Consider the following 72,089-nt stretch of genomic DNA (forward strand, 5'->3'; position numbering starts at 1 on the left):
TTCACATGACTAGGTTTGAAAGAATGAAAGCCCTAATTTTAATCTTTTATCTTTTTATTATGTTGCCTTAATGCTTTTAGCCGCCTCTCTCCCCTGGTTAGCTTCACTTTACGAAGTTTGAAACTTGATATTCTCAAGCTTCAGTACTTCACTTCCTCAACACATTCATGTAAGTTCATCAAGTGTAGTGTTTGATGCAGATGCTAACTCGGTAAATATTCTTATTCTTTAATTTGACTTTTATCCCATTGAAAATATGTTTAATTTTTTAATATTGGTTTATCCCTATTGATACTAGGATGGAGAGGACTTTTGAGAAGTGATAGTTTGTTGATGAAAATTTGAAGATTATATTTGGCATACAAGGCTATACATGATGCATCTATTCACTTGAAAAATGTATCACAAACATAGTGCACAAGACTATATAAACTGTGTTCCATTTGTTTTTGTTTGAATTTGATGAAAATTTATTGTTCATGTTTTGGTTTTTATGAATGTTTGAGTATAATGTTTTTTCTATGAATGTTAGAAGAATTTGAGCTTAGGATGTAAAAAGGTTTTGTTCATAGTATCATCCATTTCTCATCCACTCCACCTGCTCACCTGCGGATGATGGATAGAGCGGATATGGATGAAATTTTTGGTGGGTGATGGATAGTGTGGATGGAGATTTGGACTGCGGGTGATGGGGCGGATGAAGCTCCACCCCATCTCCGATCCATTGCCAGCCCTACTCCTTGGAGATGAAACAAAAAATACCATAGTTGTGGCTAATTTTTGTTGTTTAATGACTGTAAATTTTGTAGTTTTTCCCCTCCGGTTCTAAGGAGACTTTCTGTAGAGATTTTTTTGTACACTCAATTAAACTTGAGAAATTAATTAAGCGATATCAAGCTGTTTATTCCCAGTAATATTTTGTAGCCTTTATTATACATTTTGCTGCACCATTTATTCCAAATTAACAAGTTCTAGATTTTAAGTAAATAAGTGTTCTTTTCAAAAGGTAATAATGTTTGTATTATAATTCAATAGTTCTCTCTCTTTTAATAAATTACAACCCCATATTCCCCTCTTGGCTCTTGCTACCTAATCTATAATGTAAGCCAGTTGAGCATTAAAGATTGCCACAGCCACTTCATTGTACAGATAACAAACATATAATTAACCCACATTCCTTCACTCAAAACTGTGCAATAGGCTGAACATAGGAATTAGGATTAAATCAAATATATTTACACACCTAATGATTAATATTTAATATTAGTTTGATGTGAACCTATCAAATAATCTCAATAATAAAAAAAATATTGTTCTTTTTTAAGATCTCAAATAATCGTATTCATATAATGTGACATTATCATTAAATAAAAAATTTCTGAACAAATACTATTATCTAATTACCCTAAACTATTTAAAATATTTTTTTTTCATTTTCATGATTAATTTTACTGCTCATATTTGACTAACTCTTCCATAATATCGCACAATAATAGGTGGGCAGGTCTGTTCACACGAGAAACAGCAAAGTCAGGCGTGAATGGCTTAGGCCAAGATCAGTTAAAACTCTATTGATAGAATTCGAACTTCCATGGAATAAAAACAAGTCACATCATCTACAGTTGAGAGTTTTCTCCCTGAATGTGATTCATATGGTACACAGGGCCTTGTCTCCAAGCGATTATCAACAACGCTAGGAGTTAATAATTTGACTGGAACGATGTCGCTCGAATCCCCTCATCAACAACTCAGTAAAATGATAGAAAATCATGTGAGACAACCCCACCACTGCAACCAGTACTCCCAGAATATTGTTGGTAAAAATAGTTTATAGCATCAATATTTCAGGTCTAAAATAGATACATGCATATATATGAGCCCAATCCTGCAACATTCGCATTTCCAATATACACACCAACAACACAGATATTCAGAATTAAGGTAGGTTCAGGTTTCCGGCCACCCTCCCTGGCCCTTTCTATTAAATTAATTTGTAGATAAGCCATTGGCCAATTCGTTTGAACATCCATCACAGGAACCACATTGTTCCCCAAGAACCAAATCAAACACATTTGAGTAACATCCTTGAATTTTCCATTACACACAAATAGGCATTTTAATAACATTTCGTTTTCATGGCAGGAGTGACAGCTTTGGGTTCCATGTCCTTGTGTGTATGGCTACGAATTGCTCCTATATTTGATTGTGTTCCACACAAATGACTGTTTTACGCCTTAACTTTGATCGTCATTGATTGTTTGTATCGATTGATTTCCATAAAAAAAATTCACTCTAATATGTGAATTAATTACGAGTTATAATTGCAGTTAATAAAATAATTAATAACGATACAAAGTAAAAGAAAAGAACCAATTGAAAAGTTAATATTTTCTTCTTTTCCTTTTATAATCATTTTTAATCTTCTTTTAGTATTTTCTAATGGCTTAATGACATAAATATCACTTGTACTTTATTAAATTTACCAAAGTGGTATTTCTACATTCTAATTATTTATATGTCTGCACATACCAACTTACATAAGTGATTAAAAGAATCGTTGTTGTTCCCAGAAATCACGAATTTGAGCACCATCGACTACAACAATGTGAGAATATTGAGATATTTTTGTCAAATATGATATGGAGATGCTCCCGCTCAAAAACATTCTTTAGCATAAGTCATTCCAAAGCGTTAAGAAGCCTTTGTTGATAATAATGTAAAGATGACTCAGGTGATCATAACATAGAGATATATGGAACAAAATAATATGGTATCAATAATATTAATCATAACTAGTTATTTGATCATGTCAAATCATCAAAAATATTAATTACTTTGATTAATGGATTATCTAAAAGGACTAATTTGATAATACAAAAAAATAAGAACTAAACTGAAAAGTATCAAACTTTATTGTAGCAGTGTTACGGCCTTCTTTGGACAACTACTGATCATCCTTGATGATCTATTGACTCTCAGCTTTTGGTGTTAAAGTAGGCACGTAACATCCCAAATCAGGGTCAGTGACTAAATTGCAAATTTTAAAAGTTTTGTGTTCAATTTAGAAATGAAATTTAAAAGTCTTGGGATTTAAGTAAAGAATTTTAATATTGAATTAAATAGCAAAGATGGATGAACTAAAGGGGCAAAATGGTCTTTTCATGGGAAAGATTTTTTTATCTTCCTTTTTGAGTATTATAAACGTGGGAAATATGAGAGAGTTCCAGACTTCTCTTCTTCATTCTCTTCTTTTCCACCGTGAAGTCATAAGCAAAGGTAAGTTTCTTCATTAGTTGATTATTTGTTCAACTAAAGGTTTGGTTATGATTATTGGATGATAATAAGCTTAAGGAAAGCTTAAATCTTAAAAACAAAGGATGATGGAATTAGGAGAGATTAAAGATTAAGAGTTTTTGAATGAAATTCTGGAATAGAGTTTTTACTCAAATTGGAAGATAAATTTGACTTGTCAATGGTTGAATTAAGAGATATGAAGTGATGGAATTGAATTTAGAACAAGAAGAAAAATTAGTGTGATTCTTGAATTCTATGTAGAGAATTAGATTTTGAAGTTAAAGATTATTGAATGAGTAGTAATGAGTTAAGCATGTATATGTAAGTTAAGAATAAGAAAGGATGATATATGAAGTGTTTGAGAGGAAATGAAGTAATTTTTGTGCTGAAAAATGATTTCTAGGTTAGGGGGAATCGGTACCCATTCAAAGGGGTACTGATACCCTCTCAAACGACAGAGTTCCAGAATGTCATGAGGGTATCGATACCCCCAGTAGGGAATCGATACCCCCTAAAGGAAAAATGTGAATATTGGTTTAATAAGTTCGTTTAAGTTGCTAGTATCCAATTACAAGGTGTAGGTATCTAATGATTGCCTCAAAATGTACATTTATGTAGATTCTGCGCATAAAACAATTTCGGAACATTTGGAAAGTAAGATCGATTAAGGGAAAGATAAGAGATTGGAATTGACTAGTGAGGCCAAGGTGAGTGCATACTAGTGATATGTAGTGTTTAATGGAAATAAGACTTGCGATGAGTCTATTTCCTAGAGTAATATGCATGAAGTCATGGACATGATTATGTGTGGTTATAATTATATGTGATTATCTGTATTACATTGATTGTATGTATGCATGACTAAAGATAATGATATGCTTTGTATATGCTATATGATTTATGTAAGACTTTATTATGTAATAATGGAAGCACATGGAATAAGTTATATGATATGGTATAAGTGATTATACGAGAAATGTTAGGAGACTCTAAGAGAATAGTATGAATTCGAGGGCATAAATAAGGATACATAAGTTATATAGGAAGATTGATAAATTAAAGGAAAACTATGGTTTATGTATTATAGTGAAGAGCTACAAAGTTTTATTAAAGAGTATTGTGGAAGTCATGAGAATTGAACTAAATAAATAGATGGTTTTGAGTGGAAAAGGAAAATGATATAAAATAAGTGGAAATTATTTATAAGATAGCATGAGAATAATTGAACATGTAATATAACTTTATAAAGGAGTACTTGGGTAAAATCATTATATGATACAATTATAGAGTATTACTATACAAATATTAAAATATATATGAATATGAATAAGTTTATAGGATATTGATAGGACATATAAGATATAAAATGTATGATGATATGAAAAAGGGAATACAAGAAATGGAGCATAAGGTAGATAATATATCAGTTATTATATATCTATATGATATATGTCATCAGGAAATATGAAAGGACTCTGAAAATTGATATAAGCTATGAGAAAGTGTTCTAGGTGTTTCTATGTGTTATATGAAGCATATATCATATGTGAACAAGATATGATATGTATGTTTATATGAATATCTAAGAAATGATCTAAGCTATATTATATGATATATGTGATTATATGCACTTTGGGATATATGTTATATGATATGGATCTATGTAACTACGCGAGAAAGTATATAAGCTATGTGATATGTAAATGTGACTCATATGAAAATGTTCTATGAGTAATTGAACTATGTGTTATGTGAAATGATAAGTATAAAAAAATGCCCATGTTATGTGTCTTGAGAGCTAGGGGTATAGTTGGCATGCCAAGAGTCGAGGGTTTATGTGGTCCTTCGGACATATATGTATTCTTTGGAACATGTGTGAAGTCTGGTGAGACACAAACTTGATCTTTGGCATATGTATATGATTCTTAAGGAATGATATGTGGTCCTTCGGGACATATATGTATTCTTTGGAACATGTATGAAGTCTGGTGAGACACATACTTGATCCCTAGTATATGTATATGATTCTTAAGGAATGATATGTGGTCCTTATGGACATTATTATATGGCACTACGGTGCAATTCTACGCTGCACTCCGGTACAATTCTACGTGGCACTTCGGTGCAATTATACGAGCTGTGGTGGCTGCATAGTGCACAACCTCTATAGACTCACATATCTATAGTTCTCACATATGTACATGGGCTTTGAAAAGAGAACATAGTTTGATATAATGATATGTGTATTTCTCGTGACATGGTAGAAGTGCATATATGTAATGGTGATATGAGATGCTATGTGATATATGTATATAATGTGTGCATGATATGATATATGTGTGATAGGGGTTATGGTATCTGTTACATAATATACATGAATATATGTTGATGAATATGTAAATGAGTTGTATAATTTGATAGCATAAAACAATCATTCATGATTAGTGGGTATGAATTCCATTAGATGTGTTTTTCTTTATGCCTCACTAAGTCATCGACTTAGCGTGTGAGTGTTTCACACGCAGGTTACAGAAAGTGAATATGGAAGCTGTGAGGAGCAATACAGGTCAGCATCTCCCTTACAAGATTTCAGATCAGAAAATAGATGAGTAAATGATTTTTGTTATTTTGAATATAGTTGGCATGTACTAATTGATTGAGTTAAATATGCTCTAATCGATTTTGGTTATTGTGGTAAAATTATGTAACTAAATTGCTTTTACTCTAAGGAAAGTTTTAAATTTTCTTTGAATTTTGTCAAGAGTCAAAGTTTGAAAAGTCAATGTAACACCTCAGACTCGTATCCGGGTCGGGTACGGGTTGGGGTGTTACATTTAATGATATCAGAGCTAAGGTTTAGCTGATTCTCGGCATAAACCGAAGTCCAAAGTATCATAAAATGTGTACATGCCAACATAGAGTGAAAAACTTCTGATCTGATAGTGTAAGAAGTATGTTGTCTTGCTAATAGAATAAGAATAGTTTAATACAGTAGAAATCCGATCGTGATAATTTTGAAGTAAGTGAAAGGTGATATTCCTGACTGTGATAGCTATTCACCTGCTTGACCAGGCAGGATGAAGAGCGGACACCTCAGGAAATGCTAGTAAGATCAAAAGTTGATTTTAGAAAGCTGAAATCATATCTGAATAATGATAGAAAGTTTTCATTGTTTTGAATCGGAAACACGATATTGAGTAGTTTTGTTATTATGTGGATAAGATAGAATATGGTGAACAAGTGTCACTATAAGATTGTTAAAAAGATCAAAGAATGTGGTGAATATTTGTATAAGAATTCAAGAATAGATGCATCAGTGACAAGTGTATAAGATATATGGAGATAAAGTTTATGAATTTAAGGCAAAGGGATAATTGTGTATAAGCAAGAGTGGGCTATAATAAGGGTTTGCATTCTAGATGAAAAGAGTTAGCTTTGACTAACCAGATTATGTGATGGAAAATGTATGTGAATTATAAGATTTGAGATATTGTCAGAACAGAAAAACAAAAGATGAGGTGAATCTGGATACAGTTGTATATTTGGATCATAATAAATGTGGATTTGATAAGTTAAGTAAACTATTGCTGAGATAATTCTGATTGGAATGAATGTATATGAATGGTTCAATGAAGGTTTATGTTTTAGATTGGAATAATTGGTGGTGACTAACAGAATTATGTGATGGTAAGTGTATCAAAGGTAAATGATTAGAAGATGATGTCAGGGTAAATTAATTAAGTAGGGTGTGAATTGAGACACGATTATGTATTTTGATCACCGAAATGTAAGGTAATAGAGGAAACAAGAGAATAATATTGTATACGAATAAGAGTGTGGATTGGATAAGTGAGTAAATTGCACTGATTGGATTTCAACTGAGAAGATGAATATGATTAGTCTGATTAGGGCTTATGCCCTAAATTGGAAAAATTGTGACTGATTAATTGTAATAGTATGGATAATAAAGTTCTAAGATTTGAAGAAAATATAAAGTTAAGTTAATCAAGTATGATGTGGATTTGGATATGGTTTTGATCACATAAATATGATGTAGGCAAGGAAATAAGTATTGGTATGTTTAAAAAGGAGCTTTGAGGAATAAAATACAAGTACAAGAGATGGTAAAGAATGAGATTCTGTATAAGTAAAGCAGATTATCAAATTTATGAAGATGCGATGAAGATCAGTAATCAGAGATAAGTATAAACGATATGAAAAGAGTATGAGAGCTTGAAGAAAAGATGTAATCTAAGTTATAAGGAGATTGTGATGTTGGAAGGAATGAAAGAATAAAGGGATAGGAAAAGACAAAGATGGAGGTTAAACGATCAAGTAAGACAAGAGGTATATTGAGATATAAGTTATAAGTTGATATTGAAATAATACAATTTTCAATTATTAGAAGAACGAGAATGGGTGATTATTCTTTGAACAAATACGTAAGGGTTATATGAAAAGATTGTGTGTATAATAATACTTACAAGAATTAAGAAATGATCAAAAGCTTGATTTATGTACAAAGCACATAGAGAATGATGGAAAAGATCAATTGATCCATAATAGTGAAGATTAAGGATTTGGGGTTGCTATCTATATAATGAATAATATTATATGGACTTATAAAGATGTGGACGTATATGAAGAATTGAGTATGGGAAAATGGTAGGTTGTAGTGGTGGCAGGAAATATTAAGGGAAGCAACATGAAAATATTAGAAGACGTGATATTATAAAGGCATGTAGTGAAAATTCGAGGATGAATTTTCTTTAAAGGAGGGAAGATTTGTAACATCCCAAATCAGGGTCAGTGACTAAATTGCAAATTTTGAAAGTTTTGTGTTCAATTTAGAAATGAAATTTAAAAGTCTTGGGATTTAAGTAAAGAATTTTAATATTGGATTAAATAGCAAAGATGGATGAAATAAAGGGGCAAAATGGTCTTTTCATGGGAAAGATTTTTTTTTTCCTTTTGAGTATATAAACGTGGGAAATATGAGAGAGTTCCAGACTTCTCTTCTTTATTCTCTTCTTTTCCACCGTGAAGCCATAAGCAAAGGTAAGTTTCTTCATTAGTTGATTATTTGTTCAACTAAAGGTTTGGTTATGATTATTGGATGATAATTAAGCTTAAGGAAAGCTTAAATCATCTTAAAAACAAAGGATAGTGGAATTAGGAGAGATTAAAGATTAAGAGTTTTTGAATGAAATTCTGGAATAGAGTTCTTTACTCAAATTAGAAGATAAATTTGACTTGTCAATGGTTGAATTAAGAGATATGAAGTGATGGAATTGAATTTAGAACAAGAAGAAAAATTAGTGTGATTCTTGAATTCTATGTAGAGAATTAGATTTGAAGTTAAAGATGTATTGAATGAGTAGTAATGAGTTTAAGCATGTATATGTAAGTTAAGAATAAGAAAGGGGATGATATATGAAGTGTTTGAGAGGAAATGAAGTAATTTTCGTGCTGAAAAATGATTTCTAGGTTAGGGGGAATCGGTACCCATTCAAAGGGGTACCGATACCCTCTCAAACGACAGAGTTCCAGAATGTCATGAGGGTATCGATACCCCCAGTAGGGAATCGATACCCCCTAAAGGAAAAATGTGAATATTGGTTTAATAAGTTCGTTTAAGTTGCTAGTATCCAATTACAAGGTGTATGTATCTAATGATTGCCTCAAAATGTACATTTATGTAGATTCTGCGCATAAAGCAATTCCGGAACATTTGGCAAGTAAGATCGATCAAGGGAAAGATAAGAGATTGAAATTGACTAGTGAGACCAAGGTGAGTGCATACTACTGATATGTAGTGTTTAATGGAAATAAGACTTGCGATGAGTCTATTTCCTAGAGTAATATGCATGAAGTCATGGACATGATTATGTGTGGTTATAATTATATGTGATTATCTGTATTACATTGATTGTATGTATGCATGACTAAAGATAATGATATGCTTTGTATATGCTATATGATTTATGTAAGACTTTATTATGTAATAATGGAAGAACATGGAATAAGTTATATGATATGGTATAAGTGATTATACGAGAAATGTTAGGAGACTCTAAGAGAATAGTATGAATTCGAGGGCATAAATAAGGATACATAGTTATATAGGGAAGATTGATAAATTAAAGGAAACTATGGTTTATGTATTATAGTGAAGAGCTACAAAGTTTTATTAAAGAGTATTGTGGAAATCATGAGAAATTGAACTAAATAAATAGATGGTTTATGTGAGTGGAAAAGGAAAATGATATAAAATAAGTGGAAATTATTTATAAGATAGCATGAGACTAATTGAACATGTAATATAAACTTTATAAAGGAGTACTTGGGTAAAATCATTATATGATACAATTATAGAGTATTACTATACAAATTATATTAAAATATGATATATGAGAATATGAGTAAGTTTATAGGATATTGATAGGACATATAAGAATATATAAATGTATGATGATATGAAAAAGGGAATACAAAGAAATGGAGCATAAGGTAGATAATATGATATCAGTTATTATATATCTATATATGATATATGTCATCAGGTAATATGAAAGGACTCTGAAAATTGATATAAGCTATGAGAAAGTGTTCTAGGTGTTTCTATGTGTTATATGAAGCATATATGATCATATGTGAACAAGATATGATATGTATGTTTATATGAATATCTGAGAAATGATCTAAGCTATATGATATGATATATGTGATTATATGCACTTTGGGATATATGTTATATGATATGGATCTATGTAACTACACGAGAAAGTATATAAGCTATGTGACATGTAAATGTGACTCATATGAAAATGTTCTATGAGTAATTGAACTATGTGTTATGTGAAATGATAAGTATAAAAAGAAAATGCCCATGTTATGTGTCTTGAGAGCTAGGGGTATAGTTGGCATGCCAAGAGTCGAGGGTCTATGTGGTCCTTCGGGACATATATGTATTCTTTGGAACATGTGTGAAGTCTGGTGAGACACATACTTGATCCTTGGCATATGTATATGATTCTTAAGGAATGATATGTGGTCCTTCGGGACATATATGTATTCTTTTGAACATGTGTGAAGTCTGGTGAGACACATACTTGATACCTAGTATATGTATATGATTCTTAAGGAATGATATGTGGTCCTTATGGACATTATTATATGGCACTACGGTGCAATTCTACGCGGTACTCCGGTGCAATTCTACGTGGCACTTCGGTGCAATTATACGAGCTGTGGTGACAGCATAGTGCACAACCTCTATAGACTCACATATCTATAGTTCTCACATGTGTACATGGGCTTTGAAAAGAGAACATAGTTTGATATAATGATATGTGTATTTCTCGTGACATGGTAGAAGTGCATATATGTCATGGTGATATGAAATGCTATGTGATATGTATATGATGTGTGCATGATATGATATATGTGTGATAGGGGTTATGGTATCTGTTACATAATATACATGAATATATGTTGATGTATATGTAAATGAGTTTTATAATTTGATAGCATAAAACAGTCATGCATGATTAGTGGGTATGAATTCCATTAGATGTGTTTTTCTTTATGCCTCACTAAGTCATCGACTTAGCGTGTGAGTGTTTCACACGCAGGTTACAGAAAGTGAATATGGAAGTTGTGAGGAGCAATACAAGTCAGCATCTCCCTTACAAGATTTTAGATCAGAAAATAGATGAGTTAAATGATTTTTGTTATTTTGAATATAGTTGGCATGTAATAATTGATTGAGTTAAATATGCTCTGATCGATTTTGGTTATTGTGGTAAAATTATGTAACTAAACTGGTTTTACTCTAAGGAAAGTTTTAAATTTTCTTTGAATTTTGCAAGAATCAAAGTTTGAAAAGTCAATGTGACACCTCGGACTCGTATCCGGGTCGGGTACGAGTTGGGGTGTTACAAGGCAAGTCCCTTTATTATCAGATTGTGGTTGAGACTTTGATACAATATAATGTGATGGCTAAAGATCCACATTGCATGCATGTATCCTTATGCATTTGGGAAAGAAAGGGTAGATCTAATCTCTCTTAGTCTTATCCGACACAAAGGGAAAATAATTCTCACATCATTATCCAAACACAACATGTATTCTTAAATCTTACCATTCTCACATCAAGTAACTAATTGTTCAAGATAGTTCTTTTGCCTCCCACATCTATCATTGATTGATTTTTTAAATGTAAATTTTGTTAATAATCAAGTGCTCTTAGAATATTGTTTGGTTTTTTACGTTGTGGGTTAAATTATTAATTAATTATCGTTAATAATGAAAATATGTATATTGATAACTTACAGGGGAGGGCTTTGAATGGAAGACAGAGATGTAATATAATGCATTTGAGGATACGACTGCATGCATGCATACACGCCTTTCACTCCGTGTAGAAAACATCATCATACCGTCCAAAGGCCCAAGGCTGCGATGACTATGATATCAGACTAGTGGGGCTCAAATATAAATGTATATATCCAAATATAAAGACAAAATCATTGTTGCATATATGTATATTTACATTTACTATTATTCAACGATGTTTGTGTTGCCATGGATTCATGATCAATCATCATCACCCATGAGTCAAGGCAGTGTATGTGAGAGAATGTATGTCTCGATGGCCTTACAAATTTATTTATTTAAATCCTTTTCGATTTGAATCATCTTAAAATTCACTTCATTACGTATTAAATAGCAAAAAAATATTATAATTGTGGGATTTATCTTTATATTAGACGTAGGGTTGAGAACAATAAGGGCTTTCGTAGTAAGAGAAAACTGAGAGTTTTATCCTCCGGAACTTAAACTTGGAATTGGTCCAAGCAAATTTAATGCAATAATAAAGCCCCAAAAACAAAGAGAGAGGGATTGGCGCAGTAGTCGACATCAGTATCAATTCCGACCTCTTTGATCTGCTGCATGAAACTTTCGGAAGAGGAGCAACGAGTGGTTAATTAAATTGGGTTCCAGTCATATTGAGGCTGCTAGCATCCCTTTGGATCAGGGCTCAGACAGTGTACATATATGTTAACTTTGGACCACGCATGCATGGCCATGGCCGCCGTTAACAATAACTATCTGTTGTATGAAGGTCGCAGATGAGTGGACGAGGCTTGTATTGGACCACCCTAAGCGTGGTCGGGTTCTCACATCCGCCGGTGGTGTTCAATTAGTTGCAAAATTATACGTCTTGTATATTTGCGGGAAAAATGGTTTATGTAGGTATTTGGAAAGCTGCCTAACCGGTCCCATATGGCCTGAACTGAGAGGCAAAATTGGCCCAATAACAAGTAAAAAAAATTAGCATATTAGTTTATCTCCAAAATTAATTTGAGATCTACGGTAAATGCTATAATTTAGGTACACTCGTCACGCCCATGTGACGAGTTTTCCCAAATAATATTTTTCATTCAAACTCATTATGAAGAAGCGACGAGTTCTAATAAAATATATTTTTATTAGATTTTATCACGATGAAGTTACAAGTTCCAATAAAGAAATATATTTATTGAAACTCGTCATGTTCATGCAACGAGTTTCAAGTCACTTTAAAAAATACCGTAGTTCTCAAAATTAAATATTTGATGTCGTATTGGGTTAAATAATTAGTCCAACTATAATATTGGGCCAAAATTGCCTGAACTGGGAAGACTGATCAGCCCAATAAGATTCAAGTAGCTATGCTTGTCAAAACCGCTCAGTGGTGGTTCGGAAGAAAAACAAAATAAAGTCTCTAACTAGGGCTGTAAAATCAGGTAATCGGGCAGGTTTCAGTCGGATCTTGGCAGGTCGGGTAAAATCGGGTACAGGTCAATTCAGGTTGATTTGACACCAGATTCAGATCGGGTTCAGGTCAGGTCAAATCAGTTCGGGTTATTTTCAGGTTGATTTGACACCAGATCCAGATCGGGTTCAGGTCGGGTAATTTTCAGTTCGGATCGATGTCAGTTCAGGTAAAAACAATTCAGGTCCGAAGCAGATAAAGACCATGTTAAATTCAGGTTCGGGTTGACTTCAGTCGGATCTCGTTCAGATCGGGTCACATCATTGACAGATAAAATTCAGGTCGGATGTTTATCGGATACGGATTGAGTTCAGGTCGGGTCATTTTTATTTTTTTAGATTAATTATTTTGTCATATTTCGTGATTGTTGAATTGGAAGTTGTAATTGTATATGATTTCGAGTAAAATAAGAGAAAAATAAATATTCATGGATCAATTTTGAAAAAAAAATAAATTTAATGACAAATTTGAAGAATGTAAAATTACAAATAAAATCTTAAAATATAAATTAAACAACACACATAGGTAAGGGACTAAGTCGAAATAAATTTAAAATGTGAGGTTTAAATTAATATAAAAAAGGACTAAATTAAACACATTTAAAAATTATGGGCCAGTTACAAAAATATAAATAAATAACAACTAACAATGGAATATGCAAATATAAATTTAATGACTAAATTGAATACATATAAAAGTTAGAGACTTAAAATTGAAATAAATTAAAAACACAAAAGAGTTAAATCAAAATAAATGAAAAATATACTAACTTGAATTCATTCAAAAAATTGAAAAAAATATAATATATATAATATAAAATTATATATAAAATATATTTATATTATAAACTATATAATTATTATAAACTATATATATAAATTATATTTTTGTGCACTATATATATAAACTATGTATATAAAATTATAAACTATATTTATATTATAAACTATATTATTATTATAAGCTATATATATAAATTATGTTTATGTGAACTATATATATAAACTATATATGTATAAACTATATAATTTATATGTTATAATTTATATTAATATAGTATATATATGTATGTATAACTAATATATATATATATATATATATATATTAAAAAACACTATGCATAAACTATATAAAATAATAAATTATATAGTTTATAAAAATCTTAAACCCTATACCCTGAAACATAAACCCTAAATTCTAAACATTATAAACTATATATATATATATATACATTTGATAATTCATATATAGTTTATATAAACAATAGATTATATAAATTATATATGTAACATTAACATATAGTCTATAAACAATAGTTAATATATGTAACTTATAGTATGTGTATACATGCAATGTAAACTATATATGTAACTTATAGTATATGTATACATGTAATGTAAACTATATATGTAACTTATAGTACATGTATGTATAAACTATGTATAGTATATATATATATATATATATATATATATATCATATAAAGTAAATTACTTATATAGTTTATAGAAACAATATGCATAAACTATATAAATTAATAAAGTATATATTATATAAAAAACCCTAAACCCTAACTAAACACCAGACCTTAAATCTTAAACCTTAAACCCTAAACATTATACATAAATAATAGTTAATATGTGTAACCTATAGTATATGTATACATGTAAACTATATATGTAACTTATAGTATATGTATGTATAAACTATGTATAGCATATATAAACTATATATATAACCTATAATATATTTATATAAACAATCTATTTATAAGTTATATAAACTATATATGTAACCTATAGTTTATAGGCAATAGTTTATATTTGTGTACTATATAGTTTATACTTTATAACCTATTGTATATAATTTATAAACTATAGTTTATATTAATGCTAATTATCTTAACTATAATTTATATTAATATAGTATATAGTTTATAAACTATACAATATAATTTATAACATATAGTTTATATTAATATTAATTTTATAGACTATATTTTATATTAATATTAATTACAAATTATAAACTATATTATATTAATATAAGTTAATATTAATTATAATATATAATTATTTTAATATTAATTATAAATATCATTTTCTCCCTCCTCTTCCCGCCAAACCCTCCCTCCTTTATTTTCGGTCTCTATTCTTCCCCACTCATCATCCAAAATTATGTTTCCCTCGTTTTGCCTCTTCTTCCCCACTCAGCATCCAAAAGTTGCCGAACATGAGTCAGTAAGGGATCTGAGTTGCAGGCTCAGTTGAACTCGGTTCTGGAGGATTTGAAGACAACGATTACCCTTCTCTGTTCTCTTGCCACTCGCTGAGTCCACCCGGTTATTTTAACCCCCTCTCGCCCTATTCTCACACTCTCTCTCCGATTTTCTCTGCTTCCAAACAACGTTTGTTCTCTTTCGTTACTAATAATCTCTTTATTGTTCCCTGTTTTGGCTATTTCTAAAGGAGCGGTGGAGATCCGTTTATCTTTTTAACTTTCTGGGTAAGGTTAGATTCTTCATGTCAATCTTCTCTCTTTAATTCTTTTGGCGGTGAAGTTTCTTCCCTTGATTTGATTTGTTTGATTATTAGTAATAGATATTTGGATTTGGTACCCATTTTTTGTTCCAAAGTAGTTTTTTTAATTGTCAGAGAAACCAAGGACATTGGTTCAAACTATTTCACCAGTTTAGAATAATGATTTCTGTTCTTGACGTTGTAACCAACTGGATGTTTCTGATACACTTAAGACTCTCTGCAACTGGGTTAATTTGGATTTTTTTAATTGTAAATATGACATGCAAATTTCATGTGCCAGAACCTATAAGGCAGGTAATCCAAGTTTGTTGCTTTCTGGTAAAATTATGAATCTGTTCGGGCAAATTAGCATGAAACCAATTCTGTGAAATGCTTAATCTTTTAGCTTGTTTGATTTCTTGTATATTGTTTGTCATAGTGTTAAATGAATATGTGGAAGTACACTGGTATTTGCAATTCATATATGATATAGTTTAGTCACTGGGATCAATTATTTAGAAATAAGAAACTTGAACTTTTATTATTATTATTGTTGTTGTTATTACTTGAGCATCTTTTAGCTTTGTTGCTTTGGCAATATGTTTGTGGAGCTACGTATTGTTAGTTTTTTATGTGCATCAATTATTTTTCAGATTATTACATTTGATAGCTATGGTGTTTCGGGTCATTGCAACCATGGTAATGTGTATCGTGGGGCTGTGTAAGCTAAAATCATTTCATATTCTTCAACTTAATTGCACAGAAGTAACATTTTAATTGTTCATAGCATAAAGCATTAGAAGAAAATAAAATGTGTTATTGCCTACATATAACTATTTAATGATAACTCACCTTTTCCATAATTTTTTCATTATTATTTGAAAAGAGAATATTTAATTTTTCTTTTAAATTTTTAGGGTGTTTAATGGTCCCTGAAACTATTGAAATTGGAGATTATGTCTTATTTATTCCCTTCAAAGGTAACTTAATATTTTATATTTATTATGTTTATTTAATAAAAGTTTCAAATATTTATTATGTTTATTTAATAAAAGTTTCAAATAGTTCATTAATAATTTTTTTTGTAGGGTGCCTTACAAGAAGCAATATTTGGTGCTTGATTTTGCATTATTCTATTTTATATTATTTGCTTCTGTTTGATACTGTTTGTTTCTACTTGATATTTGTAAGGGTTTGGTAAAGTCAGAAATGTTTGGCACTGTTGGTCATCGAATTCCCTTTGGCTTTATCATTGATTGTATGTTTTCTTCATGCAGGATGCTTGTTGAATTGATGCAATAATGCTTGATGAATTGGTACATTGATGCTTGCCGGTTGCTGCTGCCTATTACTCATTGATGCCTTGTAAATTATTGTTGTTGGTGTGACTCAAATCAATTTTTGAACCTTATAAATTCTTATCTAAATAGTTATTCATGTGGAATTATGATGGTGACATTTTGACTTTTAAAGCTAGAAAGTTACCTATAATTAAACATAAATTTTTGAGAGCATTTATTTCAACATAAATTTATTTTGTTTAGTTGATTTTATTGTAATTTTAGTGTTTTCGAGTATAATAAAATTAATTTCATTTATAAATTTTTTGTTTTAGTATTTGAAATGTTATTCAAATTTCAAATATTTATTAAGTTCATTATTTTAATTAATATATTTTTATTTTAAAATTTCAAGTTAAGTTATACTTAAATTATTAATTAATTTTCACATTAAAAGTAAATTAGATTTATGAATATTTTAACTTAATTAATATAATTTAATAAAATCAAGTTCAATAAAACAATATTTAAATTTAATTTAGTGATTGTAAATATTGTTGTGTGATGCTCATAATTTAATTAATATTCAGCTATTATCAATTTAATTATTAATCATGTTTAATATTAACATTTAGTTATTATCAATTTAATTATTATTTTATTGCCAAAATTATTCATATTATTAATGTAAACGATTAATATATGTTACATAATAAATACTTTTATTATTAATATTTGTTTTTTCTTTATATAAATTAAAATATATAATTTATATAAATTAAACTATATTAATTTTCCTTTTGCATTATTAATAATGTTTTATCTAATTTATATTTAAATAATTTTATTAATTTTATTAAATAATTTTATATAATAGGTCTATTTATTAATATAAGTATCATAATAAATAATTTATTATAACATTTAAAAAGTAATCATATTAATATTTTAATTACATCATAAGCTAAAAAACTAATAATTTATAAGATTTTCATGGTAATATATAAGTCAGGAAAATATCAGATCAGATCATTAACAAGTCGGATTATTTACAGGTCATGTTAAAAACAGGTCAGGTTAAAAACAAGTCAAGTTAAAAACATGTCAAGTTGAAAACAAGTCAGGTTGAAAACAGGTCGGGTAATACCAGTTGTTTACCAGGTCAATCTCGGGTTCGAGTTCATATCAGTCGGATGCAGTTCGGGTTCGGGTATCATATTTTCGGTTCCATTCGGGTTCATGTCGTTTTCAGGTCGGATGCATGTCGGGTTCGGATCCACAATTTTCAGGTCCAAATCGGGTTCAGGTCAACACCAGTTCCGACTCGAGTCGGTTTCAGATCGCCACAGTACAGGTCAAAAATAATTTTGACTCGGGTCGATTTCAGTCAGTTTTACAGGTCGGATCAACTTTTTACAGACCTATCTCTAACTAGTAGCCCGCTTATTCGAACAGTGGGGTTACCAGTCAAAATAAATTCTACGTGCAAAAAAGTCTGAAATCTTATACCTAAGCTCATCGGGACAAATAGTCTGTTTCACAATGTTAAAAAAAAATTGTTAATATTAAATATTTGTGTAACTAAGTTTTTTAAAAATGATTATTTAAATATGAATAAACTTGAATGAAGTTCTATCTTATTCAAACTCGAATTAAGTTAATTAATTAACGGATTAATATGTTTTGATGTTTAATGTGTTAACAATTTATATAAGATTAATTTTTAAAATTATAAAAATTTATATTATGTTTATTTTTTTTTCATGTTAGGTTTTGATGTATAAAATTATCATACTCACATTTAATCAAAATACAAAGCACCAAAACGGAGCTTCATTAAAAACTCCCTACAAAATCAATTTTTACCGTTAACCTCGTAGTCTTGTTTAACATACCGAAAAATGTATAGTGATCCCCATCAATGTTGAAAGGTTTCACGGCACCTGCATTACGTGTACATACGACAATTTTACCTACATGGAGTCATTGACTGAATTCAACCTAAAGAATTTTGAAGAGTTTCCGGCAGTTATATATAGTATGTGACAAAGATCCCCAAAGCTCAGCATATACGATAATATTGTAAGAAAATAAGAGGACTCAAACCAGCTTGCAGTAATTTCTCATACATAAATTAGATCAAAAGGTGGCAAATAAATACATTCCATTCAAAGTCAACTAAATTAAGTAAACCCCCTCCAAGCCCCTAAATTTTTGGCTAATGATATACAAATATAGTTAAAAAAGAAAGAAAGAAAGAAAAAAACAATGGAAGCTGCTAATTAAATTTACAGTTATAGTTTGATGGTGGCCATCATGTGAAGTAACCAAGGAAGCACGCATGGTTTCCTTAAGAATCCAATTAAGAGAAGATGCTTGAGAGTTTTTCAAGAAATCTCTCTGCCCGTTTCATTTCATTTGAATATCAAAATGTTGCCTTCTTGCGCAAAGAAATTTAATGTTCCTTGCTTCTTCTCCACTTCAGCTTTTGTTATCCAATGCCAAAGTAAACGAAATGAACTTGTATGAGCCGAACACCTCTGGTTTTTCTTCAACTTTTTGCCTTCTCGACATTTTTCGCCTTTTCTTTTTTACTTTTGATTTTCTCAAATATTTCAACGAGGGCATAGGAAATATTAGAAAGAAAATGATGTTGGTCTCCAGCAATATCTTTAGATGCCATAGACTGATACAGAACCCGGTTCGGTTGCTGCTTAGGAGCTGGCACAAAGAACCTCTTCCAGTGTCTTGGAAAAAGCCCGAAATCGGATGGACTAAATTAAACTTTGATGGATCTTGTAAGGGTAGAGGAGGGAAAGGAAGCATTGGAGGGATCATCAGGAACCACAAGGCTGAATTCTTACTCGGATATGCTGAATCCATAGGGAGAACCACTAGCACTATCGCCGAACTATCTGCGCTACGAAGAGGCCTCGAGTTGGTTTTGGAAAATGGTTGGACCGATATATGGCTTGAAGGCGATGCCAGGACACTGATTGACGTCATTGTCCATCGGAGACAGGTTAAATGTGCCGAACTACAAAGATATGTTAGCCACATAAACTTGATCATACCAGAGCTTAACAGTTGTTTCCTGACTCATATCTATAGGGAAGGCAATAGAGCTGCTGATATGTTTGCTCAAATCGGACATCAGCTAGAGAAGCCTCGAATTTGGTGGCACGTTCCTCCGAATGAAGTTGTACGTATTGTGGAGGAAGACGCTGAGGGTAAGATGATTCTTCGCAGACGATAAACCAACTCTATGTGTAATATATTTGTACGTTTAACTATTTGTCGGTTCCTCTGATAGTCTGCAATTTTTCTTGTTGTCAATTATGCTAAATCGAGTCAACGTATCCCCTTTTCAACATGTAACTTCACTGTATATATGTAATCAAATTCAGGTTTTAATGCCAAAAATAAAAGCAGATGTTATTATCCCAGTACGTAGTACATTATTCATGAAAAAGCTGGTCCATGGAGGCATCCTATGAATGGAGAATTATGAAATTAAGTTATACCTTTGAGATTTGAGTTTGAACGTACCATTCAAGTGGTCCGTACCTGAACCTGAAGTTGTAATAAAGAAAATCATGGTACAAGACGATGAAATCGATGGTTGGATTTTTTTTTGGGCGGGGGTGGTTTAAAGGTAGTACAAAATTGATGGTTTCTTATCTACTTTGTGGTTTGCCTTTACGGTGGCCTGAGCTAGTTCTCTGTGCGTTGTCACCGCTGGGCCCTGCACCCGAGATGATTTTGTTTCGCATATTTTATCATTGCCCCTGTCCCTGTGTTGAGGTGACGGATTGTTTTCCAGTTGAAAATATACTGGAGTAGCAAGCGTGTCGGACTTGTAATAGTAATTCAAGAAATTTAGATGAGATTTTGCAAACGGATGGAAGGTTTTTGCGTTCATTCCCTGCTCTGTGGGTCTACACGCATTTGCGGATGGATGGTTTTTGCTTTCATTCCTTGCTCTGTGGGTCTACATACAATTCACTAATTTATGATTCTCACTTCAATCAAATTCAAAAAAACAAAAAAATTAATGAAATTACATACACGCAGAGACAGTCAGGCAACAAACATCCATCTCCTTGAACCCCTATATCAACCTATTCCTGTATCCTTTAGAATAATGTTTCACCCACCGAATAGTGCACTCTAACCTACGAGCTAACGTTTCTTCACGGCAGGTTCTTTCTGCGAATTGAAATACACTGCAGCAACGGGGAGCCCCAGCCTGTTTCGTTCAGCGGATCGGCGAGTGCTGAAGTTGGCACGCACATCCATCACTTGAATTCTTCCTTCGATTGCTCCTTCCTGCTTAAAGAGTGTCAAAATGTAGCGGTGAATCCCTGTAGGAGGTTGTGGTCCCACGTAAGCTACCAACTCTCGTCCTGTATTAGAGAGATGTTATAGTTTTAAATGAATTTGATTCTTTATTCCTTGAAAATGATTCATATGTAAGAAATAGATCAATGGCAAAGGTAATACATTTGGTAGCATCATGTCCCCCAGGAATATCTACTACAATACTGCAAAATAAACATTATTTTTTCACCAAATTCTACGTTGTAAGAACCTAAAACTCTCCCACTCTTACAGATGCAGTAGCAGAGATAGGCATAAAATGGCTTATATTTACCAATGGAGCCACTCCCTCAATCGTGGTTCACTTGGACCTGGAGCATCAGGATCAACCATAACCTACGTATTATTGCCAACAATAAGTACCATCTTTAAATCACTAACAAAGTAATGTGCGAGGAAATTGAAGATGTTGTCGAAAACGGGTAAAGAAAACAAAAGAACACGAGAATTTTACGAGGTTCGGCAATATGCTTACGTCATCAGTACCTAGGCGGCGCTAGAAGTTTTATTCAATGATATTTTAGGTCTAGGTTACATCTATATTTATAATAGAAAATCATGATACATAATTATAAAATCAACCCTGTACCGTACCGCGGGAGCTGCACCCCACACCCCCAACCCACATAATTCGTAACCCCACAACGAGACTTTCTTTGTAAGGACAGTTGATGTTCGCTTCGCTCACTCCGCTTCATCTCCTGTCCTCTTTACTGGTATATTTATGAGCCATACTTAATAGAAGAAAAAACTTTTAAAAAATTACATACTAGTGTGTATAAATTGGAAGAGAGTGAATGGCCAAGAATTTGGACATGAGGTTTATCAGCAGCAGCAGATGGCTTGATGTCACGGCCATTGGTTACTTGCTTGCTGCCACACTGGACGGTGAACTCCGACGACGGAGTGAACATGTCGAGCATATCTCCAATCACTTCGCCAACAACTATTGTCTTAACAGACCGCGCCATGTGTCCTATTTGTGTTTTATCTTTTGATTGAATTAGTCAAATATATATGGTTTTGGAACTTTTTAAACCTTTTGGGGTAATGGTAAGTGGCAAAATGAAATTCGCCATTTGGGCTTTGTCGAAGACTGACACGTTGATGACAACTCTGGTGAACTTTGTACGTCCCCCCGTTCACTGAAATATCCTCGAATTCGTGTCTTAATTACAACACCTGCTTTCATGTTTTATGTGAAGATCTCAAGGGTCAAGACAGATATTTCATCGTTACCGGGCCCTTAAAGCTTTAGGTTTAAAACTATTAATAAAGACTTGGGTTCAAGTGTGAAAATACCAGAAAAAAAAAAACTACAATCAAACTGAACTACAGGAAAAGTGGGGAATTCTTGTTCGCCCACAGTTTTACTTTTATATTTAATGCCAAAACACACAATTAGGTGGCATAATCAGACGCCAGTATTGGGCTTAGTCGAATGGATAACTGATCCACAATTTTGGACGCTTCCAGGGACCATTATTTAGTAGTATTGTCTTTTTAATAATTACTCCATAAACCATTAATTATTGCTGTTAAGTTGATAATTTGACGTTTTAAATACTGACTGAAGTAAATTTTGTAAATGCTTACAAAAATATTAAAATTAATTGTCACACCCTAAATTAAAGACAAAAGTTTTCTATTATTTATTTCGGGATCCAAATTAGAAAATAACAAAACTTGGAGGACCTATGGCATGATTTTGCCACTTTTCTTTTTGGATGGGTTTAAAACCCAAAATCAAAAAGTTTTCATTTCTGGAACCCAAAACTAGGAATGTAAATAATACGAAACAGATCACGAGCTACTCAAGATCAACTCGGTTAAAGCTCGATAAATGCTCGACTCGAATGGATTCGGCTCGAGCTCGAGCTCAACTCGAGTTCGTAACGACCTGAAACGAACTACTTAATACTCGACTCGAAAAGCTCGTTAGCAGTTCGAAAATATAATATATTAAGATTTTGTTTTTAAAAAATAAATTATTAATAATATTAACATTTATGTGTTGATTTTTTTAAAAAATACATTATAAGGTTTTCATGTATTTAAGGTTCAGGTCTGAGTATTAGTTTGATGCTTCAATTGAGTTAAGTTTAAGATTTTTTCTTCATTTTGAGCCTTTTCGAGCTATAGTTCATGATTTCGAGTTCGATTAGACCTTGCAAATTTTAGGCTCGCGAGTTTTTGAGTCGAGTTGAGCTACACAATACTTAAGCTTGAGGCTCGTTTACAACCCTACCCAAAACCTATCTCTCTTCAACTTTCCATTTTTAGAAACTTTCCCAGAAAAAAACTTCAAATGACGTTTCACTGCCGATTGTAACTCCATTTTCGACACCTCTTGTACCATCGTGATATCATCGCCTTAAGTTCACCGGTATCTTCTTTGTAGTCGTTTCCATCAACGTGTGGAGGAGTAAGGTGAATCAAGTTTTCGACGAGTCGATATCGAGCTCTCTGCCGTTCACCATAGTGAACCGAGCTTTGTAAGTGCCTCAAATTTCCTTGAAATGACTTTAGAATTTTTTCGTAGCCCAATGCCGTTGAATGTAACCCCACGCGCCATTGCTGCGGGTGGGGTTTGTCCACCGCCTGGTGGACCTTCTAGAAGCATGTCAACATGACCAGCTAACTTAACCTGACCCGACTCACCTACCAGTCCCGATCTAAAACCCATTCGACCCATTGTCCTTCGGCTCAAACCGACCCAACTAAACCAGATAGAATCGGTCTAACCAAACCTGATCGAACCGATTGACAGTTGATCGATTTTGACTTTGACCGTTGACCGTCGTTGGCTTTTTTTTTAAAACCCACCTCCTAACTTTTTTTGCTTCCTAAGTCCGATTTTAGGTATGTTTCACCAAATTCTATCCCGAAAGCCCCGAAATGAGCCTTTTAATCCGAAAGTGCTTAGTAATTTTAGCATTTTAGCATATTTACTTGGGCATTGAATCTAGAATTGTTATGGGATTATATTTTTATAAAGGTATTCATATTTCCCTTGATCGATGGTCGACTAAATTCAGTGTTCCTCATCCAACGGATCCATATGAATAATGTCAATAACAATCTAAACCTCCTCCTCATAACTTACCGTAAAAATAATGTCATCAACGTATATGAGCAAATACATAATACTACCAGCAGTTTTCTTAACAAAGAGTGAAACATCAGACCTTGCTCACAAAACTCTGAGATAGCAAATATTCCTTATGTCTCTCAAACCAAGCTCGAGAGCCTGATTCAAACCATAAACTACTTTTTTTATGTTAGGTATGGCTCATAAATATACCGAGAAAGTCTCATAGTGGGGGTTATGATTATGTGGGTTGAGGGTGTGGGGGGTGTGGCCCTGCGGTATGGTAAAGGGTTATTTTTATAAATATATACCAGGGTTTATTTATTATAAAAGGAGATGTAACCTAAACCTATGAGACATTAAATTGAATAAACTTCTAGCACCACCTAAGGCACCGAGAACGTAAGCACATTGCTGAACCTCGTTAAAATTCTTGTGTTCTTTCTGTTTTCTTTAACCGATTATTCAAAAATTGGTATAAGATGTCAGGAGCCAAATTTGAAGTTGCGAAATTTGATGGTCAGGGTAACTTCGAATTATGGCAAACAAGGGTGAAGGATCTATTGGCGCAGCAAGGGATCCTGAAGGCTTTGCGACCTAAAAAACCGGCATCGATGGAGGAGGAATATTGGGAAGAATTACAACAACGAGCGGCAAAAACCATACGATTATGTTTGGCGGATGAGGTCATATATCACGTCATAATCTGTCGTCTCCAGATGAAATTTGGAAGAAGTTGGAAAGTCAATTTATGTCAAAATCCTTAACGATTAAATTGTATATAAAGCTACGACTGTATGAGCTAAAGATGCAGGATGATCATGATTTGACACAACACGTGAATGTATTCAATCAAATCGTTTCTGATTTGGCTCAACTTGATGTGAAAATTGAGGATGAAGGCAAAGTGATGATTCTGTTGTGTTCGTTGCCTCCCTCTTACGAACACATGGTGACTACTTTTACATATGGGAAAGAGACTATCAAAGTTGAGGAGATTACTGCAGCCTTGTTGGCTCACAACCAGCGGAAGCAGAATGCAGGGGAGAGCTCTCAAGCTGATAGCTTATATGTTAAGGGTAATCAAGACCGTGGATGGAAGCCAAAGAAGTCAGGGTCTGGGAAGCAGAGTTTCATATCTAAATCTAGGGATAAGAAGACAATTCACTATTACAAGTACAAGAAAGTGGGATATATGAAGTGAGACTGTCTAAAGTTGAAAAAACAGACTGATGAGAACGTGATGACTCATCCAAGTTTGTGAATGTGGTTGAGGATGACAATTCTGATTGTAGTGAGGGTGATATGCTCTCTATTTCAACGACTCAATTGACAGATGCTTGGGTTCTTGATTCTGAATGTTCTTATAACATCACACCAAATAGGGAATGGTTTTCGACATACATGTCGGTTAATTATGGTTTTATCTATTTGGGTGATGATCGATGTTGCAATATTGTTGGTATTGGTGATGTCAAAATTAAGATGTATGATGGTTCTGTTTGGACGTTGTATGGTGTTCGACATATCCCAGATTTGAAGAAGAATTTGATTTTTCTGGGCACTTTGCACAAGAATGGTTTTATCCTTAAGGCTGATGAGGATAGGGAAACCATTCGGATTGTTAAAGGAGCTTTGACTGTGATGAAAGGAAAGATGACAACAGAGAATATTTACAAATTGTTAGGGAGTACCGTTATAGGTGGAGTTCATTCTGTTGAGTCCTGTGATGATACTACCAAATTGTGGCATATGTGTCTTGCTCATCTTAGTTAACGTGATATGGTTGAATTATATAAAAAAATCTGTTGCATGGTGTTAAAAGCTGTAAGCTAGATTTTTGCAAGTATTGTGTTCTTGGTAAACAAACTAAAGTTTGTTTCAAGACTAGGAAGCACACAACTGAATGGATTCTTGATTATGTGCATTCTGATGTATGAGTGTCTTCCAAAACATCGTCTTTGGTGGATCTAGGTATTATGTTACTTTTATTGATGATTTTTCACGGAAAGTTTGAGTGTATTTTTTGAAACAGAAGTCTGACGTTTTTGAGAAGTTTAAGCTGTGGAAAGCTGAGGTAGAAAACCAAACAAGAAGAAAAATCAAGTGTTTACGGTCTGAAAATGGTACGGAGTACACAAATTCACAGTTTTTAAACTTCTGTAAGGAGCATGGGATTAAGAGGCATTTTACAGTGCACACGACACCACAACAGAATGGTGTTACGGAACGGATGAATAGGTCGTTGAATGAAAGAGCCAGATGTTTGCGGTTGAATGCGGGGTTGTTGAGTTAATCGATCGATGGAATCGGCCAAGAGGGGGTGAATTAGTAATTAAAATTTTGGTGGAAGCTTTTGTAGAAATTGAAAGTAATTGCACAATGATTTACAGTGGTTCAACTTTCTCAACAAAGTCTACGTCCACTACCTTAGCTATCCACACTAAGGATTTTCCAACAAATTCACTAATTTGTTCTTTCTTTTGAGGCCAAAGAGATAACCTTACAATTCCCTCAAGAATATACCACAATTCTTGAGAACACTCTTTTCTCAAAGAGAAGATTACAAATTTGCAAACTTACAAGAAAAACCTCACAAGGTAAGATGTTTGCACAATTCTAGAACAAGAAAAGAACACTAAAAAATAATTACAAATGAGCATAAATGGTGTTCTTGAAAGCAAAATGAATATTGAAAGGAAAATTGGCTTGATTTGCACAAACTTGGTGTTTGATGCCTTCTCTCTTGTTTCTCTATGATTTCTTATTGATCAAAGGCTTCAGAACTTGTTTATATACTCCCTCAATTGATTCTGAACGTTTGGGATGATTAGTGGAGTCAATGGAGCCGTTTAAGTGTGAAAATAATTAATATTTCTGCTTGGAGCGTGGGGGGAATCGGTTCCCTGAGTGTAAAATTCAAATATTCGACCGTTGAACAGTGGGGGGAATCGATACTCCTAGATGGAATCGGTTCCCTCCGAGCATACTGGAATTTCTCGGAGCCAAACTATTCAGGGGGGAATCGATACCCCCTTGGGGGGGGGAATCGGTTCCCTCTGGACAAACTGTAATTTTTTGCTTTGAAATGGTTCGAAATACTTTGTAAAATTGTTTTGAAATTATTTTAAGATTAAAACTTAATTTTACACTTTAGTAAGGATTTAAAATGAACTTTGAAATACTTTGAGTAATATTTTGATATTCAATTTAATATATCGAATATGCTTAGAAAAATCATTTTCAAAATTAAAATTCTTTTAATTTAATTTGTTATATCGAAACATCAAAATGTTTTCAACAATCTCCCCCTTTTTGATATAACAAAACATTTTAAGATTTTTCTAATTTTAAAATGAATTTTGATTTTGAAAAATACTACTCCCCCTTACTTTAACACTTCTCCCCTTTAAAACATTTAACACTTCTCCCCCTTTTTGTTAAATCAAAAAGACATTTTAAAAGAATTTAAACAAGGTTTTAAAAAGTAATTAGCCAATTGATTATAAATATAGCTTAAGCTGCTAAGAACACAATCAAGAGAAACGTTAGCCATTAGTTTCATAATCAATATTCATAAACAATGTGATATGGCAAAATTGGTCATATATCTAACATGATGAAAATGATGCAATAATGAATAAGTTTAACCAAACTAAATATATAAAAATATAAGTTCAAACATCCATAATCCATCAAATAAGTTCAAATATCCAACAACAAAAGTAAAACAATCCAAAAACATTCAAAATGTTTAAACAATAAGCTTTAAGTTCAAAGTACTAAAGAAAAACACAGAATCAAGCATCCGTAGGAGGATCGGGAGGAGGAAAATGAGCTTGCATAGTAGCCATCTCATGTGAGAGTACATCAACGCGTTCATTCATAGAAGAGTTGTTTGTGCGCATCTCCCGGAGAATTTCCAATTGTTGAGCTCCCATTGTGGATAAATGAGACTCTATAGAAGTAAAGCGCGAATCTATAGTAGCATATCGAAAATCGAATGTCTCCATAAAAGATTGAAAATATGGAGGCATTTGATCCATTTGTTGTGCTTGCTCCTCGGGCTGCTCAGGCTCATCTTTGGCTTCATCGATATCTTGCATTAATTGTTCAAGATCAGGATCGTCGTCAGCTGCCGGTGGAGCTTGTGAAGAACTAGCTCCCGGAGTATGTTCAATGCTTCGAACCCATTCACCAGTTTGCTTATCCTTAATCCATCCCGATCTCGTTAAGGAAAGGAGATTGATTTGTTTCTTTAGGGGAAAAGAGGCATCAAGACCAAGTCTAAGCCCGGCTATAGAAAAGAGATTACTAAGAATACAACCGTAAACTAGAGAAGAACAAAGTTTCTTATTTGGAACTTGGTTTACGGTTTCAACAATTTCAGTAAAAATAATCTCAGGAAGATTTATTTTAAGAATGTTTTGGAAACAATGTAACCACCAAAGATCTAAAGCACGAAGAGTAGAGTAACGACCTCCGGATGATCGAAATCACCAAGTAATCATTAGATGAAGAAAATGGTCATGATGATCTAAGACACTTGCACTATCCCTTCTTTTATAACTTGAACCTAAAATTTGTTTTTCATTAGATAAACCATCATTATCTAATCCTAATGCATTAGCAATGTAAGCCGAATCAAGATGAAAGTATTGTCCTAGAAGATAAGAACGATCTGCTATTGTTTTGGTTTCAGCTTGATTTTTAATACACACGGCATTAGAATAAAAGATACGAACAAGTTAATGAAAAACTTGAGGTTCAAGCTTACAAAGTTTATCAAATTTCCACTCTCGTAGGAGAGGGAGATATCTAAAATTGATATCAATCATAGCCTGAAGAGATGGGATACGTTCTTCCCTAATTTTGTAAGATTCAAAATATTGATAATACCAAAAACGATGATTTCTAGGACCAGGTTGATTGAAACACGAGTTTTGGATAGTCAAATTTGGATCAATGGGATTAGGATTAGGAATTGGAGGGATAGGTGGAGGATTTGGAGGTGAGTTGGATTGACGGTTTGAGCGACTAGATGATGACCTAGCACGTTTAGGATTGGACATGATTTAGGAAATCAGAATAGAATAGATAACCTGCAATTTAGAAAACACATGTATGCAATTCAATCAATCCCAAAACTCAATTGAGTTCTCAATATTTCAAGGTTCTATAAAAATCCTAATGGGCAAAGTTTTGAAAAACTATTGAAAATAATGTTTGAAAAACCATAGTATGAATAGTTTACATGTAAATAACATAACTAAATAAAAATCATCAATTTTAAAATTAATTAAAGATTTTTGTTTTTTTTATTTCAAAAATTCAAAAATTAATAGAAATTTGTGAGATTTTGATGAAATTAGTTGTAAAAATTTAGTTTCTAAACACTAAAATCAATGCCCGATCACTATTTCTATCTAGAACTAATTGAAACTAGTCCTATGTTCAAAATCAATAAAATAGAGCGTTTAGAAAAATTTACCTTGAAAGATGAGATTGAGTGGATTTTGATGTTGTTTGCATGATTTTAATGATGCTAGCAGGTTTAGGATTTGAAAAATGATGAAATTCCGACTAGAAATAGATGTTATGAAGTAAATAGGAGATAGGGAGAGAGAGGAGAAGAGCACGGCGATAATGGAAGAAGATAAAGAGGGTTTGAGAAAAATAGGGTATTCTGCCCGTAAAAACCAGAACCCCAGGGGGTATCGATTCCCTCTGCCAAATATTTAAAAAATTTGTATTTTAAACATCCAATAGTGCTAAATTAATTAATCCTAGTGGTATTGACAACTCATATTTCGAAAATTAACTATGTTCAAACAATCAAATTTGTCATTAAACATCATTTGAACAAACAATTAATTTTTACTAATAATCATAAACCCCCCTAACTAATAACAAGAATGCAATCAAAAATATTATTTTAAGTATTTTTCATTTATTATTAAAAGTGCTAAAAATTATTTTTAAACACTAAGTAAAGATAGGTCAGCTAAACCTAATTCTCTCCTAAGTGTCCAAAATCTTTCCTTATCTAAGGGTTTTGTAAAAATATCCGCTAATTGGTGCAAAGTATCAACAAATTCTAGAACTACATCTTCCTTAGCGACATGGTCTCTAATGAAGTGATGTCTAATTTTAATGTGCTTAGTTCTAGAGTGTTGGATGAGATTTTTAGTGAGACAAATAGCACTAGTATTGTCACACTTAATAAGAATAGTACCTACTTCAATTCCATAATCAAAAAGTTATTGTTTCATCCATAAAACATATGCACAACAACTACCTGCTGAAATGTATTCCGCTTCAGTGGTAGATAATGCAACACAATTTTGTTTCTTTGAAAACCAAGAAATCAACATATTTCAAAGGAATTGGCAAGTACCGGAGGTGCTTTTCCTATCTAATTTGCATCCTCCATAATCCGCATCAGAAAAAGCATGCAAGCTAAAGCTAGAGTCTCTAGGATACCAAATTCATAAACTAGGAGTGTCCTTAAGGTATCTAAAGATTCTCTTAACATATAGTAAATGTGATTCCTTTGGGCATGATTGAAATCTAACACATAAGTAGACACTAAACATAATGTTCAGTCTACTTACAGTTAGATAAAGTAAAGATCCAATCATTGACCTATATAATTTAACATCTACACATTTATCTCCTTCATCTAAGTCAAGTTTTGTTGAAGAGCTCATTGAAGTATCATGAGGTTTGCCATTTTCCAGTCCAAACATCTTGAGCATATCTTTGACGTACTTAGCTTGATTGATGAAGATGTCATCTTTTATTTGCTTGATTTGGAGTCCCAAGAAAAATGAGAGCTTACCCATCATGCTCATCTCGAATTCACTTTGCATTAGCTTAGAAAATTCTTGGCAAAGAACATCATTAGTATAACCAAATATTATATCATCAACATAAATTTGAACTGCTAATAAATCTTTACCTTTATGCTTTAAAAACAATGTAGTGTCAACCTTCCCTTTTGAAAAACCTTTTTCAATTAAAAAGTTTGACAATCTTTCATACCAAGCTATTGGAGCTTGTTTTAAACCATAAAGTGCTTTTGTCAATTTAAGAACATGATTTGGAAAATTTGAATCTTCAAAACCTGGAGGTTGTTTCACATACACTTCTTCTTTTATAAAACCATTTAAAAATGCACTTTTAACATCCATTTGATATAATTTAAATTCATGAAAACATGCAAATGCTAATAACATTCTAATTGCTTTCATCCTAGCTACGGGAGCATATGTTTCCTCATAGTCTATGCCCTCTTCTTGAGTATACCCTTGAGCAACAAATCTAGCCTTGTTTCTCACTATATTACCACTCTCATCAAGCTTATTCCTAAATACCCATCTAGTACCTACAGTAGATTTATTACTAAGCCTTTCAACTAATGTCCAAACTTTACTTCTCTCAAATTGATTTAACTCTTCTTGCATAGCCATAATCTAATGTTTATCATTTAATGCTTCTTTAATAATCTTAGGCTCCATGCATGAGATAAATGCAACATAATTAAAAATATTTCTAAGAGAAGATCGAGTTGTTACCCCTTTGGATGGATCACCTATGATTTCACCATCCTTGACATAGTTGTACTCTCTTGGATAAGATATTTCCCTTTCTTCAATGGTTGGATTCTCGAGAGGATCATTGGTTACCTCATCTTTTGTTTCTTCCTTTGATAATGGTTCTCCAACGTCATGTCTAACTTCATTTGTATTTATAATACCTACATCATCATTCACACAAGAATCCTTCCTCGGAAGGGGATTATCATCGAAAACAACATGTATAGACTCTTCTACAACTAAAGTTCTTTTATTAAATACTCGATAAGCTTTAGAATTTAAGGAATAACCCAAAAAAAATCCTTCATCACTTTTAGCATCAAATTTGCCAAGGTTTTCTTTACCGTTGTTCAAAACAAAACATTTACATCCAAAAGGATGAAAATAGCTAATGTTAGGCTTTTTATTTTTGAAAATTTCATATGGAGTTTTCTTTAAAATTGGCATAATCATTACTCGATTTACAACATAACAAGCGGTATTTGTGGCTTCCGCCCAAAAAATATTTTGGCAAATTATTTTCACAAAGCATGGTTCTAGCCATTTTTCTAAAGTTTGATTTTTTCCTCTCAACAACTCCATTTTGTTGAGGGGTTCTAGGTGCTGAAAAATTATGGCTAATACCATTAGAATTACAAAACTCAATAAATCCAAGATTTTCAAATTCAGTGCCATGATCACTCCTAACACTAGTTATAAAGTAACCTTTTTCATTTTGGATTATTTTTGAAAATGTGATGAAATGTTCTAATGCTTCATCTTTAGTACTTAAAAATAGAACCCAAGTATATCTAGAATAGTCATCTACCAAGACAAATGCATATTGTTTTACACCCAAGCTAGTAGTCCTAGTTGGACCAAAAAGATCTATATAGATCAATTGTAATACTCTACTAGTTGATACGTCATTAATGGATTTAAAAGAAACTCACTTTTGTTTTCCTTTAGCACAAGCATCACAAATTTTATCATTATCAAATTTTAGTTTAGGCAACCCTTGAACGAATTCTCCTTGAACTAACCGTTGCAAAACACTCATGCTAGCATGTCCTAGTCTCCTATGCCATAATCAACTATCATGCTCATCCTTAGCAACTAGGCACAAATTAGTCATATTAATATAATCTAAATGCACCATGTATATGTTTCCAATTCTATGACCAACAAGCATAACCCGAATAGATGCAATGTCAATGACTTTACAGCTATTAATTTCAAATATGACACTGAATCCCTTATCGTATAATTGACTAATACTCAATAAATTATGCTTTAATCCATTCACATATAACACATTTTTAATTTGTATGGAAGAGGTATTATCTATAGTATCAATACCTTCAATGTGACCTTTTGAATTATCACCAAAAGTCACTTCTCCTCCATTTTTGGCGTTAAGCTCTATGAACCGGCTTTTGTCTCCGGTCATGTGTCTCGAGCATCCACTATCAAGGTACCATGAATTTGGATTTGTTTCCCGTGCCTTGTAGCAATGCTCATTTTCCTACAAACATAGTTTAATTTCTAATTTTTGGTACCCAAATTCTTTTGGGTCCATATTCATTAGTTTCTAAAACGCTTGTCCCATTTGGTATCCATTTATGAAGGACATCCTTATCTTTAGTAGTAATGAATTCTTTAAGAACCCATATACTCCTAACAATTTTACCATTCAAGGTTCGTTGAGGACTTCTATGATTGTAGCTTCTAAAACTTTTCTTAACAAAGTTGGATTTTAAATTCTCACATTTTTCAAAACTTTTTGTTCCAACCTTATTAAAAGAAGTTTTAAGATCATAAATCTTCTTTTGATGATCATCATGAACTTTTGAAAGTAAGTTATGCAAAGCAGTATTTTTCTTTTCAAAATCATTAATTTTGATTTACAATTCTTTGATCTTACTTTCAAGCTCATTGTTGGTCTTGGATATAAGTCTATTTTCATTTTTCAATTTTGAAATATCATTTTTGTATTTTGAAAATAAAGTCTTATAATCCGAAGCCAACCCATTATAATCCTCTAATAACTCATCATAAGATAATTCATCCAAATCGAATGAGTTAGAGGTTACCTTAGAATCTTCCCTGATAGCCATCAAGCACAAGTTTGCAACTTCTTGTTCCTCTTCATCAGAACCTTCTTCATCGCTCCATGTAGCTACATGAGCCTTGTGCTTCTTTTTGGATTGACCCTTTTTTCTTCAATTGTGGGCAATCATATTTGACATACCCCGGCTTTTTGCATTCATAGCAAATGATCAGGTCTTTCTCCTTCGATTCAGTTTTGAAGCCTTCATGACGTTTGAATTTTCTTCCTCGGTTGGGCATCATCAACTTTCTGAATCATTTGGCAAATAATGACATTTCCTCGTCATCATCATTCGAATCACTCTCATCTTTTGTGGATTTGAGAGCAACCCTAATGTTTTTCTTCTTCTCATTCTCCTTTGGTGTCTCATCAATCTTATCGAGGTCCACTTCATCTTCAAGCATCATTTCATAAGTGAGAAGGGAACCGATTAGTTCTTCAAGAGTTAAGGACGTTAGATCCTTAGACTCGATGATTACCGTCTTCTTTGATTGCCATGATTTTGGAAGGGAGTAGACTAACTTCCTCACAAGCTTTTCATTTGAAATGATCTCTCCATATGATTTGAGACCATTGATAATCGTTGAAAATTTATCCGTCATAGCTTTGATATCTTCATTTTATTTCATCCTAAAATTTTCATAGCTATGCGTTAGAATACTAATTTTAGATTTCTTTACCTCATCGATACCTTCCTGAGTGACTTGAAGTTTGTCCCATATTTCTTTGGCAGTTGTACAAGATGAAACTCTTCCGTATTCATCTGGCCCAAGAGCACAAAATATGGTATGGATGGCTTTGGAGTTGAGCTGGAACATTCCTGTCTCTCCTTCACTCCACAATCTTAGATGAGTGAGAGGCTTGATGTATCCTTCTTCTATGACATTCCATGCTCCCATGTCACTTGTTTGAATGAAGTACATCATCCTATTTTTTCCAATAGGCATAGTTAGCCCCATTGAAGAAAAGAGGCTTGTTGACGGGCATCGAATCGAGACCAGAGTCGAAGTTTGAAGTAGAGGTCATTGATGACTTTGATTATCGATTTAACTCTTCCCGAATAAACTCAAGAGGTGATTAAACCTTCAAATGAGTTAGGCTCTGATGCCAATTGTTGAGTTAATCGATCGATGGAATCGGCCAAGAGGGGGTGAATTGGCAATTAAAATTTTGGTGGAAGTTTTTGCAGAAAATTGAAAGTAATTACACAGCGATTTAGAGTGGTTCGACTTTCTCAACAAAGTCTACGTCCACTACCTTAGCTATCCACACTAAGGATTTTCCAACAAATTCACTAATTTGTTCTTTCTTTTGAGGCCAAAGAGATAACCTTACAATTTCCTCAAGAATATACCCCAATTCTTGAGAACACTCTTTTCTCAAAGAGAATATTACAAATTTGCAAACTTACAAGAAAAACCTCACAAGGTAAGATGTTTGCACAATTCTAGAACAAGAAAAGAACACTAAAAAATAATTACAAATGAGCACAAATGGTGTTCTTGAAAGCAAAATGAATATTGAAAGGAAAATTGGCTTGATTTGCATAAACTTGGTGTTTGATGCTTTCTCTCTTGTTTCTCTATGATTTCTTATTGATCAAAGGCTTCAGAACTTGTTTAAATACTCCCTCAATTAATTCTGAACTTTGGGGATGATTAGTGGAGTCAATGGAGCCGTTTAAGTGTGAAAACAATTAATATTTCTGCTTGGAGCGTGGGGGGAGTCGGTACCCCCTCATGGGGAATCGGTTCCCTAAGTGTAAAATTCAAATATTTGACCGTTGAACAGTGGGGGGAATCGATACCGCTAGGGGGAATCGGTTCCCTCAGAGCATACTGGAATTTCTCGGAGCCAAACCATTCAGGGGGAATCGATACCCCCTTAGGGGGAATCGGTTTCCTCTGGACAAACTGTAATTTTTAGCTTTGAAACGGTTCGAAATACTTTGTAAAATTGTTTTGAAATTATTTTAAGATTAAAACTTAATTTTACACTTTAGTAAGGATTTAAAATGAACTTTAAAATACTTTGAGTAATATTTTGATATTCGATTTAATATATCGAATATGCTTAGAAAAATCATTTTTAAAATTAAAATTCTTTTAATTTAATTTGTTATATCGAAACATCAAAATGTTTTCAACAGGGGCTTCCCAAACATTTCTGGGTTGAGGCTATTAACATGACGTGTTATCTTATCAATATATAGCCAATGGCATCATTGGCTGGGAAAGTTACAGAAGAGGTATGGACTGATCATGATGTTACTTTTAATCACTTACGGATTTTTGGTTGTCCTGCTTATGTGCACGTACCTGCTGGCGAGAGATCCAAACTTGATGCAAAATCGAAAGAGTGCATTTTTCTGGGTTACAATACAGGTGTCAAAGGATTCAAGTTCTGGGATCTAGTTGCGAAGAAAATTGTGATCAGTAGAGATGTTGTTTTTTATGAACAATCCATATTGAAGCAGAAGAAAGACACGACAATGGTGGATTTCGAGCAGTTTCCAGTTGAGAAAACAGAAACTTCTCAACCGACTTCTGGTGGTTCCGCTACAGATGATTTGTAGGATTATAGTCTCGACAGAGACAGGGTGAGACATACGAATATAAAGCCTCCGAACAAATTGGGTTTTGAAGACTTGGTCTCTTATGCACTTACTGTTAATAGTGATGATCCAATTACTTTTCATGATGTTGTTACTAGTCAGAAAAACGACAAGTGGATGGCTGCCATGGTTGAGGAGATGGAGTCTTTAAATCACAATCGCACATGGGAGTTAGTTCGCCTTCATGAGGGTAAAAAGTCTATTGGTTACAAATGGGTGTATAAGAAGAAACCAGCAGTATCAGAAAAAGAGGGGGAGAAGTTCAAGGCTCATTTGATAGCAAATCGTTTTTCACAGCAGATGATGAAATTTTTTCTCCTATGGTCAGGCACACTTCAATCCGAGCAGTACTTGCATTGGTGGCTAGTTGGGATTTGTATTTAAAGCATATGGATGTTAAAAATGCTTTTTTGCATGGTGATTTAGATGAGCAGATCTACATGCAGCAGCCTGAAGGTTTTACTCAACTTGGAAACGAGCATTTAGTTTGCAGATTGAATAAATATTTGTACGGGTTGAAACAGTCTCTGAGACAATGGTACAAACGATTTGACTTCTATATGATCAAGATTGACTACAAACGATGTGAGTATGATTGTTGTGTCTATGTTAAGAGCCTTGATGATGGTTCTTTTATTTTCTATTACTGTATGTCGATGATATGTTAATTACTGCGAAGAACGTGGATGATGTTATCGGTTTAAAAACTTTTTTGAGTTAGGAATTTGATAAGAAAGATTTAGGTGCTGCAAAGAAAATTCTTGGAATAGAAATTTGTAGGGACAGAGACTCAAGGAAACTGTGGCTATCTCAACGGGGTTATGTTGAGAAAATACTAGAAAGGTTTGCGATGAGCAGTGCAAAACCAGTGAGCACTCCATTGGTGAATCACTTTAAGCTCTCATCAGAACAGTGCCCTAAGACAGATAAGGAAGCTGAAGATATGGAAAAAAGTTCTGTATTCTAATGATGTTGGCTGCTTGATGTATGCAATGAAATGTACTCATCCTGATTTAGCTCATGCTGTTAGTCAAGTTTGTAAGTACATGTCTAAACCTGGTAAGCAACATTGGGAAGCAGTCAAGTGGATCTTTAGATACTTAAAGGGTACTGTGGGACATGGAATTATTTTTGGTAGTCAGCGGGATAATCCTTTGGTTGTATGATATGTGGATTCAGACTATGCGTATGACTTGGATAATAGAAGATCTAAGATAGGGTATGTCTTTACTCTTGGTGGAGGGCCTATTTGTTGGAAGTCTACTGTTCAATATGTTGTGACATTATCTACAACTGAAGCTGAATATATGACAGTGGCTGAAGCTGCAAAAGAAGCTTTATGGCTTACTGGTTTAGTGAAAGAGTTAGGTTTTCAGCAAAGTGGAGTTCAATTGCTTTGTGACAATCAAAATACTATTCACTTGGCTAAGAATCAGATATATCGTGCTAGAACTAAGCATATTGATGTAAGGTTTCACAAGATCAGAGAGTTTGTTGCATCTGGAGAGATTTTGTTTCAGAAGGTACATACTGATGAGAATGTCGCTGATATGTTCACCAAGCCAGTTACGACAGACAAGTTCATGCATTGCTTGGACTTGTTGAGTGTTTCGAGTTGCTAAAGAAGTAAGGTAACCCAACCCACATTGAATGTTTCCTAAGGGGCAGGATATTCGACAAGGTTTAGATTTGTTAGGTATGTCTCATAAATATACCGAGAAAGTCTCGTAGTGGGGGTTACGATTATGTGGGTTGGGGTGCAGGGGCTGCGGTCCTGCGATATGGTACATGGTTATTTTTGTAAATATGTACCAGTGTTTATTTATTATAAAAGGAGATATAACCTAAACCTATGAGACATTGAATTTAATAAAATTCTAGCGCCGCCTAAGGCATCGAGGACGTAAACACATTGTTGAACCTCGTTAAAATTCTTGTGTTCTTTCTGTTTTCTTTACCCTATTATTCAACAATTTAGCTTACAAACCAAGCTACCATCACCTTGCTCGTAACCCGGTGGTTGTGTTATATACACCTCCTCAGTTAAGACACCATTAAAAAACGCATTGTTTGCATCAACTTTTCTCAACAGCCACCCCTTTGATAGTGCAAGCGAAATAACTACACGCACCATTGTTGGCTTGACAACAAGACTGAAGACTTCATGATAATCAACCCCTGGTTGCTGCGAAAAAACCTTGGCTACAAGTCGTGCGTTGAACCTTGCTATGGAACCATCAACATTTCGTTTGATTTTAAAAAACCACTTACAATTTACATCATTTCTATTGTTTTGAAGAGGAACAATCGTCCAGATGTTATTCTTCATCAACGCATCATATTCTGCTTGAGTTGCAGATCTCTATTCAGGACTCTTCATAGCCTTTCTGATGGTTCTCAGTTCTTTATCTGAGCAATCCACTTGAAAAACTTTTAGCTTCCAAATACCATTCTTGCTTCGTGTTACCATGGGATTAACATTACATTGCTCTACAACAGCCTGTGACTCTGCACGAGTGGCAACATTGAAATTTGACCCGATCACATCACAATTACTATCCAAAACAGTTGGAACCAGTAGCTCACGCGCATCACAATAACTTAATATTTATAGGTATGATTCATCTCTTAAGAAAATAGGTATGATACAGCAACACAAAACTTGAATCCATATTAAAATTCTACCTAAAAATATTTTGTTTTCTTAATATGAAATATATATTTTATATCTCTGTAAGGATTACTAACACTACCGGGTTCATGCAAATGACTCATATTCAGTTTGTTTGTAATGGTTCAAAACCAGCAAGTAACGCGGTCTTGACCCATGAGATTTTATGACTTATCTTTCGGCTGTTTCAGATGTAAACCATTATTGATTTGATTTGATTGGAGACATTAGTTATCGGGTATAATAGAAAAAAGATTTAATTACTTCTGGGCGAATGTATTTACCTAACTGCAGAATAGAGGGCTGAGCCCATTAATCTAGACAGAAAACAGGACTTTGTTCTTGTTCACTATCAAAACACAACAAATGATTTTGATTTGTTTAATGGCACCTGTATATAAGTACTTAAATTCGCATTCTCATTACATAACTTATTCAGTATCTGATAGCACACGATATGCTCGGAATTGATACATAGTCATATAAGAAATCAAATGGGTTAGCGTTAACATTATGTAGAACCAGTACTGTTTAAATCACTAAACAAAGTTATAATATTATTCCATGAAGCTGGATTACGGGTTTCTCGCAGAAGGTTGGGTCTTGCACTGTGGTGGGCGCAGAACTATGGGGCATCTTCTCCGGTTTATCTATTGCATGGGAGAATAGTTTCCGCCACGTAATCGTTGAATCTGATTGCATGGATGCAGTTGATGTGCTTGAAGGAAAAATGAGGGTCAACGGGATATTGACGATGGTTCCTCATGTCCAAGAACTAGTACGGAGAGACTGGAGTTTTCAAATCAAGCATATTCCCCGGTAATGTAACCAGGTTGCTGATGGATTAACGCGTATGGCATGGAATTTGGATGGCAATTTCACAGATTCTCAGAGGTACCTGCAGAGGTGAGAAGCTCGGTTCAGCTCGATGAGATTCGTATGAGGATTAAACTAAGATCCATGCTCTTCCCATTGTACTAAAAAAAATACTATTCCATAAAGCAAACAAGACTCATACTACCCATACAGTACAAACAACTAATGATTAATGAGCCCCAATGGCCAAGTGTACATCGGCCGACGTCTTCTTACTTTGAAATAAAGTTTCTCTTTGACTTGAATTAATTTGCAAATAGGGTGTTAATGTCCTAATCATCCCTCCTGCTGACGCTTTAACTTTTGCATACTTCCTATTGGTCCATTCCTGTCTTTCTCCTATAAGTGAACAAATAACAATTCAACAGCATAATATATGGCCTAGTTTTCAACAAGCATTAGTCATAGAGACGAGGGCTGTTCATACTTAGAAAACGAAATTAAGACGCTATTTCTTTTTTACTTTTAATACGTAATGTAAAAGGTGAAAGCTATAGAATCTATGGGTCGGTTTATTTAACGAAAAATAAATTTTGAAAATAAATTTCGTAAAATGAATTACATTTTCGTAAAATATTTTTTAGAAATCATTTTACGGTGTTTGGATGATATTGTGTAATTTATTTTTCAATGGTTGATAATTTTTTTTAAAAATTATTTATTATAAACATCAAATACAATAAATAATATTATTTATTAATAAAATAATAATAATATTTTAAAATATTATAATGATTTATTTAATATTATTTATGTAAATACTATTACTAAAATATTATATCTACAATTTTATAAATAAAGATATTATCATATTTTATTAAAATAAAATTAATATAAATTAGATTAATTATTTATTAAAATAAAAAAAATAATATATTATCAACTATATTAATTACTTATTAAAATAATAATATTATTAAAATATTAAAAAATATAATATTAAAATATCAATATTATAGTATATTTTAAGAAGCATATTTTAAATATTCAACAATTCAATAATATTATATTTATAAAATTAATAAATAATATTAATTTTATTAATAATTTATTATACATTGTTAAAATAAATGTATGATACTAGATATGATAATAATATAATTATAATGAGAAACATATAATATTATATTATTAAAATTATCAACAAATATAATTTAATAATTAATATTTTTATTAAAATGATACTAAAATAATATATTAATATTAAATATATAAAATAAAAATCTTTTGAGTGTTTATGCTTGGAGTGAAAAGTTCGTAAAATAACATATAAAAATTAAACAATTTTTCGGAAAATGAAAATAAATTTCAGTTGACCAAAAAAATAAATTACATTGATCATATATTTTCTAACAACCAAACACCGAGAAATAAGAAAAATATTTTATAGAAAAACGTAAACAATCAGAGCCTATATTGAACTTTACCATCGCCAATGAAGTAAAGCTTGAAGAAATCATCGGTTAAGGTTGCAGCAAAGCCTTTGAACCCCCACACAGCCCAGAAATCAACATTCAAACATCCCAATAAAGTGAACTATTATTAGTCAACAATCCCATCTTTTTTGAAAAAGTTCACAAACGGAAAATACTTTCCATCATCTCTCATTTGCTTTTCTGACCAAGGACGGATCTACATGGTGTTTGGGAGGGGGTCTCTGACCCATCGCATTTTCTTACGCTGACTGTCATTTAAAAAGCAACAAAAAGAAAGACATGAATAACACACAATCAAGTTAAGGCAGAAACCCACTTTAGAGAGGGTAGCCGGTTGTTCAAAATGTTTGAAAGAACAAAGTTTCTTTGGGCGGTCGAGAAAATGGAAACGCCACAATGTGGGGGTGTCCTTTTCTCTGTGGCTGGTCGGCTCATTCCCCGTAGTCAAACAAGAACCCTACCCCACCTTATATACCTCAGCTAATTAAAATATCTCGTCCATTAGCTAAAGACACTAAGGATCCGATCAGTAAAAACTTTTAACTCAAAAAATGAAATGGATATTACACCATTGATGTACTTTATACACCAAACTCAACTCAGTCGTATAAATAAGAAATCCCTACTTTAAAGACAAGCTTTTGCTCAAGCTTTCCATTGAAACCATACCTCAGCTTTGAGCTACTTGAGCTTAATGCTACCATAAATGAGTCGAGGGGAGGAAGCAGGTCCCCAAGTCACGAGTCCAATATAAGTTATCTTGAATTGTTCTTACAATTCCAGTGCAGACAACCATCCTATCAACAGTCCAAGAAGTTGAGTCAAACTAAGAAAATATGATTCGACTCTACTTTGTTCAACAAGGAAAATGTTACATGATAAATGGCATCACCACATCATAAACTTTGAAGTAATTATACATAATAATTAATTATCGAATATTTATTATTTAAATCGTCTTATTTTTATGAATAATCATTATGCATAAATCATTTCTTTAAAATTTATTGTTAAACCTTTTTGATTTCTAAATAGCGAAAGATAATTTATAGATACATATTTGTTAAGTCAATATATTGCGTCCGGTTAACATTAATGAGGCCAACAAACATAGTACAACTCAATAAATCACGGCCATTATGTCGATACATAGGGATCGAGAATAAATAACGAGTTGTCTTAAACCCAAGAGATATATCACGAGTATGACCCTCTCACTGAGAAATCTCTTTACTTTTATTTTTTTTATCGTGATTACAATATACTATTTAAATAAAATATTTTTCAATTATTAATAATGTGTACATAATTAAAAGTTATAATTACTCGAATCTATGATCTTAGAGACAATAACACTCTCTTTATCACTTAGGCTACTTAAAGAGTTAAATCTCTCTTCTTTAAATGTGATTTTAGCCATATATTTCTTATTTTATGTATTATAAAATTTGTGGATTCACTTAAGTATCTTAAACACAAACTCTACCGGTCCTTAAATTTAGGTTTATCTTGCAAGAACTTCATCAGTCCATTTTATTTTTCTAAGAATCTCAAAACCTGATCGATAATTTAAAGTTTTAAATAGAAGCTAACAAAGTCCATGCTCAGTTAATAATACCTTATCAGCTTTAATTTCTTAGATGAAGTTAATGAATGATTGAATCCAGTGTCCACCCGAGTGTCGCCGTGATTAAAACATTAAGCTCGTGGTTTGACAAGTGAAGCTTGGGTTGATGGGTGTAAAGAGAGATAATAAAAGGGACAAAACAGCACAGGAGCCACGCCGTGGTTTTCAATAAAAAGCAATCTATTCTCTTCAATGGTAGTCCCAACCTCCACCCCCACGGTTGAGGTGGCCGCTAGTACATCGACAAGTGCCGCTTTCCTTTTCTTCTTCTTTACTATTTTGAGGTCAAACCTCGGGCATCATCTTAATCCCCTCATGCACCCGAAAAAGACACTTTCCTTTACAGGTGGCATGGACACGTGTACTATTCGTGACGAGTTCGTCGCCGAAAATCCTACCGGAATCTGACTTCTTGTGTGGATCTTTGAACCCGCTCATCTTTCTTATTTATGATTAGTTATCCTTTTGCTTTTGATCATAGTAATGATTAATACCAGCTCTTTTGGTTAATCTTTTTTGGTTTTGCTGCTCGAAAAGCTTTCTAGTTATAGGCAAAAGATTCCCTATTTTTAGGGAAGGGCCAAAACTTAGATGTTGCTTTTATTTATTCAGCGTGCCATAACTCTTGTGAGCAAAGCCTATGATTTGATTAATATAGTGTCCTTCATTTAAAATATATTTTGAGAGGACGTCCACGGTTGATTTGAACAAATATATATTTTCAACACCAATAATTTGTTTATATATATATATATATATAAATTTCAATCCATAAATATACTATTAGTTATTAAATTTATAAGGCGACTCGTTAAAATAAGATATGGTGTACAAATAGAAAGTAAGGAAAGAAATTAAAAAAAATGCAGTGAAACGTGAAATATCAATAATGGAAACTTCCCATCATATTAAGAGATCACGTAAATAAGAAAATCTTGGAAAAGGTAGGATATTGTTCCCTGATACAGCAAGCTTAATGAAAATGCTACAAAATTAATTATTAGTAGAAAATTTTACAAGTATCGTGACCTCAACTAAATCCAGAAAAAAATGACACAAAGGGAAACTCCTTTTTTGAGTTTTGATTATGGACCTACATGAAATCATTAACATCAAAGAGGTCTGGAATTTCAAACTTCAAAAGGTTGCTGCAATAGCTATCTCTTTCGTCTTCGTTGCTGCTACCGTTGATGTGTCGAATTCGAATTCAACGGAGTTGGACTTGAAGAAGGCGTCGACAAAACTGACGCGGTGAAACCGAAACTTGGGTTGCTATTGTTTGATTGGAAATTTGAGGTATCGGATAATGAAGGATCCATGACGGTTTGACTATGTTGATCAAAGCCGTAATAGTCATAGTTTGGCGGTACCGGCACGTAATCTTCCGTTAAATTTGAAGGTAACGCATCGCCTTGCCAGTCACTAAAGTCCGAGAAATTTGATGGGAATTGGTCCATATTCATGAGTTCAGCTTCATTGGAAAATGTAATACTACAAGGACTAGTATTCAACGAGCTGCAGGCTGGGAGTTGTTGGACTTGCGTTGGTAGATCATGGCTCGATTGCATTAATTGTTGGTATTGGTTTTGGACATGAGAGCTGCAGAGCTGGTTTTCATCAACATTGGTAAGAAGGAAGTTCTGGTTCTGGTTTTGACGTCGAGATGACATGAAAGAAGTGGCGAGCTTCAGAAGCTCAGGGTTGACCAATGAATTGACTCCTAGTAACCTTGAAATGTTAATTTGGGATTGGTTGTATAGAGATGAGCTTAGAATCGAGGAGAGATTAAGGAGATCCAGTCGAGGACTATGAGTGACCGGATCGATCCCCATTCGGAGAAGCCTCTTTCTAATGTGAGTGTTCCAATAGTTTTTTATTTCATTGTCTGTTCTTCCGGGCAACCGAGCAGCTATAACAGACCACCTATAAATATAGAGAAACATCCCGTGAAAACGAAGAAAGATAAAACTGAAAAAGATCCAAGGGAAATGCAAAAATGAACTTACTTATTGCCCAACATACTGTGCAGCTGAATTATTATTTCTTCTTCTTCGAAAGAAAATTTCCCTCTCTTGATATCAGGCCTCAAGTAATTGGTCCATCGAAGGCGGCAACTCTTCCCACATCTTTGAAGACCTTTTGTAATATTAACCATGGAAAAAAAAAGAAACCAATTAGCATAAAGACCATTACATTATTAAAAAAAATCCGAAACAGTAGGTAATAGTTACCGGCATTCTTTGGGAGTGTCCTCCAATTTCCATACCCATGTTTTTGAATGTAATCAATCAACTTGTGATCTTCCTCCGGCGTCCATGGCCCTTTCTTGAGCCCATTTTTATCACAGCAAGGTGATCTTCCCATGGTTTCCCAACAAAAGAGCTGTGCCTTTTGGTTATAGTATCACAGAAATATGGTTTAGAGAGAGGAGAAATTGCAGCAAAGAGACGTAGGGTCCGTATGGGCAACGTACTTGTATAAATAAAAATTTGTGTGTGAGAGAGAGAGAGAGAGAGAAGGGGGGGGGGGAACAGAGAACACATCTACCTCAAAAGGGATTCCGTACCGTCCACTGTTTATCATTGTGGCAACGTGTCCCTCCTCCCTTTTGAGGTGGAAAAAAAGAAACTTGATTTCGCGGGCGGTGAGAGTTTTATAGATACTATATATTTGTGGGAAGTTTTAATGTGCGACGATTTTAATATATAATTAAAAAAATATTATTAGTTTTATTATTATTTAAATAATAAAATTAATAAAATTTTATTTTTAATATTTTTGATAAAGTGTTAATAATAATAAAATCGTTAAAACATCTAATAATAATAAAATTTATAAAATAATAATATTTTTAATAATATTTTATTATTTTTATTATTTAAATAATAATAAAATCGATAATAATTTTTAGACATATATTAAAACACTGCACGTGATTTCCCATGTGTTGCTAATATATCAAAGTTGCATTTACACACACCAATGTTAGCTGTCACCAACAAGAAATTCCCACGTGACTCTTTCTTTTATGCATGGCTGCAATTTTTCCAAGTTTGGCTCGACTTCCTCTGAATCGTGTTTTGTAATTAAGGTGTTGTTTGTTTACTTTATAATGATGTTAAATTATTTAGAGGTTTTATATAAATTAACTTGAATATGATATACTATTTGATAATGACTCTAAATTATTTAGAATGTATTTTGTGCTAAATCATTTAATACTGTTTTGTTAAATCAGTCAGCACTGAATCATTTAGAGGTAAAAAACAAACGTGCTGAATGCTGAACGATTCAACATTCAACGTTAAATGATTTTATTCAGGGCCAAACAAATCGTCCCTAACATTCTGATTCAAAAGACTGTTTTGCCCACGAAAGCAGCTTTGCTGGACCAATTCTGTTCCCACCAAAAAGGGCAGAAACATTATTTTCTCCCATTTGAATAATGTTTCTGTACGGTCATCCTGACCAATTTGATTAAATGCTTTATTATATTATTATTAAAAACTAAATGCGTGGGGAGCATTTGATTGGAGGGATGCCAATAATAGAGTTCGGTGTTTGCCCAAACATATGAACATTTATGATGCCAAGAGACCACTGAAAAAAGTGTTATATCCAAAGTAAGGTTTGATTTGCAATTTTATTTAATGTAAAATTTATATATTATTAACGAATTAAATGATAATATATTATTATTAAATTTTATATTTATATTTATTTAGTAATAATGTATTATAAATTATCAATGCATTAAATAATGATTTTGTTAAAGTATAACACGTGTGAATTATTTCGTTAATTGAATTAATATAAACTTTTTTTAGATGAATAAATTCATTTTATAGCCCAAAACAAAGGTGAAATCAACACAAATAAACAACAAAAGTCAACCCTATACACAGACAGTTGAACGCAATACAAGCAGAATCCACTCACTCAATTAACCAAGCTATACAAAAATCTCTATTAACAGAATCACCCCAAATCAAGTTCTTTCCACAAATTTTCAACCTTACCATCTCTTTCACTTGGTTGATCATACCAGGAACCGGGAACGGCCTTCCACGAAACAACTTATAATTCCTAGCCTTCCAGATGACAGCAATGCAACTGTTCCAAGCTAACTTAAACATCAAATCTCTCAATGACTTACCTTTAAGCCTTCGACACGCCCAATTAAGCTCATGCTCCACCCTATCACAGGCCTACTTTCCCTACAAAGAGTCAGAACACTGCCCTAAACAAGCCGAGAAACTTTGCACTAAAAAAAATGATCCCTTATCTCACTCTCCCTTAAACAAAGACCACACTCACCCTCAATGGCCAAACCAAAAGAAATAAGCCTACTCTTAGTAGGTAACCTGTCTTAAATAGACATCCACGAGATAAGATCATTTTTAGGTATGTGCCTCGGATGCCAAACTAACTTCTCCCAAGGAATCTTTGCTCTCTTACATCAAACCTCTTGCCATAACAATACCACGGACCCTAAAGACAAGAACCCCTAGATTAAAGCAGCTTTACCCCGAAGTTGCAAAACAACCCTCCAAGTCCAACTACTGTTCTGAGTACAAACAATATCCCAAAAGGACTATATTTGATAATATAGGAATACAACCAAGCAACCCAGAGAGAGCCATCCTTCAACAAAATCTTCCTAATTAGAGCAGAAAATAGGCATGGTTCCACCCCTTGATATCATTGAGCCCAATTCCACCTTCAGACTTAAGAGAACATATAATACTCTATTTCACTCTAGCCCCTTTCTCAGGCTTGTCCTCTCCCTTTCAGAAAAATCTCGAACAAAGCTAGTTGATTCGATCAATAATAGTGGTTGGGAGAGCTAATTGGCAAGTCCAAAAATTTTGGATCCCATACACCGCAGATTGAATAAGCTGCAGTCTGCCCACATAAGAAAGGGTACTTGTCTTCCACCCTTGCAACCTAGTTGCAACAGAATCAATAAGGGGAGCACAATCTTTTACTGAGAACCTCTTAGCGAACAAAGGGACCCCGAGGTACCTCATAGGTAGCTTCCCACGACCAATGCCAGTAACGTCAGTGATCTTAGACAACGCCGCCTCATTAAATCCAGAAGAAAATAACTCAGACTTGCCAGGGTTAATTTGCAGACATGAGAAGCCATAAAATAGTTTCAACATTTCCCAAACTCCTACAACCGAATCCACAGTTCCCTTGGTAAAAACCAAGAGATCGTCAGCAAAACAAAGATTAGTGAGACCAATCCTATGACACTTAGGATGGAAACGAAACATCCCTTGCCCTTCAGCCTTGTCCAGAAGCTGAGAGAGAACATTCATAGCGATAAAAAATAGATAAATGGATAAGTTGTCTCTCTGAAAAACCCCTTTAGTCCCATTAAAAAACCCCACCCTACCCCCATTAAGAGAAATAAAAAACTTAGTAGTGGTAATACACTCCTTAATCCAACCAATCATCATCCTAGGCATCTCCAAGACTTCTAAGATAGTCAATAAAAACTGTCAATTCACAGAGTCAAATGCATTCTGTAAATCAAGCTTAAGAGCACATCAGGGAAAAGAGAACATCTATTATAGTTGTGAACCAACTCTTGAGCCATTTGAGTGATGTCAATAATTGACCTCCCGGGGATGAAAGTACTTTGGCTCCTAGAGATAACCTTAGGAAGAAAACCTTTAAGCCTATTAACAATGATACGGTTAATACACTTGTACACCACATTACAGCGAAAAATAGGCCTAAAGTTCCTCACATGATTCGGATTGAACTTCTTAGATACCAGCACCAAAGTGGTAACATTAAAGGCAGGGAACAACCTAGAATGATAAACGAAAATAGCTAACTTCTTCAATAACATCATTCCCCACAAGTGACCAAGCAGCAAGAAAAAAACCAGAAGTAAATCCATCTGGGCCTGGAGCTTTATCAGGATGCTAACAAAATATGGAAACCCTTATTTCATCCCTAGTAACATTCCTACAAAAAATCTCCTTTGCAATGTCTGAGAAAGAACACCCCAACACCTCTTTGATCAGGTCAACACTAGTACCAACAACAGACAAATCATGACTACCCAACATAGCATCATAATATCAAATAATCTCAGCAGAGATATCCTCAAGATTATCGAACACCTGATCCTGATCATTAGTGAGAGTGCAAATAGTTTGCCTATTTTGCTTCACAACCACCATATAATGAAAAACTTGGAGTTCCTATCCCCCTCGTGAATCCATCTGGTCCTGCTTTTTTGTCAAAAGAAGTTCCCTTAACACCCATAACATCCATTAATTCAGCATAAACAACCCTTTCCCTAGCAACTATTGAGTTACTGCTCTTCAACAGAATACAAGTCTATTAATCAAAACAAGCTCTACATCAAGCTGTACATTTACAGTCTCTTTATACATGATTTGCAAGCAGTTACTGCCAAAGAATACACACTAACAACCTAACTAACAACTAACAAACTCCTAACAGCTGCTGACTCACTAACTGTTATTTACAAAGTTTACACAGCTTGCATGCATACGTATATGTAAGCTACATATACCTATAATATTCCCCCTATATCTTCACCTTCCTTTCTTCATCGCAGCACAACACACACTTTATCGCGAAATTCCTCAAACGCTTATTTTGACAATGGTTTAGTGAATCCATCAGCCACTTGTGTGCAGCTGGTACATAATTAACACAAATATGCCCATCAACCACCTTTTCCCTTACAAAATGCATATTTAATACTACATGCTTGTAATGTGCATGATATATTGGGTTGGCACTCATAGCCACTGCACTCGTGTTCTCACACCAAATCACCAATTTCCCTTTCTGCTGAATACCAAGATCAATTAACAATGTGCTAATCCATGTGACTTTAGATGCAATATTAGCCACACTTTTGTATTCAGCTTCCATGGTGCTCCTAGACACTGAGCGTTTCTTCTTTGAGCTCCACGCAACAAGGCATTTACCTATGAATACTCCGTGACCCGATACTGACCTTCGATCATCCAGGTTGGCACCTCATCTCCATCTGCAAAGGTTGAGACCAACGTTCTGTTATCAATTGGAGAGAACATCAATCATAGTGTATAGTACCTGCTAGGTACCTATGAATTCTGTTAGGATTTTCGAAAGCTCGAATCGACAACCGAACGGTTTGTAAAGAGGGGTCGGAACGGTTTTGTGTTTAGGGAGTAAGGAGATTGAAAGATAAAGAATTGCACAGCGATTTATAGTGGTTTGACTTTCTCAACCAAAGTCTACGTCCACTATATTAGCTCCTCACCAAGGATTTTCCAACAAATTCACTAATTTGTTCTTTCTTTTGAGGATAAAGAGTAACCTTACAAACTCCCTAGTTTTTATGGTCTAGACTAGAACCTTTCCTTAGCTTTTACACGGGCTAAGCTAGAACATTTCCCCTTTACAAAAGGATAAAAGATGTAAACAAGAAAACCTCTCTAAGGTAGGTGTTTACAAGATTGAGCTCACAAGAACAAAATATTTACAAGAGAAGATGAAATAAGATTGAAAAACTCTTCTCTTGTGTTTGATTGCTTAGATGGTTGTTATCTTGCTTCTTCAAGTGTCCTTAGCTTGTATTTATAGCTTGGAATGTGTTTGAAGTCGTATATAGCCGTTGGGGATTTTTGGAGCTGTTTGGAGATGAGAATCCATTAATAAAACAGCTTGGAGCGTGGGGGGAATCGGTACCCCCTCGTAGGGAATCGGTTCCCTAAGTACAATATGTTTTCGACCGTTAGACAGGGGGAATCGATACCCCCTGGGGGGAAATATACCTCCTGGACATTCTATTTTCTCGGAGCAAAAAACATGCAGGGGGAATCTGTACCCCATGGGGGGAATCTGTACCCCCTGGACAATATGATTTTTCTTGGCTTTGAAACGGTTCAAAATACTTTGTAAAATTGTTTTAAAAATAGTTTAAGTATAAAACACAATTTTACACTTTAGTAAGGATTAAAATGAACTTTGAAAACTTGGAGTAATATTTTGATATTCGAATAATTATATCGAATATACATAGAAAATCTTTTGGAAAATCTTAAAATTCATTTAACTTAATTTGTTATATCGAAACATCAAAATGTTTTCAACAATCTCCCCCTTTTTGATATAACAAAACATTTGAGTAATTTTAAGATTTTGAAATAAAGTTTGAAATTACTCCCCCTTATTTTAACACTTCCCCCTTTAATACATTAACACTTCTCCCCCTTTTTGTTAAATTAAAAAGACTCTAATCTTTGAAGTTCAAAATGATTTTGGAGAGTAAGTAGTAAATTTGACATTTTAAAAATCATTTGAAAAAATCAAATCTCCCCCTCAATAAATGCATTCCAAATAAAATTATGCTTTTAGGATCTTGACACTTAAAAAAAATTGAATTTCAACAAAGAATAACAAACATAATAGTAGCACATGAAATTCAATATATCCAAGACTAAAATACTTTATGCAATATCAATTATTGAAATTAAGTGTATATGCATAAAGTTTTCCAAAAATGTTATGCATTTGAAAATTTTGATATCAATTGTTATAGAGATATCATTTTCATTTAAACCACATGCATAAACATTTAAATTTAGGTCAAAAATTTTAAAATTTATAAAATCAAAACATTTGAAAAGTTGATATCAATTGTTAGAGAGATATCATTTGCATTAAAACCAATTTTGACCAAAATTCCTTATGATGAACTAAAAATTCTAAAAAATCATTAAAACTTTAAAATGTTCATCATAAAACCTTTTTAACATGCATGAGATTAAAACAATAATGTATAATTATTTAAAAACAAAACTCATGCATGCTTAAAATCAAATAAGCAACCAAATAACTAAAATTAAAAACATTAAGCTTAGAGGTTACCCATCCCTTTTCATGTGTGGCTAGAGCATCTTGAATATCATCATTTTCATCACAATTGCTTCCACACACCTATAAGAGACATTTAAGTAGATTTTGGTATCCAAATTGCTTTGGATCCTTGAACGTTAGTTACAATGCCCCTTGTTCCTTTCGGAACCCATACTTGCCTAATTTTAAAACGTTTTCCTTTCTTCAAAGGACAAGTATGTTCCATATGACCATGATAATGACAATGTGAGCATATTGTCATTATTGAACTAAATGAATTATTTAAAATGATTTCTTTTTCTTTTGTTAAGCATTCAAGCTTAACTTTTAAATCAAAATTTTCTTTTTCAAAACTTTCAATTTTATTTTTGAAAGCTCTAAATCCTTTTTTAAAATTTCATTTTGGCTTTCAAAATCTATTTTTGTTTTCAAAAAAAAATCGTTTTCGATTTTAAATTTCGAAATCATTTTCTTATATTTGGAGTTCATGGTCTCAAACTCCGAATATAACCTATTAAAAGCATCTTCTAACTCATCAAACGTATATGAATTAAATTCATTTGAGTTAGAAGATACCTCGGGCTCTTCATGAGCCATTAGAGACACCACCTTTTTTGGTTCTTCTTTCTTGTTTCCATGAATTTCCTCAAGCTTATTCCAAAGCTCCTTGGCAATTGAACATGAAGAAACCTCTTCATATATTTCATGATCAAATGCACAAAACAGCATGTGCATAGCCTTGGCATTAAGTTGAGCTTTCTTCCGTTCTTTGTCACTCCTCTTCTTCTCCTTCTTATTTGGAGAAGAGTAGTCATTCTCGATTATCTCCCATGCATCAAGATCATTGGATTGGATGAATACCTTCATTAATTTCTTCCAATGATGATAGTTGACTCCATTGAAGTATGGAGGTTTGTCGGTTAGTAGGGAGTCTTCCATGTGGAACGAGCCGGAGGTGGAAGCATCTTCTCGGTTGTGTCGGGAATTGGTAGAGCTTCTTCGAGGATCGTCTCAAGTGGTTAAACCTTCTTAATGAGTTAGGCTTGATACCAATTGTTAGGATTTTCGGAAGCTTGAATCGACAACCGGAATGGTTTGCAAAGAGAGGTCGGAACGGTTTTGTGTTTAGGGAGTAAGAAGATTGAAAGATAGAGAATTGCACAGCGATTTATAGTGGTTCGACTTTCTCAACCAAAGTCTACATCCACTACTTTAGCTCCTCACCAAGGATTTTCCAACAAATTCACTAATTTGTTATTTCTTTTGAGGATAAAGAGTAACCTTACAAACTCCCTAGTTTTTTCAGGCTAAACTAGAACCTTTCCCTAGCTTTTACACGAGCTAAGCTAGAACATTTACCCTTTACAAAAGGATAAAATATGTAAACAAGAAAAGCTCTCTAAGGTAGGTGTTTACAAGATTGAGCTCACAAGAACAAAATATTTACAAGAGAAAGATGAAATAAGGTTGAAAAATTCTTCTCTTGAGTTTGATTGCTTGGATGGTTGTTCTCTAGCTTCTTCAAGTGTCCTTAGCTTGTATTTATAGCTTGAAATGTGTTTGAAGTCGTATATAGTTGTTGGGGATGTTTTGGAGCCCTTTAGAGATGAGAATCCATTAACAAAACAGCTTGGAGCGTGGGAGGAATCGATACCCCCTCATAAGGAATCGGTTCCCTAAGTACAATCTGATTTCGACCGTCTGGACATTCTGTTTTCTCGGAGCCAAAAACATGCAGGGGGAATCAGTACCCCCTGGGGGAATCTATACCCCCTGGTCATTCTGTTTTCTCGGAGCCAAAAACCTGTAGGGGAATCTGTACCCCCTGGACAATCTGATTTTTCTTAGCTTTGAAACGGTTCGAAATACTTTGTAAAATTGTTTTAAAAATAGTTTTAAGTATAAAACAAATTTTACACGTTAGTAAGGATTAAATGAACTTTGAAAGACTTGGAGTAATATTTTGATATTAGAATAATTATATCGAATATACTTGGAAAATCTTAAAATTCTTTTAACTTAATTTGTTATATCGAAACATCAAAATATTTTCAACAAATTCTTTTCACTGCTGCAAGGTGTGTCACTCGGAGTGCATGCATGAACTGAGCTACTCTGCCTATACTCAATGACAAATCAGGTCGAGTGTGACAAAGGTAAAGAAGTTAACCAACTATCTCCTATATTCACTTGCGTCCTCCAACAGTTCTCCTTTTCGCGAGACAGTTTGCAAGCCAATGTCATAGGTGTAGAACATGCAGCAGTTGTTTCATACCAGTATTTTCTAGTAATTCTAATGTAAACTTCTTTTGACTAAGGACAAGTGACTTGCTGTTCCTTATCACTTCAATGCTTAGGATGTAACTCAATGCTCTCAAATCCTTGAGAGAAAACTTGCCTTTCAACATATCAACAACTGCTTAATCCCATGCGAGGACCCTCCCGTGATCAGTATGTCATCTACATACACTAATAAATATACTCAATCACTGCTATTGTCTTTGAAGAATAAAGATGAGTCTGCACATGATACGTGAAACCCTATCTCCAACAGGGATTCTTTTAGCTTGGAGTGCCAATTACGGGGTGCATGCTTCAATCCATACAGAGCCTTCTGTAATTTGCACCCAAGGGAGAACCATCATCAGACAACTGCTCGAAGCTAGGTGGTTGTTGCATGTATACATCCTCCTTAAGATCTCCATTGAGGAAGGAATTATTTATGCCTATATGTCTCAACTCCCATACATTAGAAACTGCCATGGTAAGAATGGCATTTACTGTGGTAAATTTAACCACTGGACTTAAAGTATCACAAAGTCATGTCTAGGAACTTGAGTGAATCCCTTAGCCACTAATCGCACCTTATATCGATGAATGGTGCCATCAGGGTTACGTTTGAGTTAAACATCCACTTGCAGCCGACTGCCATTCGTTCAGGTGAAGTTTAACCAACGACCACGTCTCATTATTTTTTAACGCAACAATTTAACCTGAACTGCTTTCTTCCATTCTAAAGACTGCATTGCTTCCTGTACACTTGTAGGGATTGTATCATCAAAGTGACTTGAGAATGCTTTTGGTTTAAATATACCGTATTTACTCTTCGTCAACATTGAATGGACATTTTGTAGTTGATGTGTTTAGTGTGTTCACTAGACTCTGTACTACTGTTTGACCACATCTACTTGTATAACCATGTTCTTCCAGAGTTCAGCAGTACCTGCCTCATCAGAATGTTCTACCTCATTATTTGGTTACCCCGAATGCTGATAATATAGCCACTGCTGCTGCCTGTAGGTCAAGATTGTTTCCCATATGTAAGTCAGGCTCTTTATGTATGTTAATACTCTCGTCATGGGTTTGTGATTCACCCTCAGAGACTCACGCATACTCTGATTGCTTCCACCTTGCACGTTTTCAAACAGTTTGATGTTTGAAACTATTTCAAGCTCCTAAGGACAACACATGTTTTTGTCAGACCGGCTGAGATGTTGCATCTTTCTTTAAAAGGGAACGTCCATTCATTGAACACCACGTGCCTCGATATATATACTTGACCATCATGAGCTAGGCATTTATATCCTTTGTGTTGTGGGCTAACACCCAAATATGTGTAGGGCTGAGATCGAAAATCCAGCTTTGCTTCTGAAAATGGTCGAAGGTGAGGAAAACACAGGCATCCAAATACTTTTTAAGTATTTTGTAGTCTGGTTGCTTACCATATAGATTTTCAAAAGGAGAAACTCCTTGTAGCACTTTTGTTAGTAGTTTGTTAATAAGGACAACTGCAGTAACCATGGCATATGACCAAAATTTTATGGGAATTAAGGCTTGAGACAGTAGAACCAGTGCTAATTCAACTAGATAGCGATGTCTCCTCTCGACCTTACCATTTTGCTCAGACGTATGCGGCATGTCAACATGTGAACAATGTCATCCTTGGCCAAAATATCAGTGAAGGATCAAAACTCCCCACCCTAGTCACTTTGGACTGCTTTGATGGACATTCCAAATTATGTGTAATCATTTTCTGAAATAACTAAAAGGTTACAACAACTTGAATTTGTGCGAAGTAGGTAAAGCCGTATGTTGAGTAAAACAACAACAAATGATATATAATACCTAAAACCATTTGAAGAAACATGAGGAGACCCCCATAGATCAGTATGAACAAGCTGAAAGGGAGAATTATATTCTGTAATGATTGAAAAAATGGCAGTTTGTGACTATTGCCTACATGACAGACATAACAAACTTTGTTTACATCAAAGGAAAACTTTACATCAACATTTTTGCTATTTTGTTGAGAGTGTCAAAAGAGGGGTGACCCAATCGCCTATGCCATAACTCATCAACTGGAAAAGATGTTGAAGCTACATTAATATCTCCTTTTACTATTGTACAACTTTCTCAAAGGAGTATAAGCCATCTGTTTCTTCACAACTCAACAAGACTTGTCCAGTTGCTTCATCACGAACATAGCATTTCTTGGCATGGAACTCAAGGAATACACTGTTATCCCTATCAAGCTTAGAGACCAAGAGAAGGTTTTTGGTTATTTATGGGACATGTAATAATTCATTTAGCAATAGCACACGAGAAGTAGAAGACAAAACAGTTTTGCCAAACCTATCAATACCAAGTACTACTCAATTACTACAGTAAGTCCAAAAAATTCAGACTGATTTACCATATTCGATGCATCAGGAATAACATGGTGTGTGGCCCCGCATCCACTACCCATCGATCAGCAGCTGCAGTAACTACATTTGCATGGTTGCATGCTAGGAGCAGAAACATCCACACACCCTTTAGAACAATGTTCACAGTTTGAACTACCTTTCTAGAAGTATAACACGTATTGCCTGAGCATTCTTTGGTTGAACGTATCTGTCAGTTGTTACACAGGTGAATTCTTCATCATATCGATGCCAACATTGATCAACTAAATGGCCAATTTTCCATAGAGTTGGCACTGTAACCTAGTTCATCTACGCCCCCTACCATGGTTTCTCATACCAAGTCCATTAGCAAATGCTTTGGCATGTAATCTTGACGATTAGAAGCGTTGAAAGGCCCTCGACATGTACTGCCCTGAGCTAGATTTGCACTAACATGTAGTAGATTAGCTTGTTCATCAAACCCTGCCAGCTGTGACTCACATCCATCAGCATTGTGTAAATGTTATCTAATGACAACGTTTCTTTCATAGTCGTTATATTTGCCATGAATGGCTGGTATTCACGTGGCAACCCTTTCAAGATTGTAACAATATGCTCAACATGAGAGATAACACTCCCACAAGAGGCAAGCATCACACACCTCTTTCACTCGTGAAAGGTAAATGTGCATGCTGTCATCGCCTTTCTTTAACGAGTGAAGTTTGTAATGAAGATTCATTAATGTTGTTGTGGACCTATTTGCAAAGAACTGTATTACTGTTTGCCAAACTGCTGCTGCAGTTTCTGCTCCCACGAACTGAGGAAGAAGATGGGGGTTGATGGTCGATAGCATCCAAGAAGCAACAACACTATCTTGTGCAACAAACTCTTCATAGCTTTCATTAACACGTTCCACGCCATCATCATCTAGCACAGTTTCTGGTGGAGGTACCATGGCTCCGGTTAAGAGTCGTTCAAAGCGATGACTCCGGATTGTCAACAGAATATGCTGCTTCACAGCAAGAAGTTTGTCTCATCTAAGACGATGTTAACCTTATTGTTCGAGAAATTCTTCACACATCCAAGCGCAAAATCCATAGTAGTAGCACGAACGGCTCGAGCAACGGGAAGAAACTCCTCAAAATCACCCAGAACCACCGGCGATTGATACCATATTGAGTTACTGCTCTTCAACATAATACAAGTATATTCATCAAAACAAGCTCTACATCAAACTGTACATTTGCAGGCTCTTTATACATGATTTTCAAGCAGTTACTGCCAAAGAATACACACTAACAACCTAACTAACAGCTGTTGACTCAGCTAACTGTTATTTACACAGTTTACACAGCTTGCATGCATACGTATACGTAAGCTACATATACCTCTAATAGCAACCAACTCCACATCTCCTCTATTATCCAACAAAGCCAATTAAAGTTGCTCCAGCTCCACTCTTTTTTCCTGAACTCGAAGGGATAAATTCCCATATCTACTTACATTTAAAGCTTTCAAAATAGGCTTCAAAAGTTTCAACTTAAGGAATAAAATACTCATAGGGTCAGCAGCCTACAGGGTCAAGTCCAACAATCCTCCACCAAGCTAAGAAAGCTCGAATCTTTAACCCATAAATTAAAAAAACGAAAAGGCTTAAGTAGGGACCTTAAACCTTTCTCAGTCTGAACCATCTTCGGGCAGTGTCAGACAACCCTTAAGCAAGAAAAGACACCTCAGCCGAGGGGAAAGCCATCATCCATGACGAAATCACCAACACATGATCCAACTTCCTAGCTAAAACGACTCATTTTACAAATTCGACTCATTTTAGTATATCCAAAATTGCACTTTTTAGCTAGTTAAACACTAAAGCGTAATGCCCTCTTTATCATAAATTTTAGGTTCACACTGTAATTAGTCAACATATATAAAACACAGTGAGCACAAGAAAGGGCAAATAAAAATAAAAAAAATGAGAGAGAGAGATGTTGATTTTCACGTGTTTACGTACAATTTTAGTCCACCCTTGTTTTGCTTTGTTTAAAAGAAATGTATTTTCATGAATGAAACATGAGAAAATGCTTGATCGGCACTAGGCCGTAGGATAGGGAACGGTAGGGAGGGTCACTATATACATTTTGAAAAGCAAAACTTAATGCAATTTGACAATTAATTTAGTGCAATTGACAATTAATTACAAGAAAATTGGATAAAACCCTTATAAACACGTTAGCTTGGTCCTCAAATCATGGTTTTGGGAAAACTTGCAAACTTGAAATAAAAAATGGCCAATTCTGGGCCACATTTGAAATATCGTGTCAAGAACTCATCTCCATTGACTTGGGGTAGCCTCTATAGTAAATAATTGTATATGGCGTTATCATTTGTTCTAATTTCGGGGCTCACCAACTTATGAACCACTCCGATTGAGTTGGGGGTCATATATAGATTATGAATTAATACACTGATAGCGTTTCAGAGATTAAAACCCACTAATTAACTGACTTTAGACAAAATTCTAAGATAATGCAGTTGGGAAGATAATAGTTCAAACGAGGTGATGGAAAATTTATTTTCTCAAATATGATGTATATTACAATGACGCTAGAACGACGTAGGGAGCAACTAACATCTTTAAAAAGACAGTTGAACGATTCAACTACTTCGAAGAAAACACCATTTTTTTTTGTTTTTTCTATCAAAGATATCAAGTGATCCGACTTCTTTTAAGAGACACTAAATACTCCCAGTATCTTCCAAGAAACACTGTAACAAATACTTCGCTTAAGAAACTAAAATTTCCAGCACTCCATTTGAGCAACCCCCCTAATAGCAGTATGTCGGAACTATTATACCATATCCGTACAATCAATAATTTAAAAAAATGACTTTCTTGATTAAACATATGAATTAATCGCACTTATGTTCATTGTATATAATTTTTGATGCACCCTAGTCACACTATTGACAAAAGTAACTAATCAAAACAATAATATATTCATAATATACTACTCGTGATATGCAAGATTTGTATTTTAGTATAAATGTGTATATGAAGTGTCAGTACGTTGCAAAATCCTAGTGACGCGATAGTATCCATCCATATTTCAATTGAACTATTATTATATTTAAAAAGAAGAGGGAGAATAACAAACAGCTGGACTTGGAAATAAGAGGTCGAGAACTTTCTTAAGAAAATGAAAATACAATACCCAAAATATCAGCATCTTATGTAATTATGCACAATTAGGACGCGCTTGAGAACGAAAAGAAAGGAGATTATGTCGCGTGTGTTTGTGTTCTTAGTTGACTAATTGAAGCTCCGTTTGGTATGATGGTTGAAGAAGATGAAAAATTTTGTTTACTTGATACCAAGCAAATGACAAATTTTATTTAAAAGCTTGCTGCTAATTATAGTATATATCTTGTTAACAAGTGTACGATGAAGTGTCAATCCAGGGAAGATTAATTACAAAGGCACACACACACACACTGGTTTCAATTACAGGCAATGTTGATTACAGAGATAGCCTAATGAATAGTCAATGCACCCCAGATGCTCAAGAAAAAAGTTCCTTCTTTTGAATGGCGCTTTATTAATTTTTTCTTCTTTCAGTTTATCCTTTGAATATGGAAGTAAATTTTCATTTTTCAATAAAAGGCAGGTTTTACTGTAACCAAATTGGCATTCAGAGAATCGAACAATGGAATAGGAATACCGGTTCAGTATGGCACGATATCAGACTACTGTTGAAATGGAAGATATCATCTCCGATATCTCTGATCATGGATGTTCCCATTGGTCACAAGAATCCCACCTGCAGGGTATATGCTCCTCCATTCAACTTGATCTGCGGCAAGATCAAGTTCACTTCCTTTCCAATCTGTCACCTGAATTAACGGTGTGAATTTGATGTACTGTGTTAGAGAAGGAAGCATTTAGTTGTTTATTTTAAGAGTACAAATATAGAACACTAAGATGCTAGAAACATTGTCAAGACAGTATTTTCCCGGAGAAAACAAGTGTCGTTATTTTCTAAATCTTTTCTCGAAAAATTAAGTCTTTTTCTTCTTGCATAAGATAAAATACAAATTTGAGGAGTCGCCACCAATCATTGATCAATGTGTGATTGGTCATCAAAATGTTTGTTTATTTTAATAAAATTTATAAAAATAATATTAAAATAATACAAAAAGGGTTTGCTTACCAGAAAATGAGTTCGGGAGTCGATTACGTTTGGGGAAGGATTAACACCTCCTCAGCGCCCAAAATTAGTACATTTGTTTATTAATTAACGTCTTTGTAATAAATTAACACATTTGTATTTAATTTCAATTTATGATCCCATAAAAATATTAAGGATATTATTTTATACCAACAAATCATTTAAAATACTTACCTAAGCATTTAATGAAATATTTTATGACTTATTCTATAAAATAAAATAAACATATTACATATAATAATTTTAATGATTAAAATATGAAAATACTAAAATTTGAGGTTACTATTAATAAATACTTAATATGCAAAGTACTATAATAGTAAATAATTCTAAAAATAATATTTAAAATTATTATTTTAAAACTAAAGGATTAAAATTGTAAAATATCAAAATTAAAAATCTAATTCTAAATATCATGAAATCTAGGTATTATTAGTGTAAATAATCCTAAAATATTATTTAAAATTAAAATATTAAACCTTAGTGATTAAATTGTAAAAATATATAAATTAAAGGTCTTAATTCAAAATATCATGAAATATAAGTACTAATAGTGTAATTTAACCCTAAATGACTATTCGGGATTAAAATATTAGGGACTAAATATACTATTTACCCTAAATATATGTAAATATACAGACAGGGACTAAAATAAAATAAATTAAAATGCGAAAACAAAATTAAAATACACAAAAAAACTGATTTAGTGACTAAAATGCTAGGCTTACAAATTACAGGGACCACGGGTATAGTTTACCCATCTTCGAATTTCCAGATAGTCTCTCCCAAAACGACAGTTTTGAGGAGGATATAAACACCCCAAATTTGGCCCAAAATGGCCAATTCTTCTCATTTTCTTCATTTTGCTTCTCTCCTTTCTCTCTAAACTTCTTCACCGGAGGTAGAGTCGGTCACCGCCCCACCAGTAGTCGGTCACTATTCCGGCTACCGCCGATAACTATTCTGATCACTATTCTGATCGCCGATCTGAGTTTTATACCTTTGGTTAACAACGGTTTCCAACGACGTTTGGGCTCCTCGATAAGTTTCTCTTCATTCTCTTTATTCTTTCGGTTTGATGCTTGTTTGTGGTTGTTCGAATCTCTCTATTGCTCTCTTTCTCCTTTGTGTTTTGCTCTCGATCTTTGTTTGTTTCGATGCTTGCTCTGTAGGGATGGCAATGGGTCAGGTCGGGTCGGGTTTTTGGGCCACCCGACCGACCCGAGAAGAAAGGGTTCTCCACCCGTGACCCGACCCGACCCGACAAAATTAATGTTTCACCCGACCCGACCCGACCGAATATATGACTTAGAAACCCGACCCGACCCGACCCGACCCGAAATAATAAAAAAAAATTTAATTCAATGAAAACAGTGACTTAATTGAAAAAAATTATATATGGAGGGATATTATTGTAATTATCCCTAAATATATAAGATAAAATTATATATATTTTTCGGGTCGGGTCGGGTCGGATTTTTTTACCCTAAAACCGACCCGACCCGACCCGAACAGTGCATTTAAAAAAAAACCCAACCCGAACCCGAAATTTTTTTAAAAAAATCGACCCGATCGGGTCGGGTCGGGTCGGGTCGGATTCGGGTTGAGTTGCCATCCCTATTGCTCTGTGTCCTTTTTTCTCTTTGCAGGTGATGGCCTTTTATAGGCCCCCAGTTGTGCTCTGTTTTTCAGTGAACAAAGGGAACCCTGGTGAGTTACCGGATCTAGGATGGTGACTCACCATAGGGTTATGAAGTGTGCGGATGTCCTTCATCTTCTGGAGGCTTCTGTGTGGCGGTGGAGGCGTGGCAGTGTCGGAGTGGACCACTTGGAGGCGACGGCCGAAAATATCCCCTAAGGTTAGTGAAATCCTAGGGTTTTTGCTGGACGAATATGGGCTATTGGATCTCTCCAGATCCAACGGTTGAGATCTACGATAGCTGGAGCTGAGATGTGTGAAACCCTAGATGTTGTTATCTGTTCATGGGCCTTCGGTTGTAATTGGGCTTCTGAGTTTTGGGTCTTCACTTGTAATATTACTTGTAATAATAATAATAATAATAATAATAATAATAATAATAATAATACGAGACGGAAATGACTGTCGACAAACATGTAACTGGACATTTACATAAAATGAACTAACTGCAAAGGAGTTATGATGGAAAAATGAGGAGGGCCGTTTACATGCCTTGCAGCTAGATCAATGATGTTTGAAGGCATAGACTTAAGTAAAGTAATACTCGTTTGGTTTAAGAGCGTCGTTTTAGTTAAATTGTCTGCAAATGCATTAGTTTCTCGTGGAATGCATGTGTGTTGCCCATGCTCATCTCTGTAGTTGCCAAATTACCAGAATCAAAAAGTAATGAGAATCAGACTTGCCGCCATCATTAATCAATCTCACATCAGTGGAGCAATCAAACTGAAGAATAATTTTGTTCATATCCCTGATCCCAATCAATGGTTACACCAGTGAGGAGTTCCCATAGCTCGGATCAGAGCGGTGGCAGAAATCAGTGAAACGCATAAATTTGAGTATCCAGTTTTCTTTGCAGTCGCGGATGGAACCCCTGCAATGCTTCGCTTTGAATTACCGCCAACAACCTCATCAGTGTTGACACATATCCATCTCGACATCGATTTCTGTCCTTGTATTGCTTTTTCAGCACATTGCAACACTTCACTGAATAGTAGGAAGTAAGTCTTAAAGTTTCTCACCCATGCAAAAGCAATATGAAAGATAGAATCAGTATTCCATATCTGCAACAACAAGAAAGCAAAGAATCTATTCCACGAGCAATGTTCACTTTAATGAGTGGAATCCATATAGAGATTTTCAAGGATCCACTCACACAAGTCTAAAGAGAAAAAGTCACCACACCAATTTGATGGGATAACATGATGCCATAAATGTTTAGTCTCAAGACGGTCTCTCAGGGAATGTAGAATAGACACACCAAAAAATTTCGAATCAAAACGATCATTTCTCAAATGTGCATAAATTAAAATATTATTTTGAATCAAAATATTTAAGCCAACTATTATACTTCTAATAAATTTGAACATACTTTTACCTTGAATCAGAAAAATTGATTGATTTTTTTTAAAAAGGTTACTAGTATCGGTTATGAAAATAGAACTGTATTGAAATATACGAAGTTCAATGGAAAATATTTTAATCAAATTAATATGGAATGTGACATTGAGGATATAAAGTTCAATTGATGGATAAGTTCACTAAAATAACATGGATGGTTGAGGATGGCTCTCCTTTTCTAATGCTTGTTGTCCTTTTCGTAAATGCAAATAAACGGGGCCGTTGGTTGTTTCTAAAAACGGACATGATATTTTATATTAAGGATAAACTTTTAAAAGTTTAAGAAAAAAATAAATTTTATAAAAAAAATTATTAATAAAAATATATAATAATTTAAAATTTGTAATAAGCAAAGGGTGATTGCTCCATTCCGCCCACTATCAGTCTATTCTATCCTGTTTTTACGGTATCTCAAGGTTGTGGATAGGGTGGGGAGGCAGTGTCGAAATTGTCTTTCGATTGGGATCGAAATTGGGTTTCGACTTGAAATAATAGATTTAGAGTCGTCATCGACTATTTTAAAACGAATTTAGGTAGGTACATCATCTTATCTGATCTGTATTTTACCAGAAACGTGTCGGGTTCGGGAGTCGGTTACAGTCAAGAAAAGATTAGCACCCTTAAACCGCTCTTTCGGTACCAATTAATTTTTGGTTGTCTTTAATTACAAAAATTAAATTTTAAAAGTATTCGATTCAAATTATTTACTTTAATTGGTTGGAATTAGGGTTGTAAATGAGACGAGACAGATCGCAAGCTACTCGAGATCGACTCGATCTTGGCTCGATAAATACTCGGATCGAATGGACTCGAATCGAGTTCTTAACGAGCCGAAACGAGCTACTCGATACTCGACTCGAAAAACTCGTGAGCAGCTCGAAAAAATATTATATTATATTTTTGATTTTTTAAAATTACATTATTAAAAATATATTAAAAATACATTATTGATGAATAAAATATTCTTGAATTGAAAATGATTAAAAATTATTTTTATATTTATTTTAAATTAATAAAAAAATATTTATCTAATGACAAATATTTAATATATTTCTAATGATAATATTTTAAATAACTAATTTTTAAAATTGTTGTTGTATTTTCAGGTTTCGAGTTCAAATATCATAAATATTAAGGGTTTGAGCATTTAATATCAATATACTATATTGTACTTACCTCATAAATCGATACCAAGTCTATTAATTAATGTATTTGTAATGAACCTTAAACCCTAAACCCTAAATCCAATTATGTGATAGAGATTAAATTATGCACATGAAGGTAGCATACAAATTATGCAAAATGATGTTATGTGACTCCTAAATAAATCATTCACGTACTTATACATAAACATATCAACATGCAAAATAAATATACACAACTTGTTGATTAAGACATGATTTTATCATATTTAATGATGATTATCGACACCGTCATTGATTTCAAACACTGACTCACCAACACAATATTTCAAGAGCTGACTTGACGACATAATGTAAACAGAGATTTGATGTACAAATACAACTAAAACGATGGGATCATATTTTATCATACCCTAGTCAAGAAGTTAACATCAATATCATACAATCACCATCGGTGTCAAAATATTCATATTTTACTCTTCTTTATCTCATGGAAATATTTTCTTTGAAATTCACTCAAAATCGATGAAAATTCATTTAAAATTTTGATATACTAATACTTCGATCCATTCTAACGATTGTCCAACAATACTAATTTTGATATTTCAAATTTTTAAGACTCGGTTCATTATTATCCTACTTTGGTTCATCTTTGTTATCTCCCGAAGAATATATATTGATATCTAAGTGAAGAGAAAGGGAAAAGAAGAAGAAGCTTGTTATTCAGCTCATCAAGTAAAGAAGAAGAAGAAGAAGAGCAAGGGGAAAGAGGGGACATTTACATAATTTCAGGTCAAAACCCCTCAAAAACCTCTTGAAGCTAAATAGCTATGATGGAAAATCCAAATACAGCCAAGCCAAGTAGGGAAAAATTAAACGCGGTGAGCTCCACGAAAAAAATATAGTTACTAAACACATGGAAACCCTCCTTTGCTTCAAAACCTTGATCCTCTGAGCTATTGAATATAATTGCAGGTCACTGGTTATTGTTTCTCTCTTTAAGGTTTGAGGAAAAAAACACCAACAAATATAAACTATATAAAATCATCACTGATCCAAAAAAATATGTAAAAATCTTGTTTTGCAGTTGTTCATATCAGATGAACTTAAGCAAAGCCAGTTGTAGGCATTTCACGAGATCCTTCACTGTCATCGAAAACTCAGCTTCCATCTGCAGACGACGAGTCGACGATAATAAGTTAATTACCATGGAATATTCGAGGTTTAAGTCAAGGGTTTTAACATAAATCGTACAATACCTGAGCAACAATGGTTATGTCAAGAGTGGCTTGTCCGAAAGGCAATACATTGGTATTGAGCACAGAGAGATGAAGCTTTTCGACTTCGTTTAGGGGGATGCCAGTTGGTCATGTGAGTTGATATCCCACATCGGTGGTGTTTGGGGAATAAGGGGTAAAGTGTGTGTATAAAAGGGGATGAGTTTAGCAAATGAAAATTAACCCGTTTTCGAGCTTGAAACGAGCTTGAATCGAGCTTAAAATCGAGCTTTTTAATCGAGCTTCTCAATCGAGCTTGCATCGAGTTTTTCAATCGAGCTCAAAATCGAGCTTTAATCGAGCTTGAGTCTCGAGCTTGAATCGAGCTCTTAAATTTTTTTGAGTTCGAGCCTTTTCGAGTTCGAGTCGAGCTTGAAAATTTTAGGCTCGCGAGTTTTCGAGTCGAGCTTACATATACAGTTTTCGAGTTCGAGTCGAGCTCGGCAATACTCGAGCTCGACTCGGCTCGTTTACACCCCTAGTTGGAATTACCATTAAAAAAATATGTTAGATAAAACAAAAGTAAATATACAAAAAAAAGGTTAGTATAATAGTAATAAAATTAAAGAAAATAAAAAAATAAAGATAAATGAAATTTAGTAAAAAATAAATAAATAATAAAAATTAAAATTAAAATGAAAATAAATAAATAAATAAAATAACCAAGGAATATAGAGGACTAAATGATAATTAAACTAAATGTAAAACAGTGAGTAAAAAGAAAAAAAGATAAATCATAAGGTAAAATTCGAAAATCAGCCTAAAATATCAAACACACAAAAATAGTGACTAAAACGTAACTATTATAAAATTAAGAGATCGAAATAAGGAAAAAATGCATTAGTAACCATGATGGAAATGTACAAAATTCAAAGGGCCTTGAGAATATTTTACTCATAAAATATTTGAAGGACCAAAGGGAGAGTTTACCCCAAAGTCTACTTTCACGTGGGAATGGTTTTCAGAACCGGACCGGTTAGCGAACCGGTCATGCTACCGGTTTACTGGTTCAACCGGTCGGAAGAACCAGACGACGTCATAATTATTTAAAAAATTAAATAAAAATACAAAAAATATTTAATAATTTTTTTTATATCACAAGTCATATTCAAAGCAAGTCATAACATATATAAGTTAAAAACCATAAAATCAAGTGAAACAAAATGATTCAAATTAACTACAACATAATATTTAAGGTAAAACATATTAAATAATAAATATAATTATATAACTATAATTAAAAAATAAATTTGGGGTTAAAAAAATCATAACAAAATTATATAACTATAATTATATAACTATTCTTTCACTTTAATAAAGCTCGAATTTTAGACTTCAATCGAGTTTTTAATTTTTTTTTTGAGTTCAAGCTTCAATATTATATTTCGAGTTTGAGTTGAACTTGATAATTTTTAGCTTGTAAGTTTGAGTTGAGTTGAGTTGAGCTTACTTTTAAAGTTTTCAAGTTCGAGTTCCAGCTCAACAATACTCGAGTTCGACTTGGCTCGTTTAACAAACGACGTTGTTTGGTTTAATTTAAAAAAAAAAACAAAAATCCCAGTTTTTTCTGATTTTCAGCCGGTCCAATTCGAACGGTTCAGCGATTCTGACCGATTCACTAATAACGGTTCAACCGGTTTAGATTAAACAGAACTAAGCAACGATTCCGATTGAACCGGTTGAACCGGCCGATCCGGTTTTCAAAACAGAGCGTGGGATTTATCTCATTTCCACGCAACATCTTCAATTTATTTGTAAAAAATCCAGACTCCAGTGTAGACTCCATAGCCTTTTGCTCATCCTTAAGGGAATCAATTCTAGATAATGTTTCCATAAGCCTGCCATCAAGCTCCATCTTTTGGTTTCTAAGGTAGTATATCTTTGCATTTGTCTCTTCAGCTTTCCTGTTCATTTCTTTGTTGTATTCTCGTTCCTTCTGTAACAACAGCTGGAGAGAAAGGAGCTGTCGATTCATGTCTTCGATGACAAGGTTAAAGATGTGTCGTTCCCTGAGCTTGTGCAGCACCAAAACGCCGAACAGCGCCGTCCCAAACGCCAAAAGCAGCATGAAACCGTATGGTCTTCCCTTGTGGCCATTTCCGTTCTCTTTGTGGGATGTTAATCCTCCCATTGATCTCTCGGAAAAGAAGAAACAATATGAAAGAATCGATCCCTCTTACATGTTCAGATTCACATAAAATCTTTCCCACTTTGTGCAGACTCCTCACAGCTGTAACCTATCCCTCTACGCACTTTACCAAGAAAAAATGGAGAACTTTTCTCTCTTTTTTTTTGAGTTTTCCTCCTGATTTTCGCGTGTGATTTCTGTCACCGAATGTATTTTTTTACACTTATTTATAGGAAGACAAAGTGCTATTTTTAGAATACTAATGAGATTCAAACTCTAATCTTGTTTCTTGACTGTGGTTGTTGCCGAGGAAACTGGTTGGAGAACTCATGTTGTTGGCTTGGCTGGAGTGGAGCGCCTAGGGTACTGGTTCGGGTAGGGCACAAGCAGATTCGGGTTACCGGTTCGGGTGCTCCAGTTTTTGTTGGGTCTTGGGTCCACTGTTGGGTCACTGGTGTATCTGAGCCTTACATTGAGTGCTGAGTTTTTTTGTTGGACCTAAAAATAAAGTACCCAAAATGAATATATAATAATATAATAATATGTTGATATAATATATATATTTATACTATATAATATACCCCATAATATGCATATATTATATAATATAACACATACGCTATACATTAATTATATGACATGAATTAACGTATAGTAAAGTTGGACGAAAATGTGTGTCGACAGTTGTCACTCTTTATCTTTTTTCGTGAAACGAAAAAAGGACAAAGATAAAAAGACATAAATCTTCATTCGGTGGAGTTGAAAATTGATTTCAATTAAGAATAAATCCCTTGTCGAATTGAGTTGCGGATGACTATTTCGTTGCGAAGTCGAGTCCATTTTGAAATGATATGGAATTGAAGTCGCAGTTCGGAATTTGAATCAGAATGTGACTTCTTATTGCCAAATTGTAGTCTACTTTGGTCTTCTTCTCGATTTAAAGAATTGGCTAAAAATTCGACTGGAAAGTACTTCATTGACTCCATCATGTGGTAAATAGGCCCTCGAGCTGAGAGTAACCGAACTCGAAGGTTTGATGTTTCAAGAGAAACATTTTCAAAGGTTTTTTTTTGTGTTTCAAGAGAAATTGTCTCAAGGGAGGCAAAATTTTGTTTCAAGAGAAACATATTCAAAGATTGGTGTTTCAAGAGAAATTGTCTCAAGAGAGACAAAACTTTGTTTCAAGGGAAACTGTCTCAAGAAAGACAAAATTTGTTTCAAGAGAAACTGTCTCAAGAAAGACAAAACTTAGTTCCAAAAGAAACTATCTCAAGGGAGACAAAATGGCTTCCTTTGCCTCAGCTTCGATCTTGAGCTTCGGAGAGATATTTGTTGAATTCCAATATATGCTTCTAGAGAACTTATCTTGTTTGAAAATGCTTTTCTTTTTTGAATTTTTAAAATTTTGAAAAATATCAATAGGAATTTTGAAAAATATTGCCTCATTCTAGGTTTCACAATAGAAGCAAATCATAAAACAGGATTCATTGGATATCAAAAGAATCAAATTCTCTTTTAAGCTTTGATAGCTACAAATCTTTGACAAATATCAAGATCGAAAAGTTGGTTTAGAGGTGAGCTACCTAAATCTTAAGGTTTGTTTCCTCAATTCAGTCATGGCTCGCCCCTCTTTCTTGGTTTGATATTTTAATCGGAGGTGAACAAAATGACACAACTAGAAAAATCAATGGCTAGACCTTTCAAAACACTTCTGTTTCAGTTCTCTGAAATCTTCCATTTGTTCAAGCTTCGTAGGCTCCTCTAACAAAGGCAGTGCAGGAATATCTGTCTAAAAATGAAATTTCTGAGTGCTCGTGTGAATTTGACTATAACAGGTGTTCCTTAACTCTCGTAGTCAATTTTTACCGAAACTCCTTATTTAATTTTGTCATTGTCTGGCTAGCTGAATCCATAAAGCAGGGGCGTTTAACCAATTGCTCTAGAGGGACAGCTTAATATCATTGTATAGATATTATAATCATCTTTATCAGGCTAGCTGAATATTATCCATAAAGCCAAGGCGTTTAATCAATTGCTCTAGAGGGACAACTTAAGCTTTATTGTACATTATAATCACCTTTATCAGGCTAGCTGAATCTTATCAATAAAGCCGGGGCGTTTAGCCAATTGCTTTTGAGGGATAGCTCAAGCTTTATTATATATATAATATTATAATCTGGGTATACAGATCCAATTTCTTAGGTTTGTTAAGGAGAGACTGTTATAGTCTAGGTGTTTGTTGAAGGTCATAAAATCTCATCGTTAGAGTTCAATTCCCAAGCAACTGACCTAAACTAGATTCACCTCATTGACCATTCCATCTGAAAAGATCATGATCATCATTGAACATCATTAACAGAAGTAGAAACCAATTAGCTTTGCAATTTCAGGTACTAGATGCCCCATTTTATCTGCTCCTTATACATGTCTGGATGTCAAACCCTTGATGGACTCTTCATGAAAAAAGAAAACTAGCTCAGTCCTCGTAAGAGAAGAGCATGTAATCTGGTGTGTCTTTTAAATCTTTATTTTGCAGGGTTCAATCTTGTCATTTATCAAAGATTTAAAACCTCAATTATTAAATGGCTTTTAATTAAGGTGATATTCAAGGAATTCAAGATTAAAATTTGTTCATTTCCTCAGAAGGAAGCATTTTATTTAAAATGTTTGAACGTCAAGTGACTTAAAAACATTCACACATAAGAAGTACGAAAGAAAAAACAAGTTCAAACAAGATGATATGCTTGAGAATGCAACAAAATTCCTTATGGATGCCCCATCCGACTCTCGATCAGAATGCCCCATTACACATTGAAAGTCAACGTCCCTGAATCGATCAGATCTTGGACCTTACGTTTCAATGCCCCACAGTTCTCAGTGTAATGTACGGAGCTTCCTATGTGGTAATTGTACACTGTTTCAACATCGTAGCCCTTAGGATATGGGGACTCTTTTCTCAGATCATTCTAGCAAGCTTATCCCTACAGTCAGCTGATCAGGCTCTCACTGTACTGATTTCAGTTTTTTTAATTATTAAAATCTTTCTTCCATGTGGTGTCACGTGATTAAGAACACTGCATCGAATCCTTCATGGAGAAATTTCATGTTTATGAAAATGCTTAAAAATGAAATGTAGATGCAAAAATGCATGAAATGCTCGAGGTATTGATCCGAAAACATGTCTGTTATTATAAATAATCCTTATTGGGGAAAAAGTGTTTTATCTTTTAAGAGACAAAAATATCCTGACAGCTTCTGACATGTTGACTAGTCTTTTGCCTTCGTCTGTCACCGGTTGAATAACTTGTTAAACCGCTCCAGCTTCTCTGGATGAACCGTGCAAATGTTGAGTTACTTTTTGT

The 72,089-nt window shown here is 33.9% G+C and overlaps 2 protein-coding genes and 1 long non-coding RNA gene across 3 annotated transcripts; 1 reads left to right on the top strand and 2 right to left on the bottom strand.

The window, feature by feature from the left end:
• Positions 1 to 3,043: 3,043 nt before the first annotated feature.
• On the top strand, positions 3,044 to 22,163 carry LOC120131350. The gene is made up of 3 exons (XR_005516908.1): positions 3,044 to 3,054; positions 3,521 to 3,531; positions 22,036 to 22,163. It is a non-coding gene; the product is annotated as an uncharacterized LOC120131350 (long non-coding RNA).
• LOC120131349 (protein MOTHER of FT and TFL1-like) lies at positions 21,299 to 22,264 on the bottom strand. The gene is made up of 4 exons (XM_039148357.1): positions 22,064 to 22,264; positions 21,568 to 21,629; positions 21,417 to 21,457; positions 21,299 to 21,319 (listed from the first exon to the last, which is right to left on the bottom strand). Coding segments are annotated over exons 1-4 (306 nt in total). The 3' UTR covers positions 21,299 to 21,317.
• A 21,983-nt stretch (positions 22,265 to 44,247) lies between these two features.
• On the bottom strand, positions 44,248 to 45,710 carry LOC120131489 (transcription factor MYB102-like). Its single transcript, XM_039148475.1, has 3 exons — positions 45,527 to 45,710; positions 45,302 to 45,431; positions 44,248 to 45,218 (listed from the first exon to the last, which is right to left on the bottom strand). Exons 1-3 carry the CDS (start codon positions 45,657 to 45,659, stop codon positions 44,477 to 44,479), a joined length of 1,005 nt encoding a protein of 334 aa, XP_039004406.1. The 5' UTR covers positions 45,660 to 45,710; the 3' UTR covers positions 44,248 to 44,476.
• Positions 45,711 to 72,089: the final 26,379 nt, after the last annotated feature.

This window comes from Hibiscus syriacus, unplaced genomic scaffold, assembly GCF_006381635.1.
Source record: "Hibiscus syriacus cultivar Baekdansim isolate YM2019G1 unplaced genomic scaffold, ASM638163v2 tig00110556_pilon, whole genome shotgun sequence".
NCBI classification, from domain to species: Eukaryota; Viridiplantae; Streptophyta; class Magnoliopsida; order Malvales; family Malvaceae; genus Hibiscus; species Hibiscus syriacus.

Coding starts and splice junctions, on each gene's coding strand:
- LOC120131349 (XM_039148357.1), bottom strand. CDS start 22,264: ATGGCGCGGTCTGTTAAGACAATAGTTGTTGGCGAAGTGATTGGAGAT. Junction 21,630..22,063: donor CTTCCAATTTATACACACTA/GTATGTAATTTT, acceptor AATAATACGTAG/GTTATGGTTGATCCTGATGC. Junction 21,458..21,567: donor TTGAGGGAGTGGCTCCATTG/GTAAATATAAGC, acceptor TTTATTTTGCAG/TATTGTAGTAGATATTCCTG.
- LOC120131489 (XM_039148475.1), bottom strand. CDS start 45,659: ATGGGAAGATCACCTTGCTGTGATAAAAATGGGCTCAAGAAAGGGCCA. Junction 45,432..45,526: donor GACACTCCCAAAGAATGCCG/GTAACTATTACC, acceptor ATATTACAAAAG/GTCTTCAAAGATGTGGGAAG. Junction 45,219..45,301: donor CACAGTATGTTGGGCAATAA/GTAAGTTCATTT, acceptor CTATATTTATAG/GTGGTCTGTTATAGCTGCTC.